At 44.9% G+C, this 72089-nt stretch overlaps 1 protein-coding gene across 1 annotated transcript; it reads right to left on the bottom strand.

Annotated features, from left to right (window-relative positions):
- Positions 1-19039: 19039 nt before the first annotated feature.
- LOC147420349 (gamma carbonic anhydrase-like 2, mitochondrial) lies at positions 19040-61327 on the bottom strand. Its single transcript, XM_086504665.1, has 2 exons — positions 60892-61327; positions 19040-19720 (listed from the first exon to the last, which is right to left on the bottom strand). The coding sequence occupies exons 1-2, from the start codon at positions 61274-61276 to the stop codon at positions 19344-19346; spliced, it is 762 nt and encodes a 253-aa protein (XP_086360791.1). The 5' UTR covers positions 61277-61327; the 3' UTR covers positions 19040-19343.
- Positions 61328-72089: the final 10762 nt, after the last annotated feature.

The following is a 72089-nucleotide window of genomic DNA, read 5'->3' as shown; positions in this document are numbered from 1 at the left end:
AGGACGGCCAGGGAAGAGAGAGGAGAGAGATGGAAGAGAGAGGAGAGAGAGGGGTTATTTTGGGGTGGATCTGTCGAGATTCCGCATAATCAGGGCAGAGCCAATGTTAGGGACTAGAGGTTATTAATGAAGTTGTGCAGATTCCAAATGATTCTTGAACACGAAGATGATAGCATATGGTATGAAACAATTCGGCCTTAAAATTGTGTAATTATTCTAATGTTATGACCATTGAGGCACTATCATGCCATTTCAGCCAGCTATAAATATACATTAAGTCTCAAGGTTTTTATGGATGATAAGCATTTATGAATTTGTTATAACTTGGACTAGTCCAGTTTGAGAAGTAAAACATTTGTCTCAGGTTGTAGAACATAATAATTTAGGGAAGGGGTTATGGTTCAAAGGTTGACTTTTTAATTAAAAAAACATCGAATACATTAAAGGTGGAAATTTGGAAAGAATAGGGTTGGTGTGTATGGCTAAGATGCCTTATGGCTTGTTTGGATGTTGAACAAGACATTGCCAACACCATCTACATTGACAGTCAGAGCGCGTTGGCAGATGCGAAGAACCCAATTTTTCATGCTTGCACAAAGCACATTGAGGTGCATTACCACTATGTCAGGGAGAGGCTCTCAGTAGGAGAGATCAACTTGGCTTATGTGCCAACACATGACAATTGTGCAGATTTTTTCACTAAGGCATTATCTTGTGAAGAGTTCGAAGCTTTTCGCAAAGCTTTGGGCTTACTCCCTTTTGTGGACTCATCATGTCAGCAAGGCATGTCACTTCCCTATAATCTATGTGCAAGCTCTCGTTCACCGCATTGCTCCCAGGGGGGATGTGTTACCATATACATGTGGTAGTGATGTGTGTGAACACATGTGGGACAGCCATAGCATTTTTTCCCTCACTAGGAGGTAAATTTTTCCCCCGTGCATGGTATATATGCACATCACTCTAAGGCTACCTTATCTTTCCATTGCACACTAAGTAATACGCTCTCTGTTGTGTGCCTTGAGCTTCCTTCCTCTTCTCCAAGCTGCATGTTTTTCCCTGCAACCCTATTTCCAACACGGTGATGGAGAGAGAATGTCTGGGAATGGTATATTTGGCGGAAGAAGTTTCGCATTATTTGCTTGAAAAATTATTCAGCTTTCATGTGGATCACTCGGCATTGATGTTCCTTGTTCAACAACAGAATTTGGTAGGCAGATTGGTCAGGTGGATGATTCTATTGTAGGAATTTGAGTTTGAAGGGGTGCATCATCCGGGTAGACAACATGTAGTTGCGGATTGTTTATTCCAACTGGATTTAGCGAAAGCACCAACTGGTGTTGAAGAAATATGAATTGCCAAATACGTATCTGTTCAGAGCTAAAGTCAAAGAAGAAGGCGATGTGCAAAATGAGGAAGTTGCTTCAAATCCAAAAACTCTTCCATGGACATGGTATAATGAGATGATGTTCTTTTTGCAAGAAGGCATTACGCCAGCCCATTTGATTCTAGATATTAGAGGAAAAGGGTGGCATTGAAGAGTAATAGGTTTGAAATTTTATTGGGTAAACTTTATTATAGAGATCTTTGCCGAGTACTATTGCGGTGTGTCCCAGGACCGGAACAACGAGCAATACTTGAGGAGGCCCATGAAGGTATTGTTGGTGGTTATCTGTTTGGGCCCTTAACAGAAAAGAAAGTATTTCAAGTTCAGCTTTGGTGGCCTACAGTACATGCGGATGCAATTAGGTTTGTAGCTCAATGTGATGTCTGCCAGCGAATTGGATAGCCAATGAATAAGGATATATTACCACTTAATTCAATTCTACCATTTAAACCATTCCAAAAGTGGGGTTTCGAGTTTATATGTCCAAATAGACCGCATGGCATCGAGTCTCGTGTGAGGTATATAAGGCATCATGAGCAAGATTTTGTAATGAGTAGGATAACTGGAACAAGGGGTGACGCTTCAATAAATATCACATGTGTGAACCCGAGACCCGATGCTGGCATGTGATGTTCGATATGCAAAATGGATACTATATAAGTGTGTCAAATTCCTTGGTCCCACTTTTGGTCATTTGCCTTTGGGTTTCCTAGTTGTGTCCTCTGTTTAGCTCTATGCAATTCTATTTGTCACACAGTTTAGAGCAGCTCGTTGCTTTCTCCATGCAATTCCTTGAGCTCTCTGTCCCAAGTTCATGATGAGCCCCATTAGTTGTTAACACAATTGGTACAAGATAAATGTCGTCTACCTTCCATAGGTGTTATTGTCCCTACAAAGAAGACGACCATGGAGGATATGATTACAACTTATGTAAACCCAACCGGCAACGAGTTTTGATTGCATGGGTGTCATGATGTCGTCTACCTTCCATAGGTGTTATTGTCCCTACAAAGAAGACGACCATGCAGGATATGATTACAACTTCCATAGGTGTTATTGTCCCTACAAAAAAGACGACCATGCAGGATATGTAAATGTCGTCTACCTTCCATAGGTGTTATTGTCCCTACAAAGAAGACGGCCATGCAGGATATGATTACAACTTATGTAAACCCAACCGGCAACGAGTTTTGATTGCATGGGTGTCATGATGTCGAAGTACGAGAGTGCCTTTGATGAGGCACCCCGGGGAGGAGAATGGCTGATGGCCAAGGTCTATGATATTTCCCATGTTGCTCATGCCATGATCTCTACTGCTAAGTTGCCTAGGGTCTCCCTAGGGGTGTCAATTGGGCTGAGAAACTCATCCAACAGCTGTCTACTGAAGCCAAAAAGAGTTGTCTGCACGATGGATAGAGGGCGGGCGGTCAATACCAAAGTAGGGGAGATTTCGCAGCTCCTCTTTCTGGCTTTGATGTTGACGGGAGCAAAGCGAACCCCGCACCCTGACGGCCTCTAAAACACCGGGGACCGAATGGCGCGCTTCGAGCCTGTCATGGTAAAGCAAACAGGGGGCACCACCTAGCTTCAGCGGCTAGGACGCAAACAACACACCACCATAACAAAGTTTTCATCCAAGAGAGATGGATGCTTGGGAGTAATGATGAAGAGGAAAGGGAATGAGATCAAGTGAGAGAGAGAGAGAGAGAGAGAGAGAGTGAGGGAGGGGGTATAGCGGCTTAGTACTTAGGCATCACAAAAGGATGGCGAATCCGCACACCCTTCACACATACACAAGCTCACTCCAAACACAAGATTAGATGGCGATTCCGCACACCTCACATGGGCAAAACATTGCAAGAAAACATACTCACAAAACCTCAAGCTTTATTTAGAGAATAAGGCGATGAAATGGGGAGCATAGGGTAGGGGAATGAGAAGGGAGAGAGTGGTAGAGCACATGGCGGATAGGTGGGAGTTGATGGCGAAGACTCGCACGAGGGTTATGGCCATCATCCTTCATTTAGTTGCCCTTCATCTTCCATAGCCAAGGGTGTAGAGGTCATGCTCAAGACAAGCATAGTGATTGCGGTGATGGTGATGGTGTGGGTGTGTGTGTGTGCACTAGGCACACACAATGCATAGTGTGTTCTTTGGTGATGTTGTGTGTGTATTTAGTGTGATAGTGACCCCTCTTTATATAGGGGAGGAGGGGGGAGGAATTCTAGAATTTAGAAATGAAGAAATCATTATCTACATAGGCCATGGGACTGTGGGCCCCACTTGTCTGGCTGTGTGTATATGTGCCAGAACAGCAGTCTCATGAGAGAGAGACTAAGAGAGAGATATGGGTTGATGAAAAAAAGTGAGAGGTGACATGGAGAATAAATTAATTACAAGAGGGGAGAGAGGGGAGTGTGTTCAGAGGTGAATCTGTGTGCAGATGTGTGTGAACACAAGAAAAATCAAGTAACCACTGGGTAGGGATGTGTCTGTGGGCACCTTTTTTCAATGAAACTGAGTGTGTGTGAGTGTGGGGAAGGTTATTTAGCTACAAGACAAGAGATATGGCGCCCTTTAGAGAGAGAGGGGGGTATTTAGGTCATGGGATATGATAGGAGAGAGAAAGAGGGGGTGGGGTATACTATTTTGGAAGATAGGGTAAGTTTCATGTGAGTTAGGGTGCATTATTGGTGAGAGGTGGGGTAGCTTGAGGGGAGAGAGAAAGGAGAAAGGACAAGGGGAAGAGAGAGGGGGTTGACCTTTTGAGTGGAGGAGAGGAAAAGGGACACACGGCGGGGCAACAGTGAAGAAAAAGGAGGCAAGTGGGGATGGGCTACCCCGCAGGCATGAGGTGGCCTATTTTACCTTTCTTATATATTTACATAATCATACTTTATTTTTTTCTTACTTTTTCCAATGCCTTTTATCACTCCCTCCCTAAGAGGGGGTTTTCATGGGGTGGGGAGGAGAGAAGAGGGGTATGGGAGCTTGGCTTGTGAAAAGCCCCCATCAATGTGTGCTAGAAGGAGTATGGCTGATTTCCAAGGTCTATAATATTTCCCGTGCTTCTCATGCCATGATCTCTATTGCTAAGTTTCTTGGGGGTGTCAATTGGGCTGAGGTACTCATCCGGCAATTGTTTACTGATGCCAAAAGAGTTGTCAACACAATGGATAGAGGGCAGACAATCAATACCAAAGTAGGAGAAATTTTATGGTTTGAGGGCCCTATCTTTCGGTTCTTTACCCCAACTACCACATACATTCCTTTGTCTATTTTGGATGTGCGGGTGACTTCAATGCTGATTTATTCCAGACAGGGTGAGTCTAGCCGACTCTTGTTGATAAGTGACACGGGCACAATCCCTTGCTGCGCGTCTGGCCCTTCGAACCCACGACCTCCTGCTCCGTAGCCTACAGTTTTAACCACCTACGCTATATCGCGTTGCTGATAGCTATGCGACTTTGCGCAATGAAAAACCTTCCCCCCCCCCTGCTGCGTCGATCCGACGGCCCAAATCGCACGCCCGATCGTTAATTTGTCCCTGCCGTAGATCCCGCGAGTCGGACCCTGTGTCACTTATAAACGAGGCTAGCCGACTGGGAACAACAAATTCTGGTGCTACTTTTAGATAACCCACGACCTCCCTCTCCGCAGCCTACAGTTTTAACCACCTGCGCTATATCGCGCTGCTGATAGCTATGCGACTTTGCGCAATGAAAAACCTACCCCCCCCCCCCCCCCCCCCCCCCCCCCCCTTGCTGCGTCGATCCGACGGCCCAAATCGCACGCCCGACCGTTAATTTGCCCCTGCCATAGATCCCGCGAGTCGGACCCTATGTCACTTATAAACGAGGCTGGGAACAACAAATTCTGGTGCTGCTTTTAGATATGGTTCTGTTGCGGCCACCACTAACCTAGTTATTGTGCCACCAATATCTAAGACGGAAATCGCGTCTACATCAAAAGATGGAGTGAAAAAGCCCCTGACTAAAAAGTGGAAACAAGAGATTCTTGAGAGGAGGCTACAGGCCTTGTCGACAACATAGTCTATGATTATTAAAACAAGGAAAACTACTAGTTCGAGTCAAACTCTATCCATACCGATCTTTGTACTTGTATCCACTTCTTTTGATTACTGTGCATGTAACAACAAGCTTTGTGCCAACTAAAGCTATTGTAGTTTCTACCCAATCTGCATCTGAAGGAGTCACAAGAAGATAGAAAGGGACACAGGTGACAGGAGTCTCTCTAATCTTTGCTGAATTAAAGCACTTACCCTCTGGCTCTAGTCAAAGTGCGGATTTGAAGTACGACATGTAACCAATTGCTTGCACTCCATGTATCGAGTGAATAGGCATTGGCAGGAGCAATGCCAGTAGATGCAGATCATTCCCGCACAACAACAGAGAGTTTTGAGCTCACAACTCAGAATCGATTATTAACACAACAACTTGTTGAAATGAAGAGAAGGATGCATCAATTTGAGTCATGTGCTTTCTCCTTAGAGCAGTGAGAGGAGCACGCTCGATGCCAAGTTTGTGAGGTGACTGAGGAAACCATTGTGGTTGAAGAGCGGCAAGTGGAATTTGTAAGAAGTGTATCAAAGGAGTTGGCTCGGCATCGGGGGGGGGGGGGGGGGGGGGGGGGGGGGGACTACTCATTATAGATGGCATATCAAAAGGCGATCTCAAACCTGTTGTGTCGTTAAAGGAAGATGATCTAGATGCAATCGTGTCGCTTTTAAAAGAAGATATCCAAGTTCACTAGGAGGGGGAGATTAAGAAGTGGTAATCCACACTCAAGCCTTTCTCCGTAGTCCCAGTGTTGCCTGCACCATAGGATCATCTGGGTGTGACATCATTTGACTTAACTGATCAAGGTAAGCAAAAGGCTCATGATTGTACCACATTCCCCTAAGTGAACTTTTCTTTCAAACCTTGTGTCTGATGTAGACCCTAATAACCAGTTGTTGAATGTGGAGGTGGCCCTCCAAGTCACAAAGGTAGAGCTAGACAACTTGAAAATCAAGTTGTTGCGGAGCAAGGAGAAGGAGAAGGAGCTGCAAGAGAAAATGGCTATACATAAACATAGAGTTAGAAAGTATTAAACCCTCTTCCAACACACTGTCTTTTTTTTAACCAATGTGCAAACTTCCTCAGCTTGTTCAATGCTTTGCCTCCTACTTGGTGGATAGAGGCATCTACCTTGCTCAATCGGAATTATCCGAGTTGCCAGCCTTTTGTGCAACTGCGGACTTATGCAAATCCCAACCCACCTCCCCTTATATTCCACTTGTTGATTCCTCTGATGAGGAAAGAATTTCTTGTAATGTGGGATCAGGTCCTCCATGTGTGCCAAATGTGCCAGAGGAACCTTAGTCAAGTTTGAAACGGTGTATCCGTTGCATAAGTAACATTCACTCTCATATGTTTTGTATGATGAATACCAGTACTATTTCGACTCTTTCTGTGTAATATTGCTTTGGTCTTTTGTACCTTACCTATGTGTGATGCAATAGGTCTCATGTGTTACTTTTCCAACATTACAGACTAGTAACAGTACTCAACTTTGCAACTATAATACCGCAGGTTGCTTCTTGTTCAACCATGATATGCATGAACTACCAATCATGAAATAAAGGCCACTTCTAGTAGACACTTGTGTGTTATAACAACCAACCAAATTTAGATTTGAAAAAGAATGAAAATTTGGTGGCAATGATTCTCCTTGGGATTAAACAACAGAGGATGTAAAGTGTTTCCCAAGTAGTCAAAGATCCTTTTAACAGCTTGCCAGTACTTAGAACCTAAGCTATGCATAAATTTGATGACCTATGAGACTACAAATTGAATATCCAAACTCATATTGCATTGGCATAAATAAGGCATCCAATACCAATCGGATAAAGAGTGAAGGGGATCGGGGAGCACCACAGACGGAGAGTGAGAGAGAGAAGGAGACACATGACACACAGATATGGGTGGGGAGACTCAAAGAGTGAGCAGCCCCCTATACACTTATGCTATGTATAAGGTATACAAGTCAGTGGGCGCCCAGACTCTGGGCGGTCGGGCAAGGCACAGACGCCTATACCCCAACAACCTCCCACTTAAAGGTGGCTGTGCCTTTAAGCAAGAGAACCTAGTCTAAAGACTACAAAAGGCGAGAGAAAACCGCTCTCAACCGATGCCCACTGGCTGGCTGTGATCGTGTGCATCCGGCTGTCCTGCTCCCGTGTAAGTCCATACACCACCAGACGTAACGCACACGTACTGCAAGTATGTACGCAATACCTGCATATCTCCCTCGTGCAACGCACATGATGCAGGGTAAATCTCATACCACTAGGCAAGGACAAACATACGTCTACTGTACCCTCAATGTCATACACAGCACCATTAGCCATGTGCACACAACCAAGTCTCCCACTAGAAAACGTGCTAAACCACTCACGATGAGATGTGACATGAAAAGTAGCATCTGAATCTAGTAACCAATGTGAAGACAATGTGCAATCCGATATGCAATCCGTAGACATAAGGTCGTCTGAAGACAAGCTAGATGTAAATGTGGCATCACCGTCACAAGCATACTCAGTAACCACCGTACTGATCTCACTAGCATCTGTCATGCCCAAATCTGCATCACGCATCTGTCGCCTCCGTTGTCTCAAACGCCTAAAACATCGACGCCTAATGTGCCCTCTATGTCCACAATGCCAATATGTCAAGTCTTTATGCCGTCGAGACTTGCGTGTGGGACCAATCTCTCCCATGGACATAGAAGTGGGACTAGACTCCCCTGTAGACATGGATGTCGTGTACATAGCATGTAAACTCTACCATAAAGCATGAGTTGTAGTCTCCCTCGAGACCTGCCAGTAAACAGACTCAACCAGATGCAAACAAATCGTAGACATGGCTAACTCATCAAAATCCTGCCAATCATCATCACGCATAGACTTGGGCTTCGCCGATAAACCACGCAAGGGTTTATCCTGCCCCAAATCCGCCAATGCAACAAGCATATGCTCCTTCCAAGCAACAAAATTTGCACCATCAAACTGTGTCAGACCATAACGCTGGAAGTCAAATGAAAAATCAGCCATAATGCTCGCAAAAGAGCAACCAACAATGAGTAGCAAATGTCAACCAAATCAGCCCTAAACTGGCTCGAATCGCATCAACAAAAGTCTGCAAATATGGCACAAAACCTGATGCAAAGTTGCACCAATAACCGTGCAAAGCCTTGCACAAAATCACAAGTCAATATGACTCAATCGCGCATAAATATCTGACAAAATTTTGGCAGAGTCTCCTTTGTAACTGGAGCAAAATCTCAACAGTAAACCTCAAAGAGACAATAATATATGCCACAATGGCCAATCATGGAATAAACTTGACCGGAATCACCTCACAAAGTCATATATATGAGCATACCCGCTCTTGCCGGAGTACCACTCAACGGCACCTCAAATGACATACATGTGAGTGATGATTGCTACCAAAATACCTTTCAATCGATGAGCAAATGTCTGCCAGATAACTATAGCAACATTTCGCAAAACCTTGCAAGATCTGTCGCTATGCGCAATGCGAAATACCACACACAAGGGCATACACAAGTGACTCCAAACTCCAACCAAATGATGACTGAAAATCACCTGTCAAAGTGGGAGTAAACTCAACCACTAAACTGTCAAAGAGCAACCTACGGATATGTAGAAGCTATGGCGAGAACCTGGATAAAATCCAACAGATTTCTTCTATAAATTGAGCCAAATCTCAAATAATCTCAGTCACAAACAAATACACAAATCCATATATGGCATACATAAACCGCCAAGACCATGGCAACATAGCTCACTCTCGCATGAGTGGCTCTCTGGACAAATGCATATCCAAAAACCTATGTACACCTATGAATTTGCTGGTTGCTGCAGTAAATACTCCGTGTGTGTGAGATATACCAAAAACAGTGTTTTTGGGACCCGAAAGTGCACAAATAAACCTACTGCTGTACCTGCTGTAATTCAAATGATAATTTCAGCAAAAAGACATCACCATCGCGTCCGGAGCGTGCCAAAACCCTGACCTAGACTCCTGGATCATGTAGATCTGACTCTGTATGACGGAGCTACGCAAAAAACTGTGTTTTAGAGCCCGAAAATGGCAAAAACGAGCTGCACACAGTCTTGAACCTGCTCCTGCTCCACTCTGCGTGATGCAATGTCCTCTCAATGCAAGCTCCAACGCAAGAGCTCTGCCACAACAGCATCCAAGCACTCGAATGTCAAGCTCTCCTCCGCCGAGCACTTCTCTAAAGAGCTCCACTGAGCTCAAAAGCTCCTCTCACCAAGGAAGCCGCAACCGCCTCCTCGACCAAGCTTGACCACAAGAAGCTCCTAAGCTCCAAAGACAATGCTCCTCAAGCTAAAATCGCTCTCCGTGAAACTCCGCGATCGAACTCCACCGTCGAGAACGAGCGATCTATCGCCTCGAAGCTCTCAAAGCCGTCGTGCTCTCCGCGGTCACCATAGCTCTGATACCAATTGAAGGGGATCGGGGAGCACCACAGACGGAGAGTGAGAGAGAGAAGGAGACACACGACACACAGATATGGGTGGGGAGACTCAAAGAGTGAGCAGCCCCCTATACACTTATGCTATGTATAAGGTATACAAGTCAGTGGGCGCCCAGACTCTGGGCGGTCGGGCAAGGCACAGATGCCTATATCCCAACAAAGAGTGACATCAGCAAGATTCCAGCATCATGTAGACTAAAGCATGTAAGTTTGGCAGCAATGATCCCCCCTTCAGATATAAAAAAACAAGATGTAAAGTGCCATTAAGGTAGCGAAAAATCCTCTTGACAGCCTGCCAATGCTTAGACCCTGGGCTATGCATAAATCAGCTGACCTGTGAGACTGCAAACTGAATATCCGGCCTCGTGTTGCATACACAAATGAGGCATCCAACAGTAGTTTGGTAAAGAGTGACATCAGCAGGATCGCCAGAATCATGTAGACTCAACTTCAAACCTGTTTCCATAGGAGTGGCAATAGGTTTTCAATCCTCAAGTCCAAACTTACATAGCAATGTCTCTATGTAACTTTTTTGACACAAGGCAATACCGCCATCACAATGCTTAAACTATATGCCCAAGTAATGATGCAACAGCCCCAAATCTTTCATCTTGAAAGTGGCATTCAAATCACCCTTAAATTTAGCAATATGCCTCTCATTTGGTCTAGTGATCAACAAATCATCTACATAAAGAACCACAATGAGAAGTACATCACCCTCACGCTTTACATACAAGGTGCTTTCTGTTGGACTGTTACGAAAGCCTTGTTTGACCAAATGAGTGTCAGCTTTCTCATACCAAGCACGAGGAGATTGCTTCAACCCATACAAAGCCTTCTTACATCTACACACTTTGTCTTCTTGTCCTTTCTTGATAAAACATCGAGGCTGTGTTACATAAACTTCCTCAAATATGTCACCATTCAAGAAAGCAGTAACAAGGTCTGATTGATGTACATCCCAACCAAAATGAGCTGCCAATGCACATAGAAAATGCAAAGTAGTCATACGACAAGTGGGAGCAAAAGTCTCTTCATAATCTATGCCTTTTTTTTGTGCATAACCCTTTGCAACAAGTCGAGCCTTATGGCGATCAATCTCACCATCCAGCTTGCATTTTAACTTGTAAACCCACTTCGTACCACCGGCCTTTTTTCCAAGAGGCAAATCACTTAAAGTCCATGTGTCATTTTCTATAAGTGCATCATATTCTGATTGCATGGCAGCCATCCAATGTTCTAAATTCTGTGCTTCATCAAAAGAGAGAGGTTCCTCAACATCATGTAAGCTAGACACAGACAAAGCATAACAATCTAATGCATAAGATGCATGGCGAGAGCCTGAACAAGCACGACTAGACAAAGGTCCATCCAATTTACTATCACGCAATGTATGTACCAGCCATTTTGGCATACCTCTAGCCCGCTCATTTTTAGCCCTTTCCTCATCACGTACATCATGTACATCTACATCAGTAATAGGCTGATCTGTAACATTTTCTGAAACCCCCATAGGTTGTACATTTGCCTCATTGAAATTTACATTCGAACTTCCACCATTGAAAAGAGGCAACAAAGTGTCCTAAGTGTCTTGTGAGCTTACATTACTGTGTCTAGTACATGACAGCAAGGGCTGAACAGAATCTTCCACAAATACTACATCCGGTGAAACCAGAATACGCTTTGTTTGTGGATGATATAACCTGTAACCTTTTCTTTCAGCACTATAACCAACACAAATACATTTGACAGCATTATCATCCAAATTTTTGCATTGTGTTTGTGGCACCAAAGCATATGCCAAACAGCCAAAAACATGCATGTGCTCAATAGAAGGCTTTCTATCATGCCATGCTTCATATGGAGTAATAGATTGCAAAGCTTTCGTAGGACACCTGTTAAGTACATAAGTGGCACACATGATGGCCTCAAGCCAAAAAGAATGCGGCAAAGCTTGACTTTTGACCATACATCATGCCATTTCCGTAAGTGACCTGTTTTTCCTCTTAGCAACACCATTTTGCTGAGGTGTATAAGACACTGTATATTGGTGTTTTATCCCACGACTAGCCAGAAATGCATGAAATGCATGAGACATATATTCCCCCCCTCGATCGGGACGAAGGGTGCCCATAGTACATTTCAAGACATTTTCAGCCATAGCCAGAAATTGTTTGAAGCACATAAAAACTTCGGACTTCGCTTTAAGCAGAAATACCCATGCATGCCTGGAGTAATCATCAATGAAAGTCGCGAAGTAAAGGTAATTGCCCAAGGATGGAGTTTGCATGGGTCCACAAATATCACCATGCACAAGCTGCAACCTGCATGTGTCCCTAACTGAACCATCCTTTGGAAACTTCGAACGCTACAGCTTACCCAAAATACAGCCTTCACAAACATGTTTGACAGGTGCTTCAAGAGGCGGCAAAGAAGAAACCATATCAGATTTCTGCAAAGGCAGCAAACTGGCAAAATTCAAATGACCAAAAAGTGCATGCCAAAGTTTTGCATCTGAAGTAGCCCTTGAATCTGCAACGGCATTTGTAAAATTGGAGTATTGCATGCAAAACTAGTGCTGGAAACTTATGGATGGCTTCTTTCAAGCAAGAGGAAGTGGCTTGTCGAGAAGAAGAAGACATGACCTTGATGGTTATTTAAGGTAGCTCTAGGAATTTTTGTAACATGGATTAAGGGTAAGGGTATGATCAATGGTCTCAAATCTCTTGGGGGGCTTTGTGCCCATTGAACTAACCTGACCCCTGTGCAAAGGATATGTAAGGGTTTGATGTACTTTTTTGAGTCAAAGCAATTCAGGCTCAAATGAGCATTTTTAAAAATACACACACACACAATCTCATGTCTTTTAAAAAACATAAGTGTTTTTTTTTCGATACTCACATATAGTGAGTTGACGTATAAAACCCAAAAAGAATAAGATGTGAGACATGCATAAACCTTGTCATGGGTGCACATAAATGAAATTGTTTGGCTTTATAGGGAGCCACCCTCACAAAGGAAGTTTTGGCTAGTGAGCATTCGATAATTCCCGCACGTGTGAGAGAGAGAGAGAGAGAGAGAGAGAGAGAGAGAGACATTGTTGTAGTAGTGATATTCATACGCTTTGTGTATGTAAGAAATCACATACTTTTGTACAATAGAAACAAGTGAAAGGGTCACGACGGCTTTCAAAAACAATAAGAAGTGATAAAATTGTTAGGTGGAGTTAAATTGGTATCAGTATTTGAAAAAAGATTGCCTCAACTTAGTCTTGAGCCGATTGAAAATTGAGACTAGCTAATTGCAAACCATGATAAATGAAAAAAAAATCGATGAAATACGTGAGAAAATCGTCCAAAAATTTTACAAATCTCAAAATTTTTACTAATATTTTTGGTTTTTTTTTACGAAAAAAAAATTCGATCAACGACCGCTTAATAAAAAAAACTTTTTCGAACGTTAATACTGACTGAAATCAAGCTATAAAATGCAAAAAATTTAAAACCATGTGAGTTATGAAATGAAAAGTGAAAAAAAAAGAACTAAATAATTTGTGTGTATGTGCGCATAGAATTCATTAGGATTATGCAAGGTGAAGCTTCACTTTAGCATTCTAAAAAACAATAGAATTTTTAAAATATATATATATATATATATATATGTATGTGTGTAAAATTTACTAAAATTATACAAAGTGAAGCTTCACTTTAGCATTGTAAAACTATAGAATGAAAAAAAAAAAAAAAAAAAAGGTATGATGTGAAATTCAAGCAAGTCTCTATCATGCATTGAAAACTATGAAAGTACAGTAACCCAACCAAACACCAAGGTTTCTTTTATAAAGCTAAAAACAAGGTGAAGATTCACTTCGGCAATTTAAAACAAAAAGTGGAAAAACTATACAAAGTGAAGGTTCCTTGGCTTCTTCTTTTTTTTTTAAAGAATAAAATGAAAGGAAAGTCAAGTCATCAAAGACTTCGAAATGAAAAGACCCATCAATTGACAGACTAAACACAAGAAGATTTCAACTATTCAAACGAAAAGGCAGGTCCAAGAAATTTATAAGGCATTTGTCCAAAAAACAGAGGGCATCAATGTATAACCATCTGTTTGTAAAGGCAGCTTGAAGTTCCTAAACTTGAATTGACATCCAAGGGTTTCAAATTGTGAGAAAGGATGTACAATAATGCATATCTCACGTACATGCACCACCTCTCCAAATCATGTGTCATGGGCTAGTTGAGTACCACATCGTTTTTTTGGCAAAAAACAAAAGCTATAATAATAAATCCACATCATCGACCCTTACATGTATGATATTTTTGTATCCCACACACATAGCAATCGGTCCGAAGCCTAGTTTGCATACAAGGAGAGGCACTACATTTTAGCTCTTTTTACAATCAGAGGGTGCTTGTAAGTTAGTAGCATTGATTGTAAATTTATGCACCTCAAGGCTCGATCCGAGCTTGAGGTTGGTTCTGTAATATTATGATGTGATTAATACAATCCACTCACAAATTGTGAGTTTTACCACAAAAAAAAAGGGGGTTAGTAGCATTGACAAATTTTCTAGGATATCGGCTTGCACCTTTGAAAGGTTTAGTGGCTACCATGTCTAATGAGAATTGTTGTAGCTGGATGTGCAAAGAGATAGAGAAGGAGAAAGCTCGTAAGCACACATGCATGCAACCAAGAGAGCATCAAATGGAGATGGAAGCTAAAAAACTGCTTCTTCTTCACTACACAAAATGATGATAAGGCAAGGTTGCCCAAATTTGGGGTTCCCATTGTGTTGTTACTCTGCCATGCCATGTGCCATCATGCCATGCTATGATTGATAGTGTGTAAACCTCAACGAACGAAAGCTTGTATGCTATATAGAGTGGTAACTATGTTTCCGACGGTCAATGTCTTTGTGGTAGCAATGTGTGTACGGCGTTTTAGAAAAGTGGAACCTGCAAGCCTCACCTTACCAAAGTATTTGGCTTTCTTGGAGATGAAAACTACCATAGATGAGCATGAACTTGTGGTGCATCTTCTACACACATCGTTTTCTATAAATATCTATTAGGACGTCTCTCTAATAAGAAATGCTTCACAATCTTGCCACGCGTAGATTGTTACTCAAGTCACTTACCTAACTTCCAAGCTATGGACAAAAACATCACCTTTGAAATGCGACACTTGCCCTCTTATAATTCGAATATATCCTTCCATATCTTAAATATGACGAGTCCATTAGTTTCCTCATGAAAAGAACCATTAGATCAGGGCTAGAAAAATACATTTTTCCTAACCGATCAAAATAAGGGGAAACTTGAAATTCTCCCGATTTTTAGGTCAAAATTTGAAGCTTTTGTCGGTAATTACACTAAAACTTGTGTAAATTTGTCGGTTTTCTTAAAGGCAAGCTCAAAATCTAACCGGAATTTTATAATTTCAACCGGTTAAAATACACTAGACCTTGGTTTTTTTCTAACACTGCATTAGATGATACCAAGATTGATATTTTTTTTATTTTTCCTCAATGCTCTATTCGAGAAAGTTTAATTTTGAGAGCTTTTTAGAAATTGCACACTCAAGCCCCAACATTAGTACACTTTTTAGCAAATCGCATGAGGACAACTAAGCAAAATTCTAAGTGCATTCCCCATTTTTGTCTCTCTTTTGGAGGTGGGTTCGTCCACCCTTGGTTAATTGTCCACTTATTGGACCCTTTACCTTGAAGAGCAGAAGATTGTGAATAAATGTGTCTAGCTAGCTGATTTGATAGGCACCTTTGCCCTTCAAATTGTAAAGTATTTTCCATACTTTTGGCTAATTCAGTCTATTTTTTGAACAATATGTCACATTTTCACCTATAAAACAATATCAATTTGCCCAAAAACAGGTAAAATGTTTGTCAACAATTAACCCTCACAAGTGGCAGGGTCTATGACAATAAACTTTGATTAAACTCTAGCCCAAAAATACAATCTCATGAGATTGGTTGGTAGGAGTGGACCCATTTAGTCCAAAATTACTTTTGATTGCATGAGTGTATCCCCCTCTTTATGGTCAATATGCTCCCATAGAGGTGTGTTTAAAGCATTGGCCCCACTTGTTTTTCCCCGACACCCGGGGCGGGGGGGGGGGGGGGGGGCATATGTTGCCTTTCATTTAGCTTTCAATCCCCACACTTATTTTACTACAATCAATCCCATGATTATGTAACTTAAGCTTTATTTGATGAACCATGCACCACACAAAGTATCAAAAAGGTTTGAATTTTTCTAGTGCTTGATTACGGATTGCTTGTTTTCTAAATGCTTGATTACAGATTGTGTGCTACTAGTTCATAAACTTAATCTAAAAGGGCATTGATTTAAGTATTGGACGAAGGCTAAATATAGTTAGGGATTTTCTTCAATCTTACTCATGGCCATACCACAAGGCACCAAAGGGAGAAAATTACCTATTTAGAGTGTAAGGATGGGCCTTTTTATGGCTAATGTACTATCGCGTATTGTCTCATGTATTAGAAGTTTCCTTTTTTTTTCTCTTAACAGCACAGTAGAGGGCCCAGAGGGGGAGGTGCTTATTCCTTCCAAATATTAGCCTTAAAACATGGTCGAGCAAGGACCGCATACCATCGGGCAAGAGCCACACGTAGGCATCACCATGGCCACCTAATTGATGCACCACGTGATGGGAACAATGGAGAGAACTCGTAGCAACCAGCTAGGAACCTCTTCCTCAGGTGACCCACCCAAGGAGGAGAGCAAGAGCCCTAGCAATGTGAACATGAGGTGAGCACAATGTGTCCTTCGTGAGGGGACCCAAGGGGGGGTTTGAACCCAAAACCAAGACAGAGCCTTACAATTAGACCAACTCTTTGGGGACGTATTAGAACTTTCTTGAATACTATTGTAGTACAAGATATAGATTGGGTATTCTTGGTGGTAGTTTAACGCATGTATAAACAACTAGCCCTTACCTCACTTAAACCTAAGGATGCTACACATAGACTTAAAACTTTTGATGTTGGAAGTGTTTTACATCAAGCCCTTTTGGCCAAGGTACAAGTGAAGCCTAGTTTGACACATATCATCCCACCAAAGGCTGTTAAGTTCTAACGTTCTGTTTGTGTGGGTCAAATAGTGAACCTCTCTCAATAACTCTCAAATGAGGATCTGATATTTAATTACTTTGAAATTTGTGAAATAAGAATAGAAATGGTTTGGGTAATGAATTCTTATGCTAAAACGTAAAAGAAATTTGATTTAGGCTGGTTACACATTTGCGTGCCCAAGCTTGGGCACGCAAATGTGGAGGCCAGGGGGCATTTGCTGATACGTAGCACAGAAAGGGCAATGGACAAGGTCTTGGACAGGTGATACCCCCTGCCCAAGCTCGGGCGGGGGTTGAGCTTTTGCCAAGTCAAATCAGGCAACGAACCAATGCGATGGACGCAACTGCTGAAAATCATTTTGCTTTATGATAAAATAATGTAGCCAGTGTGTAATGGATGCCCGCCCATCATCAAAAGTGACGAGCACCCGCATTGGCAGTGTGTATGCAGCCTTAATGTCATGGATTGTTATTTATTGTACTATTTAAGGCAAGTATACTTGTATGGTCCATCTTTTTAGGGGATTTGTAACATAAACACACACACCCTTGTCTCTCTACTAGTCTTTAGTCAAACTAGCACCATACAAGCAGATTATATTTAAGTAATAGTAGAGATACTAAAGTCAAATTCAGTCTAACCTTAATCAAATAATTTCTATGGCGATATGGTCATTTCACTGCAATAATTGCAGTGCTTATACAGATACTGCTTATAGTCATTTCATCCTAATAATTGGGGTACTTACATGGATATTACTTAAAGAGAAATCTTGTGAAGTTTCAACAAATTTTTGAGAAGGTACAACACTCCGATTGCATTTGAGAAACGACCATATTCAAGAGTAACAGAAATGCACTCCCAAGTGCACTTGAGAGATGGTAATGGCACCATATTTCAGGGTGTCTGAAATCAAGAATATCTAAGAGTTTACAAGATGGAACATTCTTGTAAATGCGCTCTTTTTGCGTAGCTTGCTCAAGACTAACTAATCCATTACTCCATAATGATCCTTGACATGCATTGTGCTACAGACCATCATGCTTCATTTAGGCGTCATCACAACGCACTGGATGCCTCAGTGAAAAACACAGTCAATTTTGCAGGTCAACAATCTCTGTGATATATGCACTTAATCAACCACAATAAGTATTGCATTTTCTCAAAGCAAAGTTGCAACATTTGGAGCTTTCAGCATTGCCAACACTAACAGGTGGGATGCGTTCAATATCTCATGGCTGGGTGCAAATCTGCGAGCATTCTTCGTAAGCAGAGACGAGTAATCTGAAAAAAGGGCGAGCTGTCTCTACCATGTGCACAAAGTAAAGGCTAGTAACATCTCATGGCCGGGTGCAAATCTGCGAGCATTCTTCTTAAGCCGAGACAAGTAATCTGAAACTACATGTTGTTTACCCGGGGTTTGAATGACTGAACTCAAACTCTATCGAGATGATGCCCACATGGTTACATCGCCCACATGCTTACCCTATGGCAAGATACAACAATTCCAAACACTCAGCATCAGTTACATCGCCCACATGCTTGCCCCAAGGCAAGATACAACAATTCCAACCTACCAATTGGAAGTTCGACCATCTTCCTATATCAGATTTGAATAGGTCTAGTAGCCAAATTATGACTTTTGTGTGTTTAACTGCAGATCAGGTTTGAAACATCTATTTGAATGCTCACTACACTCCTTCCTGATTGAGGGGGCAGTACAAATCACGTCGTCAATGGAAGCGCCTCTCTGCCTTCCAGAACATCGGAACACAATAGCATGTTACGAGGCTTGTTTCCTGCAATCATATATGGATCTTCCACACACAACATTCCACCAGTCAAAGATCTGATTGATTATCTATGACCTTAGGAGCACTACATCAGCTAACAAAAATGTACACAAAACTGCAAGCACATGGAGCTCATGCATATGAACTTTCATGATCTAGCTGTCAACAACTTCTTTCTTGTTTTCAAGTGAAACAAGGTGAACTTCCAGTAATATGGACGCAATTTAATACCCTTAACTGAGACAGGTACCAAATCACTCCGCATTGTCTTCTTGAGAGAGAGAATTACTTTCTGGTAACAACCAGTGATTATTTGAGAAAGAGTGCAGTGAACGACAATCTAGCACAGTCCAAGTATTGAGGGGTAAGGAAAAACCTCCTTTTGGTAACTTAACATTGACCTCTCGTCCGCGCAGGAACGCACAAGAGGGAGAGAGGCTGAAAGATGACCCTGCATGTTTCAGGCTGGCAACATGAGCGACTTCTTCAGCTTTTCTGCTTCCAAGTAAGCTGTGGAATATGGCAAGAACTCAGACATATGCATCTTCGCGACAGTTCTCATTTTCTCGGCCAGTAACTTGATGTTGTGCGTTTCGTCATACGTCAGCTGCCGTATAAATCGGGCAGGGTTACCACCCCAAAGCTCACCCGCAGGAATCCTTCTGCCAGGTGCCAGCACAGTGCCGGACATGAGAATGGCATTTGTCTCCACAAGGGACCCTTCCATCAGGACGCAACGCTGCCCAATAATAACTTCGTCTTCTATCACACAGGATCGCAAAGTGGAAAATGCTCCGACTGTGACATATTTGCCGATGTCTGTCTCTGCTGGGAGCCCTGCAAAGTAGAGTAAACACTAATGTGACATCAAAAAAGTGGTTATCATCAGCATCTGCCATCTTCACAATAGCCAAAACTAAACCTATCAATACATTGCAGACAATATGCCGAATGCAAAAACTCGGTCCAAGTAAACAAGCAATCAATGAAAGAAAGATTTGTGGCGTGCAGCACATGAAATGCATCTAAAAATAATGGCTATTCTTAACAGCTTTTTTGAGCAGATCCATGTTGAGCAACACCGATGGAATAGACATGCAGACAAGATTCCTTTTTCAATATACGAGCGAGAGCTCATCACAATATTACTTTTACTACCTGCACCACATAAAATGATATGCAATAGCATACCTGTAACAATCAGAAGCAGATCTGAATTTTAATACTTTTAAGGGATACAGAAAAACTTCTCAGAAGCCAGACTAAGAGAGGAGAAAAGAGGAGAGAATAGAGACACGGGACCAAAACATAGGCTCCCTCCCCCCTCTTTTAATTAAGGGGGAAGAAAGAATACAAGCACATAAACGGGAAGGTGGGGCTAGATACCCACACGCTATGACTAACCTTGATCTTGATGGAACTGCAAGAATCCTCTCCCTGACTGAACCTTAAGAGAAAAAGCTCTCTACTCTGAGAATCTTAACCCAATCTGAGGGTTTGACAACCCTTGAGTTCTTCTTGGAATCCATACCAAAATCCTTAAAGCAGAGGCCGAAGCCTTCTAATGAATCTTGATCTTGATGGAACTTGGGAGAACCCTCTCCCTGACTAAACCTTGAGAGAAGAAGCTCTCTAGAATCTTAACCCTATCTGAGGGAATGGCAACCTTTGATTTCTTCTTGGAATCCCTATAGCAGAGGCCAAAGCCTTCTACTGCTTCTACTCTCGCACCGGATAGGGAACCTGCAAAACACAGACAGCGCTGGAACAAATCTCACAAAAGAATATCACCTGACTCGGATTGTGGCAGTAGAGATGTAGAAGCTTCGTGTGATACACTCCGTTGGCCTCGACCACAAGTCACACACAACACGGTCTTTCGCATTAAAAACTTTGAGAGAGTACCCTGAAACTCTCCCCACTCTGTACCCTATTAAAGCTCTCCAAAATCCAGGTTTGTAGGCAACTGCTCCCGCATCTCCTGGAAGTCCTAATGATGCACAAAAGTGACAACGAATATCTATGGCTTGCCAAACAACACATCTGCCACTACATTCTTGTTTCCCTTCAGATATACTATCTGGAAATGAAATTGCGACAAAATGTTCGCCCTTCATATGCTTCTCTGAAAGCTTATTCTAGGACAAGAAGTATTGTACACTCTGATGATCCGTGTACACTCTGAAATCTGCTCCGAAGTAAGTAACGCCACCACTAAGTACCATAAATGACTGCTAAGAGCTCCTTTTCATGAATCTGTGCAACCCTCTGCGGTTAAGACAACATCCGATTCTTGTAAGCTATGGCATGGCCTTCTTGCATTAAGACCGCTCCTAGATTGCTTCCACAAGAGTCACAATAAACCTCAAAAGACTTATGCAACTCTGGTAACTTTAACCCTAGCCCGGTAGGCAACTTCTGCTTGAGTCTCTCAAACACCGCAATGTGTTAAGATCCCCAAGCGAAAGATACCCCTTTCTAAGTCCGAGTGTGTTGAGAGTTATGGCATCTCAAGTGAACTGCCCAATGAGTCCCATTGTTTATTTGGGCTTTTAGGTATTTATTTTACTTATTTGTCAAAGTCTGGGTAGGGCAATTTACTTAGATGGGTATATATGCAACCCATTGCCCCCATTGTACATTGCATCAATTATTCATTGCCAAGGTTGATTGGTTCAGGAGACTCTCTCTCTCTCTCTCTCTCTCTCTCTCTCTCTCTCTCTCTCCACCCACCTTGGTCTCTACGCTTCCACATCGTCAACTTTGACATGGTATCAAAGCCTTGGCGTTGAGAAGAGCAAGTGGAGAAGAAGAAGCCGTGAAGAGTGTACCCTCCCTCATCGCCGGCATCATCTTACCCCCCACTGCCTTGGCGAGTATGCGACTCTAGTTTTCACAGAGAGGCCTATGGGACATAGTTGACTGCTTGGAGCCTAGTCCTACGAGGCATTCCAACATAAGATACACCCGCCTTCAAGATGACGAGTATCTAAAATCGTGTGTCGATCGGGATGCTGGTAATGCAAAGGAAATGTCGACCATTGCGGAATCTCTTACTAAGGAAATTTCTCCAGCCATTAAGACTTTGAAGACTGCCAACGATATGTGGTTCAAGCTTGTTGGAATGTTTGATAGGGATTCTACGATGCGAGCAGTCACCCTTCTTGGATAGTTATTTGCCATCCAGTTTCCACAAGAAAGTTCCATGCAATCATTTCTTATGAAGGGTAAAGTTATTCATGGTCAACTATCCCTATGAAAAGTGCTCCCTATAATTAGTTTGGACCCTTGTGTTGGAGTTCAAGTTATCGGTGTTTGAACCCGTGGATCGGAGTTCAAGGCACATGCATTTGGCAAGGAGCCGATCATACGTATCTAAAACACTATGGATGAGTGCACCAATCCATTGTTGTTGGCCGGATTATGGACACGATGTGTTCCACAGTTCATTATCTTGGAGTATTTTGGACGTGATGTGTTCACAATTTACGAATGGGGATTCTTGGACGTCGTGTGGTCTACAATTCAAATTTTCTAAAAGGCAACCGATGCTCAAGATGGCATTCTTCTAAAGTACAAAGTTGAGGGTAGCAAATCCAAGGTGTATTGTAAGGTGCAACGGAAGTGAATCTTGATATTGCTCAAGATGAGTGCTCCGAACTGTGCTCAAGGGTTCCGTTTACTTACGGAAGGGAGAGCCTTCCGTTCCTTTAGAGAGAGAGTGCAGTGATCACAAACAAAGTGAATGCTACTGTGAATGAAAGTGTTGAGACTGAGAGAGAGAGAGTGAGAGAAGAATACGACATTAGAAGGTTCTCAAACCCTCCTCCAAGGGGCCCCCTCTTTATGGCGAGAGAGGTCTATGCTATAGATTGCACAAATTTGGTACAATGGTCTAGATGCAATGGTCTTGCCCACGATGTCGACAACAATGATGACAACAACGAGGACGGACTGAAAACTGAAAACACTAGGGCTGAAATGCTGGGATCTACAAAAACGCTGACTTTCTGCTGAATACTGACACTGTGTCGGCGAGGATGGCAATGACGACGATTCACGACGATGCGCTGAAAACGCAGATGCTGAAATCTGAAAACAGCAGGCTGAAACTGTAAGTGCTGGCTGGCTCGACGGTACAACTAGGATCTGTCATGGGTAGGTGAGATCTGCAAAGCTAGGGGCTAAATCTGCAAGGGGTAAGTGCTAAAATCTTAAAACGCTAACTGTCTTGGCTGATCTGGCGTCGGGAAACTGCAAAATGCTAGGCCTGATCTGTAACTGAAAGCGCCAGGCTGATCTGCTGCTGCTGGAGGAAACGTTGGGGAGGAACTGCTGCAGAAAACGCTAGTGAATCTGGGATCCAAAAACGCTCGCTGCTTCTGTTGGCTGAAAACGCTAAGGGCCTTCTGCTGGTCTTACTGAGAAGGTGCACTGCAAGTCGCCTGAGCTGCTTCTGCTGCCTCTTCTGCTGGAAATGGGCACCCCTATCTGCTTATATACCAATCTCATGTTGGGTCGAGCAAGCTCCCTTACAACCCCATGACCCTGGAAAATGGTGAAATTAAATAATAAAAACGCCAGATACCTGTGAAATGGCCGGAATTTGGACCTTCTGCTTGGACAATGCATATGTTCGGTGGTACTGGGTGTGCAATCAGAGGATATGCAACTACTCTCAGTGCCTGGACATGCAAGGCCTATGAACAGGCTCACAAAGGTGCCAGAACACTTCCTAGGCTAACCTGAACCCTAGACCTGAGATAGCTTGTCCACATGCACATAGGGTTAGATGTGCACGTGACATCTCCTCCTTTTTAAAGTGAGGTACTGATACCGAGCTGCATGGCATCGAGAGAGTGCGCCAACAACTCCTGGGATCCTGCGAAGAACTCTTCCCCGACCCACTCTGATGCGTGGGTCGAGGGATACTTGAACTTCATGAAGGTCTGCAACGCTTGCTTCTTGGGCCATGCCGAAAGCGACACAAAGTGATCTGTTGCAGCTTCAATGCTCCAACTTTGGCTATGGTCGTGGGTCCACCTTCGCCAAGAATCTCCGAGGAGGATATTAGTGAAAATATTTCCAACACAAAACCATAAAAATACCCATTCCATGTAGAGTAACTCGAAAAATACTATTCTCCCTAAATGACGGTGCATGCAATGTAGATGAACAAGGTGACAGAGTGCCAAACCATCCACCAAATACACACGGATCGAAACTTGACTTTTTGACCTAAACCTATCAACTATGGCAAATCACAATGGAAATGCCGATGCTTGATAAACAATGCTCGTGCTCTTTCTGAGACTGTGTCATGCTAAGGAAGAAACATGTAAAAGCGATTGACAAAACGGACAATCGGGAAACAATGTGAATTCCTTGAATGCAAACTTTTTTTCGGTTCTAGAGTAATCTGCATACATCTGTGCGCATCCATGAGTGAATCACGTGCATCGTACAATATGGCATGCCTGTGAAAAGGGAACACATAAAGACGGTGACGAAAATACAAGAAACCGGCACGAATGAGAAACTCGAACAATGCGTGCTGACTAATCATGCGAACACAAAATACTTCCTGAATGGGTTCTTTGGACCTCGACTCAAGAGTCAAGATCGGTCCTGCGTGACTGATCATATTTGCAATGAGGTTAGCTTCACTAGAAAAATCATCATCTAAACCTGTTGAGATGCGAGGTTTTGTTGCATCTCTTGTGTGAACAATCTCTTCCACCTAGAAAAGTGTCGTGTGTCAATAACCCATGTGAATAACCCCTTATCACCCATGTGTGAAGGAAAGCCAATAGTGAAGGAAAGCCAATAGTGTTTGTGCATAGGCAACCACATCTTGTGCTCATGTGTCAAAAGGTTGTCTCTTTTGTATAAGCCTATATAGAGGCACATTCTGCTGAATAAAATTCAAGTTTTATCATTTGCAATATACCCTATTGTATTGTGCAATAGTCTCTCTCTCAAGCTCTACACTAACCTCTACAAAGCATGTCATTAGCATGAATGGCACACTAACCTATCCACCTTAACCCAACAACTGGTATCAGAGCATGGTTTAGATTAGTATTTCCTAATCTATTAGATCCTAGGCATTCTCTCTATTATGCTAGATTAATCGCATTGGCTCTCTCTCCCTAAGCCATTGCAATTGCTAATTATACCTCCCATGCATTGCATAATAGATTAGTGCTAATTGCTTCTTGGTGTATACTTTGGGCCAATACCCTCACATAAGCAATTACACTAGGATTTTGTGCTTAATTAGCATTCACTTTAGCCTAATTTTTCTTTTCTTTAGTATGTTTTTGCTTGATTTTTGCACATAATTAAGAAAATCCCCATCCTACTGCACTGGAATTTTTCTAAAGCTCTCTGTTTTCAGCTTCATTTTGAGCCATCAAACTCAAAAATTAGAGGAGATAAGTCCCCTTATATACATTATTACTCGTGTGTGTGTGTGGGGCTATGTGGACAAAACTGTGTGGGAGCAACCCCCTAAATAGGCCAACTAGTGCTCAGTTGGTGGCCAACTAACTTTCCCACCCATAGTCAAAGGGGGCAACGGGCTGACCTCAACGGCATCGGTAAATTCCGGCATATAGACGTTTCAGGTCCGAACAGACCGAACGGAGCTGCCTGCAATTTTATCACCTCTGATCGCCTCCAACCGGTGGCGCCCAGCCGACCGGCCGCCGAACCGTTTCCCCATTGCGCATTCCCTCTGCCTGCTTCCGACCGGTGTCCACAGCCGACTGGCCAGAAATGACAAGCCCACGCGCGAGCCTCTTGTCCAACGGCCCGACCCCCACTAGGGTTGTTTCCCACCAAGCTTCAGCGCCCTCAAGCCCAAGGCTGAGGTTGTGTCCCACACACCCAAGGCTGTTAGGACTAGTTCCTTGCTACTATCGACGGAGCTCTTTTGAGCTCACCATAATCTTCAAAAGGGTAATCTTCAAGTCTAGAGCATTCTCTAATCGCTTGATCAATGAATCCAACTCTCAATAAGCTCTTTATACAAAGTACTTAAAGGCTAGATTGTTTACCAGTGAGCACATACAGGATTAGCATCGCTTCCATTTGCAGATCCTAAGCTTCAATATTGCAAATTTGTGAAGAGGTACTCCATGATATTGGAGAGTGACTTCACAATCAAATTGTAAAACCATTGAAATTAACTGCTCACGAGGATTAGACACTGCCCAATGACCCGGGTAAGACCTTCCTCTCACCACACACGGGAGTGCACCATCATGGGAGAAAAGGGAATCGACAAATTCAGTAGCCATGGCTTTCACACGTGGCAAGCAAAAACCAAGGGCTACTTAATGCAAAAGCAATTATGGTCTGTCAGTAAGCCGGTAAGTGACGTTGACAAAATCGAAACACAACAAAGCTTATCACAATTTGCAGCTAAGCATGAGTAAGCTCTTGGCATTTTACTCACTTCACTTGACGACAACTTTGTGCATTATTTAGACGATTGTACCACTACACACGATGCATGGATGACTCTAGAGCAACATTTTGATGCTATTGCCAAACATTCTAAAATTGCATTAAAAATGCAACTTTATGGATTGCTTATGAAGCCTGGAGAAGATGTGTCATCTCTAGTCAATAGGCTCAAAAGTATTTGCACACAGCCGACATATATAAAATGCCCTGTAGATAATGAAGATCAAATTGTTGTGCTTCTCAAAGCAATACCAGATGCAAATTTTGGCCAAATTGTAACAGTGCTTAAAGAGAAAGACCCAATCCCTAAAATTGAAGATGTAATAAACTCTCTTCAAGAGCACGAAAAGAAACTCAAAGGCAGTCAACAACAGTCAAATGGTGCTTATGTGGTCTCATCCAACCGCTACAACCGCAATCACAAAAGGAACTTAAAGTGCACACATTGTGACAGAACAAATCACCTTTCAAAGGCAACCATGCTACAAAGTATTGCAAACTCAATATTAAATCTTCACAGGTTACCAATTACAAAGAGCATTTCAAAGATCACACAAAAGCAAAAATCAACCTTGCCACCTATGGAGATTCTGACAAAGATAACGACAACAATATTGGCTTGGTATATGATGATATATTGTGAGCATTCTCTTAATTGTACCTTACCCTCTATTTGTGCCAGGGGAGGCTTGTGTGTGTGCCTACACCCTGATGTTTTGTATGTCTACACCCTTTGTGTCTAGGGGAGGCAACTTTGTGTTCAAGGGGAGGCTTGTGAATTGTGTGCCTCACCCTAGTGTGTTTTGAGGGGAGGATTGTGTGAGTGATATACAACCAAAACCCACATAGGGGAGAGTCTCTCTCTCAAGCTCTACACTGACCTCTCCAAAGCATGCCATTAGCATGAATGGCACACTAACCTATCCACCTTAACCCAACAAAACCATCATCCTTGCGAACAATCATATCTCTTCATGCAAAAAATGTGTGTCATGCTTCAGAGAAGAAAGAACTGAGAGAGTCTCCTTCTCATGTTTCTTTTCAAGCTTCGTCTGCACATTAAAAATGAGAGGTAAAGAATGAAGATCCTCTTCACCACGAATGATTATGAGAGAGTCACTTTTGGCATTTAGAGTGAGTGTATTGTCTGCCCAATCAATGAGAGAATTATGTTCACGAAACCATAGAATGTTCAAAATCATATCACATTTTGAGAGAGGAAACACGACAAATTATTTACGGAAGGAAGCTTGTTGAATAGTGAATAACACATCACGGCACTCTTGTGTAATGAAAGAGTCCATACCGGGAAGCCTCACACCTCGAGAGGAGTTGTCTGGCTAACCTCCAAGCGGGCTCTCTCTACAAGAGAGCCACCAATCACATCATGCATATTGTCTCAATCAAACAATATTACAAAACACTGACCCTTCACATGACCATAACATTTAAAGAGAGACTCATCAATGTGTGTGTCAAAAACATGTGGAGAATCAGATTGGTTCACTAAATGCTTGTGGTAGTTGTCCGTGCTTTGGGTTCTTTAGGTATTGTTGTCTTAGGACATGCCTTCTTTGTATGACCCTTGACGTGACATTGATAACATCGACCTTCCTTACCATAAATGATTTGTTCTTCTGGCATTATGTATCTTCCTCTAATTCCTTGTGTAGCTTTTCATATGGGGTTAGCACCTATTTTAGATTTACCCTTAGATTCATTTTGAGAGTTCTTTTCCAAAGAATTAGAGGAAGATGGGCTAGAAGAGTTACCATTCTCACCGTTCTGTGGGTTCTGAGGAGTCTGAGAGGTAATGTGAGAAGACTTGTTTTCCTTAGGCTTTCCTTTGTTGTGCTTTATCTACTGTTAGAGAGCAATCGCTACCGCCTTGTTGATATCCATGAGGTCGAGTACTTCGACATCAAACTTGATATATACTCGTCCAACCCGAAAAGGAATGCCTCTTTGCGCTCATCATCCGATTTGCGTAATTGGGTACCGAGCTGCAAAACACAAGAAAGACATAACTAGCATACCATTTTGCTTGAGACTGAGCCAATCTTCTTTCAACCGCACTATGTATTGAGGTGCCATAAACCGCACCTTGAGCTTGTCTTGGAAGTCGGCCCAATTGAAAGAAAGGGGCATGCCTTCTTCCGCTTCCTCTAGGTGCGCAGCCAACTGTGCCTCTTGCCACGCTTGATACCAATTAATGGCATCACCGGCAAGATACATGGCTGTCGTCAAAACCTTGCTATTCAATGTTTTCTTAGTTGTCGCAAAGTAAGCATTAAGTTGATGCAACCAAGAATGAATAACATTAGCACCCATCATACTTATTGAACATCAACTTCTCAGTGACTGGATTGTTGGAGTCTGTATCTCTACTTGTGCTACCTGATGAACTACCACATCTTTGACGGGCTCGAATTTCGAGGTGAGTACTTGTAGGACCAACTCTTGCATGTGTTGGTCTCTCTGCGCCTCACGGTCTAACTCCATAGCCGCTCACCTTTCTTCGGCCGCGATGCGTTGAGCTTTGCGTGCTTGCTCTATGGCGGCACACTGCGCCTCTTGTTGTAGCATCATGTCCATCATCGACTTGACCAAAGCCTCCATAGGATTTGGTGCAACCCGTGGCGTAGATGGGGATGGGGGAGGATTGGGAAACAATCCTCTTGGTGTAGAAACTTCTTCTTCACCAACTCCATTCTCATCACCTTCACGCAAAGTATCCATTCCGCTTCGGGTGATGACCATACACTGAGATCTTGGGTACTTAAGTTCTTTAAGAACTTGGGTTCTTGAGGAACTTGGGTTCTTGAGGTTCTGGTTCTTGAGTTCTTGAGGTTCTTGAGTTCTTTAGCTTGCAATCGGTGTTTGAGAAGGCTTTTCTCTTACCCGAGCTCGACTCTTTCCTGCGGGCGCACCCCTTGACGGCCTTGCGCTCACACCAAAGTTGCTTTTTTTTACCTCACATCGATTGGCCGGCCGCTAAGTGCACGGTCCGCTCTCAATGAGTGAAGCGAGGAACATGGGGAGGCTGGACAAGCCTTTCTTTCTTGGGTTACCTGTCACTCTTCAAAAACACGATTAGGAATCGACATGCCCAAGTGGACTTGGGTTACGTGCGACCGCAACAAGCAAAAAAATTCTTGTGGTTCTTTCCTTGAGTGATACAGAACACTGCCAAAGCTCCGATACCAATGTAACGTGCAGCGGAAGTGAATGTTTAACTTTGCTCAAGATGAGTGCTCCGAACTGTGCTCGAGGGTTCCTTTTATTTACAGAAGAGAGAGCATTCCGTCCCATTAGAGAGAGTGTGCAGTGATCACAAACAAAGTGAATGCTACTGTGAATGAAAGTGTTGAGACTGAGAGAAAGAGTGAGAGAAGAATACGACACCAGACAGTTCTCAAACCCTCCTCCAAGGGCTCCCCTATCTGTGGCGCGAGAGGTCTATGCTATAGATTGCACAAATCTGCTACAATGGTCTAGATGCAATGGTCTTGCCGACGATGTCGACGACAATGATGACGACGACGAGGACGGGCTGAAAACTGAAAATACTAGGGCTGAAATTCTGGGATCTGCAAAAACGCTGACTTTCTGCTAAATATTGACACTGTCGGTGAGGATGGCGATGAAGACGATTCGACGACGATGCGCTGAAAACGCAGATGCTGAAATCTGAAAACAGCGGGCTGAAACTGTAAACGCTGGCTGACTCGACGATACGGCGAGGATCTACTGTGGGTAGGTGAGATTTGCAAAGCTAGGGGCTAAATCTGCAAGGGCTAAGTGCTGAAATCTGAAAACGCTAAATGTCTTGGCTGATTTGGCGTCGCTAAACTGCAAAACGCTAGGCCTGATCTATAACTGAAGACGCCAAGCTGATTTGTTGCTAGAGGAAACGCTGGGGAGGAGTTGTTGCAGAAAACGCTAATGGATCTAAGATCCAAAAACGTTGGCTGTTTCTGTTGGCTGAAAACGCTAAGGGCCTTCTGCCGGTCTTGCTGAGAAGGTGCACTGCAAGTCGCCTGAGCTTCTTCTGCTGCCTCTTCTGCTCGAAATGGGCGCCCCCTATCTACTTATATACCAATCTCATGCTGGGTCGAGCAAGCTCCTCTACAGTCCCACGACCTTGGAAAATGGTGAAATTAAATAATAAAAATGCCAAATGCCTGTAAAATGTTATGTCCCAAGGGCCAAAACTGGCCAGGATTTTGGACCTTCTACTTGGACAATGCATATGCTCGATGGTACTGGGTGTGCAATCAGAGCATATGCAACTACCCTTAAGTGCCTGACATGCACAGCCTACGCACAGGCTCACAAAGGTGCCAGAACACTTCCTAGGCTAACCTGAACCGTATACCTAAGATAGCTTGTCCACATGCACATAGGGTTAGATGTGCACGTGACATGTATCCAGCATGGTGCTGAGTCTGAGAGATAGAGAGAGAAGAGAATACGACACCAGACAAGTTGTCAAACCCTCCTGCGAAGGCCCCACTCTCTATGGTGAGAGCGGTCTACTTATGATTGCACAAATCTCTACAATGCTTGGACTTGCCGACGATGTTGACGACGATAAGGACGACGACGAGACAGGCTGATATCTAAAAATGCTAATGGCTGAAATCTGCAAATCTTTATCTGCTGAATTCTGACTCTATGGCGGTGACGATGTAACGACACAACGACGACGCGCTGAAAACGCAGATGCTGAAATCTGTGTTTTCTAGGCTGAAACTGTAAGCCTTGATGAATCTCATCGAGCGGCGAGGATCTGCTGTGGGAAGGTAAGATCTGCGAGGTTTGGGGTCTTTCCTGCGGGTACTGACTGCTGAAAACTGAAAACGCTGATGTTCTTGATGTCCTTGTCGCGAAGGTCTGCAAAAACACCGCGCTTGATCTGCAAACCAAAAACGCTAGGGCTGAAAATCTTCCTGCGGTGGGAATCTGCTAACGCTGGGGCTGATCTGTTGTGGTTCTGTCGCCAGGCTGATGCAGATGCAAAGACGCTGGCTGATCTGGGTTCTTGTCCAAAAAACACTAGCCCATCTACTGTGAAGCAAAAACGCTAGAGATCTTTGGGATCCTGCTGAGAAGTTGCCTATGAGCACTGCTTCTGCTGCCTCTTCTGCTAGAAAGTGCTAGCGCTAGGTTTCTCTATATACAAACTTAGTGGATTTGCCCTACCCAGTTTCCAACAAAAGTCACTTAAAAATAATAAGTGAAAAATGTCAAAAATAGGGAAAATAGGTTTTATGCACTCGAAACTGCTCCTCATGGATTCTGATGGTCATTCTGTGTGCAACCAGAGGATATGCATCTACTCTAAGTGTCTGGACATGCACGATCTGCGAACAGACTCACAAAACTGCCAGATCACTTCCTATTCTGGGCTGACTGAACTGAACTGAACTGAACCCTTGTCATGAAGTAGCTTGTCCACGTACACATAGGGTTAGATGTGCACGTGACAATACTTCTGCATCATCAACTTTAACACGGTGCAGGAGACCAATCTCGAATAGCTGCCATCTTAGCTAGATCCGTACTAACACCTTGGACGAAACAATATGCCCCAAAAAATGTATCTACAATAAAAAGAACTCACTTTCCTTCCCATTGATAACCAATTCATGTTCTCGTAATGCCTTGAATTGTAAGGTACAGCGGAATGAATGTCTGAACTTTGCTCAAGATGAGTGCTCCAAACTGTGCTCAAGGTTCCTTTTACTTACGGAAGGGAGAGCCTTCCGTTCCTTTAGTGAGAGAGTGCAATGGACACAAACAAAGTGAATGGACACAGTGAATGAAGGTGCATGAGACTGAGAGATAGAGAGAGAAGAATACGACACCAAAGACATTGTGAAACCCTCCTCCGAAGGCCCCACTCTCTATGGCGAGAGCGGTCTACTATTGATTGCACAAATCTCTACAATGCTTGGACTTGCCGACGATGAGGACGACGACGAGACGGGCTGAAATCTGAAAACTCTAAGGGCTGAAATCTGCAAATCTTCTATCTGCTGAATTCTGACTCTATGTCGGTGACGTTGTCGATGGCGACGATGCGACGACGACGCGCTGAATACGCAGATGCAGAAATCTGCGTTTTCCGGGCTGAATCTGTAAACTTCGCGGGATCTAACCGTGCGGCGAGGATCTGCTACGGGAAGGTGAGATCTGCGAGGTTCGGGGGTTGATCTGCGGTGTCTAAAGGCTGAAAATTGAAAACGCTGGTCCTAGGGCTGATTCTGTCGCGATGATCTGCAAAAACACTGAGGTTATTCTGCAAACCAAAAACGCTCGGACTGAAATTGGTCCTGCTGTCGCCGGTGGTTCTGCAAATGCAAAACGCTAGGCTGATCTGCTGTGTCGTGATGACGCAAGGGCTGATCTGCTGTGCACAAAACGTCAAGGCTGCTCTGATGCAAAAACTACGGGTGTTGGTCTTGCTGAGAAGTTGCCTGTAGAGCAAGGTGCTCCTGTTGCCTCTTCTACTAGAAAGTGCTAGTGAAACCGGCCAATTTCAATCCAAAAAGGGCGGTAGACTTTACTTCAAACCTTGATTTAGCTTTCACCCATTATTAGTCGTCTATTATACCTGCGCTATAGTGACACAAGAGAGGGGAATGGGATACAGATGCTAGAATGCACCTGTATGAGAAGACCGACACCAGATTGGCCCCTAACTTACGCGCCCCTTTCGGTATTTCTTTATTCTTCCAAAGAGGGAATAAACGTTGTGGATCCCTACAAGCTGCCCCGCACAAACTTGGCTGAATTTCAACTGTTCCGGCCCGATTTCGCCAACATAACTGTACTAGGACCCTTCACAGTCAGTATTCCCACGCATTGAGTGACTTTCCCGACGCATACGGGCACTTTGCAAGACCTGGCGAGAATCTGCAGCACGCTGAATTCTCTGTTTTCAGCCCCGAAAATGCGCCAGATCGCCTGTACAACGGTCCCCTTGCGTCCCCGAACCTCCTGGGGGTATTAGGGTCCGTTTAGGGCCAAAACCCTAAACCTGCAAAAATACACAGCAGGCTGTAATTTACTGTTTTGGGCTCCGTTTCGCGTGCCGGTCGCATCCGTAGCAAGTCCTCAAGCTCCCGCACCTGTAGGGCTACTTGCCCTTTGAATCGGACAAGATTTCTGGCGTGAAACCTCTCCGAATTCACCTGTACCTGCGGGGGGGATTAACCGCTAGCTAATCCAGTACCAGTGCAAGAGGCTCTTGCCTCGGCAATCGCGCATGAACCCACACATCTGTACATTGGTCAAATGAAGAGCCCACTAGAGGGGCATAACATACTGCCAAAGGGGAGAGAGAGGGCAGTGCGTAGCGTGCAGGGCATCACTCCTGGCACCGCACTGTGCATAAGAGGAAAAGCAAGCACTCCATAGCTCTTAACCTGTGACAAAATCTGAAAATCAGCCTCCTCTCTCATTTTAGGCGCCCCCTCTCTGGCCAGGAGTAGCAGAATGCTCACAGAGTGCCACATGGCACATTTTCCGACTTTGGGCATTCCGGCTAAAAATATCTCAATTGGTGCGTCAGTTGACTTTGCAGCAGAGCAAGAAAATGTTCCCCTTGTCATTCCGGAGGTAATGACGCCAACACATTTTCAGGTCCCAAAATAGCAGTTCCCTAAATTTTAGGAGATGCTTCCATTGTATCTTTCTAGGTCATCCGACCCTCTTTGTACACTGCGGCCACATCCAGAACTGAAATGTAGCCTCTGTAGCAAAGGATTCCACTTTGGCTAGTGAATGACCCCATTTTGGCTAACCATAGTCCTTGTCCAACCTTAGTGCTCTCTAGCCCTCAGGCCTCAACTCCCTCTGGACAGTTCCACACTAGCTATGCAATGCAGGGCAATTAGATTTCCGGAGGGGTGTTTCCAAAAAGTGAAAGTAAATAGATAATAAGAAAGAAATCAACAAAAAGGATAGATAGTAGTCACACGCTGGTGACATACCCCCCTCTTGAAATCTCAAACGTCCTTGTTTGCATCTATGTCGTACATGCTTACTGTCAACACTGATGTATTCAACACTTGTCGACACATATACGACACATACATGCTCATTGTCAACCCTGGTGTATTCAACACCTCGTCGACTCATGTATTGCCTGCGTGTGAACCCTGTCCCAATGACATAGTGGTAGCTTCGCACTCTGCCATTGCTTTGAGTCACTAACTTTCCAATGACAAAATGGTAGTTGCACATTTTGCCACTGTCTTATAGTACACGTTGGATCCCGTAACACTTTCGAGCATACCCAAACCGACAGTTACACATGTACTCTTTAATAGAAGAAATTACTGTATTCTTGACAAACTAACAAGAGATACTCACTTCTATAGCACTAAGCACACTTTTGGACATTCCATAAGAGCAATTGCCAAACTGACAATCTGTACAGCTCTAACATTCATGTAACAGGTATTTCATTTGAGCTCACTTTAAATACCATGTACATCATTTGTTTCAAAAGCCATTGTCACACTGACAATCCATGTAGCTCTGAAACTCATGGGGTCAAGGTAGGTTGCAAACCGAAGGCTTCGAGGTAAAGTGATAACACAGTTGGTGACTCTGCAAGTTCACCTTCTTCCATCCACTTAGCATCCATTGGTGGATAGTTTCTGAACTTTACCAAGTAACGCCTAGCAACCTTGCCTTTCACTTTCCTTTCTTTGTGTGCCAAAATCTGTTCAGGGACCAAGATCTCGTCAAGTTCCTCGACTTCCGGCTGATCTTCAGCTGGCATATCTTCTGGCACATCACCCACATAGGGTCTGAGAAGACTCACATGAAACGCATTGTGAATCTTCCAACTGTCAGGCAATTTCAGCCTATATGCAACATCACTGATTATGTCGCACACTTGAAAAGGCCCATAGTAACGCATGCTGAGCTTTGGAAACAATCTTTCCTTGCCCTTCATCTTCTTTAACCTTGCCTTTTCAAAGCGTAAAAGCACCCAATCACCAAGTGAATATACCACTTCACGGCGGTGACGATCAGCTGCTTTCTTTTGCTTTGCCTGAGTCTTTTCTAAGGCCACTTTGACCTTCTTGTACATTTCATCCATGTCCTGAACATACTTATCTGCTTCAAATATCTTGTCCTTTGTATGCACTATGGGAGGAACTTTCTTGCCACCTTCAACTATCTCAAAGGATGCCTTGCCAGTTGATGAATGCACTGTATTATTGTATGCATACTCCACCAATGGCAAATACTGCTCTCACTTTCCTTTATGCTCTGACACATAACACTTTAGCAGATCTAGGACAGTAGAATTTGCCTCTTCTGACTGCCCATTTGTTTGAGGATGAAATGACGAAGAGAATTTGAGCGTGGTGCCCATATTCTCAAACAAGCCTCTCCAGAACAAACTTGTCATGCGTGGATCACGGTCGCTAACAATCGATTGTGGCATGCCATGATACTTGAAAATATTGCTCATAAACAAGCGTGCCATCTAATCTGGCTTTATCTTCTTCCTGACAGGAATAAAATGAGCCTGTTTGCTAAATCTGCAAATAATGGTCCAAATACCATCGTTTCCTATCTGCGTTCTCGGAAGATCAAAGATAAAATCCATAGCAATACTTTCCCATGGTTTATCTGGAATAGGTAGTGGTTGCAATAACCCTGGTGCCTTTTGCCTGCCAAACTTGACCTTTTGGCATATTAGGCATTCTCGCACAAAGGCATCCACATCCCTTCTCAATGTAGGCCAATAGAAGAATGTCTCAACCGCTTTAACTGTAGCATCGATACCACGATGCCCTGCATACGGTGGGACATGACTCTCTTCCATCACTTTGAGTCGCAATGGCTTTGTGACACACAATCTGCCATGCATCATCATGAACCCATCTTTGAGAAGATAGTGTTCATGACGTTGTCCATCCATTAGCTGCTCGAAAACGCTTGCAAAATCTTCATCATTTGCATACTGTTCTCTCATATCATCAAGTTCGTGATGATAAGGAATTGACACAGCTGAAATTTGTGGCTTCCTTGACAAGGCATCAGCCACAACATTCTTCTTGCCTTCCACATGGACAATCTGAAAATGGAACATTGACAAGATATTTGCCCATCGCATATGCTTCTCAGATAACTTTGTCTGTGTCAAGAAGTACCGCAAGGTCTGATGGTCCATTTGGACAACGAAATCTGCACCTAGCAGGTAGTGTTTCCAACTTAAGAGCGCATGAATCACAGCCAGTAACTCTTTCTCATAGACCTGCATGGTCATCTCTGGCCCTTGCAAAATTCTGCTCTCATAGGCTACTACCCTACCATCTTGCATTAGCATTGCACCAATGCTACTACCACAGGCGTCGCACTGGACCACAAATGACTTCCTAAGATCTGGCAACACAATGACTGGATCTGAAGTCATCTTTTCCTTTAAGAGATTAAAAGCTGAAATCTCTTTTTGTGTCCATCTAAAGGTGACTGCCTTCTTTTGAAGAGCATGTAAAGGTGAAGCAATCTCAGCGAAATTTCGGATAAACCTTCTGTAATAGGAGCATAGTCCCAAGAAACTTCGGACATCGTGCACCGTCTTCAAATTTGGCCATGACTTGATCGCTTCAACTTTTGCAGGATCCATTCTGACACCATCCTTTGAGATAATGTGTCCCAAAAAGTGAATCTCTTCCAGAAAAAACTCACTTTTCTTTGCATTGATGAGCAACCTATGACTACGTAGCTCTTTGAACACAATGGCCAAGTGATGCCTATGCTCCTCTTCATTCTTTGAGTAGACTATCATATCATCAAAGAATGTACCAACAAACTGCTGGTGTGGACGGAAAATTCTGTCCATCATCCTATTGAACGTAGCAGGAGCATTTGTGAGACCAAAGGGCATCACTAAAAATTCACAAAGGCCAAACGTTGTTCTAAAAGCAGTCTTGTGCACATCCTCTGATCTAATGCGGATCTGATGGTACCCACTCTTTAGATCTATCTTGCTAAACATAGCTGCTCCTAATTTGTCCATAATATCATCAATTCTAGGTATAGGGAACCTATTCTTGATGGTATTCTTGTTCAGTGCACGGTAGTCTATGCACATACGCCATGAGCCATCCTTTTTCTGCACCAACAACACTGGAGAACAGAATAGAGATGAACTGGGCTGAATCAGCCCCTTTTCTAACAACTCCTGTACTTGGCCCATTATCTCTTTCTGTTGAGCCGCACTAACCCTGTACGGAGGCTTATTTGGTGGGCTACTGCCTGGCACCAAATCTATCGCATGGTCCTCGGGTCTCTCTGGCGGTAATTGAGACGGTAATGAATCGGAAAAGCAGTCACTATACTGTTGTAAAAACATTGACCTTTCTTTATCTAGCACAGATAAATTTGATTCATCACAATCTGACACTTCACATGCAAAAACCAAGTACGCAGAAAGATGCTTTTTCATTACAGAAGTAATAGCAGAAGCTGATACAGTGGGAATAGACTCCCCTTTAAGCTTTACATCCAGAATGTGAGTCTTTCCCCTGCTCTGTACAGTGATCTTTTTGTAGGCATCCATGATTCCCTGTACACGAAACAACCAAGGAATACCTAGCAACACATCACATCCGTCCAGTGGCATGATGTAAAATTCTTCAGCATCTACATAGGACTGGATATGTAGGCGCAACTTTCCGATGATGGGTGTCACAGCCTCTGTATGGCCAGGACATGCAAAACCTGCCTCTGCTGTATACCCCATCTCTTTAGGTCTGATTCCCAACTTTGAAGCCAATTCTGGGGAAATGAAGTTGGCTTTGGTACCTGGATCAAAGAAGATAAGCAGTGTTTGATCCCTGACCTTTCCCCATGCTCTGCAAAGCTCACTTGCATCTGAATTTGGCTTGTCGCCCACCATATCTGGCACTAGAACAGCCATGGGCTTCTTTCCTTTCTTGTCTTCCTTGTCATCAGAATCAGCTGGCCTTTTCTTTGTAGGACAATTGTAAGCAATGTGGCCAGGCTGCTCACAAATAAAGCATTTGTTCTCTGTCCTCAGGACCTTCTTTTGCTCTTCAGACTTGCGAGGAAAACGTCTTTTCCATTTCTTCGCTGGTCCCTTTTTTGATTCAGCCGTAGCTTTATCTTTCCCTGCGTTGGCTGACTCTTGAGTCCCTTTAGGAGCCTCATTGGGAACGTGCTTCTTGGCTGAATTTTTCTTGCCTGATCCTGCCTTGACGCCAGTGTTAAAGTCACAATCTTCTCCCTTGAGCAAACCATTGCCAGTGTTTGCTACCTCGATGAGTTGCGTCAAAGTAGTGGCTTTTGTCTTCGTACAGTACTTTCTCAATCCTTTAGGTAGGCCACAACAGTATTTTTCAATCTATTCTGTCAATGGCACAAACCTATAGGAAGTTACTGGAAGTAGAGCTTTCCAAAACTTCCGATTGTAATCATCCAGATTTCTGCAAGTGGCAGCATTAAGCTGGTGCCATTCTGTCATGACATCTGCTTCAAAGTCATCAGATAACCATGCTGCTGCAAAAATCTGCTTGAAATAAATCCATGTGGACGGAGCTTGCCCTTGAAGCAATAAAGTTGTCCACCATTGTCCCGCATTCCCTGTCAAGAAAGTGGCTACCTTGCGGACCTTTGAAGCCTCTGTAAAGTTTCCCCCTGCATAGGCCTTGTCAAACTGCTGGAGGAATGAGAGAGCCTTCTTCCTGTCATCAAACCCTGTAAAGGTCGTGAAAGACACACCTTTGCCACCTTCTTTGTACAGAGTTGGCCTCTCCAGCGGCGTCAAATTGTCATATGGAAGTGACTGAAACATGGGAACACTGTTAGGGTTCATTTGTGTTCCCTGGCCGCAATTAAGTTGACCTGGAAATGCCATATTTGGCTGCTGATTTGTACTTCCAGCCATACCAAAATTTGCTTGTGGCATCCCAAATTGGCCTTGAGTGCTTTGAAAACCTGGTAGCATGCCCGTGACACCATACATGGGGTTAGGCATCATCGTTTGAGCACCCCCGAACACTGTTCCTGGCGTGTAAAACTGATTTCCAGGTGCATGACCAGCCATGCTCTGGAATACCGATCCACCTCTAAAATAGCCAGGGTGTACTGAAGGTGGTGGGAAGACCTGTTGCATAGCCTGTAGGTTGCTTCCCTGCCCATTAGAACCAGCTATAGGCTGCTGAAAGGTGGCGGACTGAACTGGTACAGCTTGAAAGACTGGCATCTCAACCACCTGTTCTTGCACCTTAGGCACAGGTTGTGGAGACTGCATGTTCTCCGTCAAGTGTACAGGTGTTTCCATTGACTGTGCGGTATGAATCACATGTGCTCGAGCCTTAACAAGCTTTTGAATATGATCCAGTGACCCAACTTGCTGAGACGGAACAGGAGGTTGCAGAAAGGCTAAAAACCTTGGGTTCTGCATTACTTGTGTGAACATAGCCACAGCAGTAGCTAACTGGATCCTGAATATATCGTCATCTGTCTGTGGTGGTCTTGAGGACTCACCCACTTCGTGTCTGTTGACCCTGTGAAGAGGAAACCTCTTCAGTCACATCATTTGGTCTGTCAGCCATAATTGCAATTCCCTGTGTCTGATCTATGATCCCCTGTGTCTTCAAGCCCAAAACTGACCAAGGCTCACTTCTATGGGAAAAAGTGATTTAATCCCGTCGATGAAACCATGAAACCGGCCTGTTCAATCCAAAAAGGGCGGTAGACTTTACTTCAAACCTTGATTTAGCTTTCACCCATTATTAGTAGTCTATTATACCTGCGCTATAGTGACACAAGAGAGGGGAATGGGATACAGATGCTAGAATGCACCTGTATGAGAAGACCGACACCAGATTGGCCCCTAACTTAGGCGCCCCTTTCGGTATTTCTTTATTCTTCCAAAGAGGGAATAAACGTTGTGGATCCCTACAAGCTGCCCCGCACAAACTTGGCTGAATTTCAACTGTTCCGGCCCGATTTCGCCAACATAACTGTACTAGGACCCTTCACAGTCAGTATTCCCACACATTGAGTGACTTTCCCGACGCATACGGGCACTTTGCAAGACCTGGCGAGAATCTGCAGCACGCTGAATTGTCTGTTTTCAGCCCCGAAAATGCACCAGATCGCCTGTACAGCGGTCCCCTTGCGTCCCCGAACCTCCTGGGGGTATTAGGGTCCGTTTAGGGCCAAAACCCTAAACCTGCAAAAATACACAGCAGGCTGTAATTTACTGTTTTGGGCTCCGTTTCGCGTGCCGGTCGCATCCGTAGCAAGTCCTCGAGCTCCCGCACCTGTAGGGCTACTTGCCCTTTGAATCGGACGAGATTTCTGGCGTGAAACCTCTCCGAATTCACCTGTACCTGCGGGGAGGATTAGCCGCTAGCTAATCCAGTACCTGTGCAAGAGGCTCTTGCCTCGGCAATCGTGCATGAACCCACACAACTGTACATTGGTCAAATGAAGAGCCCACTAGAGGGGCATAACATACTGCCAAAGGGGAGAGAGAGGGCAGTGTGTAGCGTGCAAGGCATCACTCCTGGCACCGCACTGTGCATAAGAGGGAAAGCAAGCACTCCATAGCTCTTGACCTATCACAAAATCTGAAAATCAGCCTCCTCTCTCATTTTAGGCGCCCCCTCTCTGGCCAAGAGTAGCAGAATGCTCACAGAGTGCCACATGGCACATTTTCCGACTTTGGGCATTCCCGGTTAAAAATATCTCAACTCGTGCGTCAGTTGACTTTGCAGCAGAGCAAGAAAATGTTCCCCTTGTCATTCCGGAGGTAATGACGCCAACACATTTTCAGGTCCCAAAATAGCAGTTCCCTAAATTTTAGGAGATGCTGCCATTGTATCTTTCTAGGTCATCCGACCCTCTTTGTACACTGCGGCCGCATCCAGAACTGAAATGTAGCCTCTGTAGCAAAGGATTCCACTTTGGCTAGTCAATGACCCCACTTTGGCTAACCATAGTCCTTGTCCAACCTTAGTGCTCTCTTGCCCTCAGGCTTGGACTCCCTCTCGACAGTTCCACACTAGCTATGCAATGCAGGGCAGTTAGATTTCCCGAGGGGTGTTCCTAAAAAGTGAAAGTAAATAGATAATAAGAAAGAAATCAACAAAAAGGATAGATAGTAGTCACACTCAGGTGACAGCTAGCGCTAGGTTTTTACTTATACAAACTTAGCAAAATTGCCCTACCTACTTTCCAACAAAAGCCACTTAAAAATAATAAGTGAAAAATGTCAAAAATAGGGAAAATAGGCCTATGCACTGTAAAAATGCTACATATGGGATCTGACTGGAATCTGATGATCATGTTGTGTGCAACCAGAGGATATGCATCTAATCTAAGTGTCTGGACATGCACGGTCTGCGAACAAACTCACAAAAGTACCAGATCACTTCATATTCTAGACTGACTTGACTGAACTGAACCCTGATCATGCTGTAGCTTGTCCACGAACACATAGGGTTGGATGTGTCACCTGACATCCCCTCCTTTTCAAAGTGAGGTACTGGTACCGAACTGTATGGCGTCGAGGGAGATTGCCAATAACATCCGGAATCCTGGAAAGGACTCTTCGCTAGCCCACTCTGATGTGTGGGTCGTGCGATACTTGAACTTCATAAAGGTCTGCAATGTCTTCTTCTTTGGGCCACGCCGAAAGCGACACAGTCTTCTGAGTCTCCTTCAATGCTTCAACTTCGTCTAGAGTCATGCTTCTTTCTTCTTCAAGAATCTCCATGGCTGAAATTTCCTGAAACCACTTCCAACACAAAAACATGAACATACCCATTCCATGTAAAGTGACTGGAAAGTCACTATAGTACCCGCATAGATATACCATAAGTGCTTGATGATGGAGCCATGCGCCTTTGTAATGCATTGGTTGAGAAACATCTGGAATCCCTCAACGTGTCGAGCCACTGAGACCTAGAGGACCTAGCCTGTCACAAACTGATGACATGGTATGTCCAACTAATAAATTGTGCCAACTTATGGACAACTGCCGAGGGGCCAAAGGGACAACTAGGCATTAAAATTGCGTAAAAGACTGCTGACGTTGTACGGACGTCGCAGATCGTGCTGACTGCTGACGTGGCTGTACGGATTTCCACAGATCGCGCTGACAGCACTGACGTGGCACTATTCGGATTTCAGTAGGCTGCGTTGGTTGCTTTTGGCTGTCAGCTTTTGGGATTGAGTTGCTTTTGAGTTTCATGCTTTTGGGGCTCTGTTTTTAGAGCCCCTTGTAATGTTTATAAGTGACCCAAGGGGGCTCACTTCTCAGAGCATCTAGACGCACAGTTTGAGAGCGAGCACCCACGGAAGTTGTACTTTGCTCAAAGATTAATATAACCGAAAGGGGCGCCAGTCTTTGGGGCGAATCTCTCTTGGCACGGAACAACGACAGATCGTGTGGAGTCTTGAATTGTGAATTGTTTTGAAGTGAATCTCTGTTGTGTCGCGACAGAGTCTAGACTTGGGGTGTCCAAGTTTGTTACAGTGGTATCAGAGCACGACCGATTTCTCTTCTACCGAGAAATCCGATCCCTTTTCTCGCGACACTTGTGGATTCCGAAAAGAATCAATCGACCTCTTCTGCAACTGCTGAGGCAGGAGGAGGCAATACGGCAAATTCAAACGACTTAGCTGAAGATGAGTACGGACCATCTCGGCCCACACAGTATGAACTCTTGGAGATGCAACGTCGACAACAGGTTGACGAGTGCACAAAGCAGATGCTTCAGTTTGCTAAGGATCCCCAATTTGCAAAATTCTTTATCCAACAATCGATGGCTTAAGTGCATATTCAGTGGCAGAATGCCACTAAACCACCAATCAAACCGGCAATCAAGAAGCCTCCTACTCCGAGGATGTTCACTGAACAAGAACTCCATAATGAGGTCCAGACTCAAATCAATCAGCTTTTGGACACGAAGAAGCCATCAATGAAGCAAAAGAAGGGGACTGACTAGCCCGGTTACCTGGGCCGTCTTTTCTTTTGCATCTGCACAAAAATAGAAGAAGCGTGTGCGTTTTGAGGGACTACCCAGTTCTTCGTCCTCTTCTTCAGACAGTTCTTCCAGCTCTTCCTCTTCCGACTCGAGTGAGGACGACAGAAAGGGCAAGAAGCGAAGCAAGAAGCAAAGCTTTGGAAAGAACAAGAAAAAGGCAAAGAAGATGTAAGGTGCAACAGAAGTGAATGTTGAACTTTGCTCAAGATGAGTGCTCCGAACTGTGCTCAAGGGTCCTTTTACTTACGGAAGGGAGAGCCTTCCGTTCCTTTAGTGTGAGAGTGCAACGATCACAAACAAAGTGAATGACACTGTGAATGAAGGTATTGAGACACACACACACACACACACACACACACACACACACAAGAATACGACACCAGACGGTTCTCAAACCCTGCTCCAAGGGCCCCTCCCTCTATGGCGAGAGAGGTCTATGCCATTGACTGCACAAATCTGGTACAATGGTCTAGATGCAATGGACTTGCCGACAATGACGACGACAATGATAACGACGAGGAGACGGGCTGAAAACTGAAAACGCTAGGGGTTGAAGTCTGCAAATCTGCTAGTTGCTGAATTCTGACACTGTGTCGACGAGGACGGCGATGGCGACGAAGATGCGCTGAAAATGCAGATGCTGAAATCCGCGGACAGCGGGCTGAAACTGAAAACGCTGGCTAATCTTACCGTGCGGCGAGGATCTGCTGCGGGTAGGTGAGATCTGCGAGGCTAGGGGCAAGATCTGTTGTGTCTAAGTGCTGAAAACTGAAAACGCTTATGCTAGGGCTTGATCTGTCGCCGGGAATCTGCAAAACATTGATGCTATCTGCAAAAATGCCAAGCTGAATATGGGATCTGCAAAACGCCAGGGCTGATCTGGTAAATCTAAAAACGCTAGGCTAAACTGTTGCCAAAACGCTGCTCTTGATCTGTTGTTGGCTAGAAACGCTAGGTCACCTGCCGGTCTTGCTGAGAAGGTGCATTATTATAAGTTGGTGAACTTCTCTTGCCTCTTCTGCAAGAAAGTGCTAGCGCTAGGTTTCTTTTATAGAACTTAGCGAATTTGCCCTACCCAGTTTCCCAACAAAGTCACTTATTAACAATAAGTGAAAAATGGATAAAATAGAAAAAATGGGTTATGTGCACTGTAAAATGCTCATAATGGGTACTGAATGTCATGCTGATGATCATGCTGTGTGCAACCAGAGGATATGCAACTACTCTAAGTGCCTGGAAATGCACGGCCTACGCACAGGCTCACAAAGGTGCCAGCACACTTCCTAAGCTGACCTTAACCCTGGACCTGAAGTAGCTTGTCCACATGCACATAGGGTTAGATGTGCACGTGACATCCCCTTCTTTTCAAAGTGAGGTACTGGTACCGAACTGTGTGGCGTCGAGTGAGAGCGCTAACAACTTCTGGAATCCTGGGAAGGACTCTTCGTCGGCCCACTCAGATGTGTTGGTCGTGCAATACTTGAACTTCATGAAGGTTTGCAATGCTTGCTTCTTTGGGCCACGCCGAAAGCGACACAAAGGGATTTGTGGCTGCTTCAATGCTCAAACTTCGGCTATGGTCGTGCGTCTACCTTCTTCAAGAATCTTCGAGGAGGAAATTCATGAAACCACTTCCAACACAAAATCATGAACATACTCATTTCATGTAGAGTGACTGGAAAAATACTATGTTTCCTAAATGATTGTGCATGCAATTGAGATGAACCAAGTGACAGGGTCCCAAACCATTCACCAAACACACGCAGAAAGTGAGATCGAATCTTGACTTTTCGACCTAAACCTATCAACTATGGTAAATCACAATGAAAATGCCGATGCTTAATGGACAATCTTTCTTGTGCTCTTTCTAAGACTGTGTTTTGCCAAGGAAGAGACATGGAATGTGAATTCCTTGAATGCAAACTTTTGCTCTTTTCAAGAGAGATCCGCATACATCCGTGCTCATTTGTAAGTGAATCATGTGCATCCTACAATACAGCATGACTGTGGAAAGGGAACATGTAAAGACAGTGACGAAAATACAAGAAATCGTCACGAATGAAACACTCGAACAATGCGTGCTGACTAATCATGCGAACACACAATACTTCCTGAGTGGGTTCTTTAAACCTCGACTCAAGAGCCAAGATCGGTTCTTCGTGATTGATCGTATCTGCAATGAGGTTAGCTTCACTAGAAAAATCATCGTGCAAACCATCATCCTTGTGAACAATCACATCTTTCTCAAGCAAAACATGTGTCATGCTTTGGAAAAGGAATGACTGAGAGTCTCCTTTTCTTGTTCTTTTTCGGGTTCCGTGTCATGTGTCTTTTCTTGTTCTTTGTCATGCAACAAATCATGCTTCTCTAGAATGAGACTACGTGTTTTATCCTCCTCCAAAACATGAGAGTGAGAGATTAGTGACATAGACAAAATCTTAGTGTCACATTGAAGAACCACGAGAGATGCTCCTTCAACTGCGAGACTAAGAGTGTTTTCTTTCCAATAAACTTGTGGATTATGACCTTTAAACCACTTAATGCCAAAAATCACATCATATCCTAAAAGAGGAGAAATCAAAAACTTTCTACAAAAATGATGAACACGGTCACATCAGGACATTCATGCGTAAACGAAGAGTGCATGCCAAGAGCAAAACCAGAGGTCTTAATGGGATCAATGGGTCGAGTTTCGAGACGTGCGCTCTTCACGAGAGAGTCACTAATCACATCATGCATATTACCAAAATCAAAGAAGACCAAAATGCATTGATTATTCACATAACCATAACAATGCATGAGAGATGCATCGGCATGATTGTGAGAAACTTGGGACACATTAGTGTGCTCTCTGATTGCATTGATAGAAGATGTGAATTCTGTGGGTTCCTTTGTGGGTTTTGTAGGTGCGTTCTTAGGACAATCTCGTCTTATGTGACCCTTAGTGTGACATTGATAACATCTTCCCTCTTTAGAATAAATGACTTGTTCTTCTGACGCTATGTATCCTCCTACAATTCCTTGTGCAACTTTTTTATCTCGGGTTAGCTTAGGTTTAGCAAATGTGTTAGCTTTACCCTTAAATTCATTTTGAGAATTCTTTTCCAAAGGACTAGAGGAAGATTAGCTACAAGAGTTACCGTTCTTACCATTCTTACCGTTCTGTGGGTTCTGAGAAGTCTGAGAGGTACTGTGAGAAGACTTGTTCTCCTTAGGCTTTCCTTTGTTGTGCTTCATCTCCTGTGCGAGAGCAATCGCTACCACCTTGTTGAGATCTATTAGATCGAGTACTTTGACATCATACTTGATATACTCGTCCAATCCATAAAAGAATGCCTCTTTGCGCTCATCATCCGATTTGCGTAATTGGGTGCCGAGCTGCAAAACACGATTAGAGAAAGACATAACTGGCATACCATTTTGCTTGAGACCGCGCCAATCGTCTTTCAACCGTGCGAGGTACTGAGGTGGCATGAACCGCGCCTTGAGCTTGTCTTGGAAGTCGGCCCAAATTGAAGGAAAGGGGCACTTCTTTCTTGCTTCCTCTAGGTGCGCGGTCAACTTTGCCACTTGCCATGCGTAATACTAATTAATGGCATCACCGGCAAGGTACATGACTGTCGTCAAAACCTTGCTATTTCCTGTTTTCTTAGTTGTCGCAAAGTAAGCATTAAATTGATGCAACCAAGAGTGAATAATATTAGCATCCATCTTACCGTCATATTTACTGAACGTCAACTTCTCCGTGACTGGATTGTTGGAGTCCGAATCTCTGCTTGTGCTACCTAATGATTCTTTGAGTAGCTCGGACTTCGAGGTGAGTACCTGTAGGACCAACTCTTGCATGCGTTGGTATCTCTGAGCCTCACGCTCTAGCTCCAAGGCCGCTCGTCTTTCTTCGGCCGCCAAGCGCGCTTGCTCATGCTCACGCTCCAAGGCTACCCTTCTTTCTTCAGCCGCCAAGCGCGTTTGTTCGCGCTCACGCTCCAAGGCTAACCGCCTTTCTTCGCGCTCGCGATCCAATTCTGCCTTTCTTTTCTCGGCCGCTAAGCACGATTTATCACGCTCGTGATCCAAGGTGGCGCATTGCGCCTCTTGTTGTAGCATCATGTCCATCATCGTATTGATCAAAGCCTCCATAGGATTTGGTGCAAACCGTGGCGTAGATGGAGAAGGGGGAGGGTCGGAAAAACCTCCTGATGGGAAAAATTCTTCTTCACCACCTCCATGCTCATCACCTTCACGCAAAGTATCCATTCTGCTTCGGGTGATGACCATACACTGAGATCTTGGGTACTTAAGTTCGCGAGGAACTTGGGTTCTTGAGGTTCTTGGGTTTCTTGGGGTTCTTGAGTTCTTGAGGTCTTGAGGTTCTTGAGGTTCTTGACTTCTTAGGGTTCTTGACTTCTTTCTTTAGCTTGCAATCTGTGTTAGAGAAGGCTTTTCTCTTACCCGAGCTCGACTCTTCCCTGCGCGCGCACCCATTGGCGGCCTTTCGCTCACACCAAAGTTGCTTTTTCCCACCTCACATCAATTGGCCGGCCGCTAAGTGCACGGTCCGTTCTCAAAAGAGGAACAAGGGGAGGCCGGACAAGTCCTTTCTTGGCTTATATGTCACTCTTCAAAAACACGATTAGCGCAAGTGGACTTGGGTTACGTGCGACCGCAACAAGCAAAAAATTTCTTGTGGTTCTTTCCTTGAGTGATACAGAACAACTCTGATACCAATGTAAGGTGTAGTGGAAGTGAATGTTGAACTTTGCTCATGATGAGTGCTCCGAACTGTGTTCAAGGGTTCCTTTTACTTACGAAAGGGAGAGCCTTCCATTCCTTTAGTAAGAGAGAGCAATGATCACAAACAAAGTGAATGACACTGTGAATGAAGGTGTTGAGAGAGAGAGAGAGAGAGAAGAATACAACACCAGACGGTTCTCAAACCCTCCTCCCCCTCTCTATGGCGAGAGAGGTCTATGATATTGATTGCACAAATATGGTACAATGGTCTAGATGCAATGGACTTGCCGGCAATGTCGAAGACAATGAGGACGACGACAAGATGGGCTGAAAATTGAAAACGCTAGGGGCTGAAATCTGCAAATCTGTAAACTGCTGAATTCTGGCACTATGTCGGCGAGGACGGCGATGGCGACGACGCGATGAAAACGCAAATGCTAAAATCTGTGGACAGCGGGCTGAAACTGAAAACGTTGGCTAATCTTACTGTGCGGTGAGGATTTGTTGCGGGTAGGTGAGATCTGCGAGGCTAGTGGCGGGATCTGTTGTGTCTAAGTGCTGAAAACTGAAAACGCTTATGCTAGGGCTTGATCTGTCGCCGGGAATCTGCAAAATGCTGATGCTATCTGCAAAAACGCCAGGCTGAATCTGGGATATGCAAAACGCCAGGCTGAATCTAGTAAATCTGAAAACGCTAGGCTGAACTGTAGCCAAAATGCTGGTCTTGATCTGTTGTTGGCTGGAAACGCTAGGTCACCTGCCGGTCTTGCTGAGAAGGTGCATTATTGTAAGTTGGTGAACTTATGTTGCCTCTTCTGCCAGAAAGTGCTAGCGCTAGGTTTCTTTTATAGAGCTTAGCAAATTTGCCCTACCCAATTTCGCAACAAAGTCACTTATTAATAATAAGTGAAAAATGGATAAAATAGGTTCTGTGCACTGTAAAATGCTCATGATGGGTATTGATTTTCGTGTTGATGATCATGATGTGTACAACAAAAAGGATATGCAACTACTCTAAGTGCCTGAACATGCACGGCCTGCACACAGGCTCACAAAGGTGCCAGAACACTTCCTAAGCTGACCTGAACCCTGGACCTGGAGTAGCTTGTCCACATGCACATAGGGTTAGATGTGCACGTGACACAAGATCAGATTCTGACCAGTTTCTGATAGCTCTACGGAGGAGTCGCGACAGAATCTAGACTTGGGGTGTCCAAGTTTGTTACATAGCCTGGCACTTTGTGAGCCTCTGGCAAGATGTGCATGTCCAGGCCGGTCATAGTTGCATACCCTCTCTTGCACAATACAATCGATCGGCATATAGGCATTCAAGCGTGTGAACCGCCTCTTATGTGCTCACTTAAGTTATAAGTGACTGGCATTTTTTAAGAATCGTGGAAGTTTGGAGATGGCTGCTTGACCCAGTTTGTGAAGGCTATAGATGCAGCCATGGCCAACGCTTGAGAAGGCAGAAGAGGCAGGAAGCAGTACCAGTACCCAAAGTACTCGTAGGACCAAGTACCCAACGTTTTCCAACCCTTCTCATCAGCATTCTCAGCCTCCTCAAACCAACGATTTCAGCCTTTAGCACCAGCGTTTCTCAGCATGGAGTATCTCAGAATTCAGCCAACAGTACCCGCCAATATCTACCACAGTACCCGCCAATATCTCAGCAGAACCGAGCATCTACAGTTCCACTCCGTTCCTCCCCCCCCCCGTTCCGGTTACATCCCATTCCGGAACGGCGTTCCGTTCCCGACTCCGTTTTGGAAGTCGAACCCGTCTGGAACGCTGTTTCGGAACATATAGGGTCCATTCCGCCCGTTCCCTGTTACTATGGTCTAAACCCTAGCAAAAGCAGAAGAAGAAGTCCTCACCAACGTAGAGATCCTCGTTGAGTTAGCCAATTATTAAAACGGGTTAGGATTAAAAATCCTAACCCCCAACAACTTATGGAACCCCGATCGATGGGGCCTAAAATAAAGCAGACACACACTACAACTTGCATAGAAGACTGATGACGTGGTTGATGTACAGACACGTTTTGCACTGACCTGTTGACGTGGCAGCTCTACGGATTGCTGTAAATTCTGTTGGCATCCTTTGGTACTAGCTTTTGGGACCATATGTTTTTAGACTTGATGCTTTTCATGTAACCGCTTTTGAATTGCCGAGGGCCTTAGAATACGTACAAAGGCTCACTCTCTGGCATTCTACCCGTGGGAGATGTAGAACAGTGTAAGGTGAATGTTGAACTTTGCTTAAGATGAGTGCTCCGAACTCTGCTCAAGGGTTCCTTTTACTTACGGAAGGGAGAGCCTTCCGTTCCTTTAGTGAGAGAGTGCAATGGACACAAACAAAGTGGTGAACACTGTGAATGAAGGTGCATGAGACTGAGAGATAGAGAGAGAAGAATATGACACCAGAATGTTGTCAAACCCTCCTCCAAAGGCCCCACTCTCTATGGCGAGAGCGGTCTTCTATTGATTGCACAAATCTCTACAATGCTTTGGACTTGCCAATGATGTCGAGGACGATGAGGATGACGACGAGACGGGCTGAAATCTGAAAACGCTAATGGCTGAAATCTGCAAATCTTTATCTGCCGAATTCTGACTCTATGTTGGTGACGATGTCGATGGCGACGATGCGACGACAACACGCTGAAAACGCAGATGCTGAAATCTGCGTTTTCCGGGCTGAAACTGCAAACGCTCGTTGATCTAACCATGCGGCGAGGATCTGCTGCGAGAAGGTGAGATCTGCGAGGTTCGGGACTATTCTACGGTGTGTCGATGCTGAAAACTGAAAATGCTGATGCTTCTGTTGTCTTGTCGCCAAGAATCTACAAAACGCTAGGGGGCTGTGCTGATCCAAAACGCTAGGGCTGATTTGGGTACTGCTGCAAAAACGCTACTAATCTTGATTTGTCTGCTGTCGCCAGGCTACTGCAAATGCAAAACGCTAGGAGGTCTGCAAAGCTGAAGAAAACGCTGGCTGTTCTTGGCTGAAAACGCTAAGTCATCCGCCGAGGGGGGGTCTTGCTGAGAAGGTGCACTGTGGATGTCAGGTTCCTGCTACCTCTTTTGCCAGAAAGTGCTAGCGCTCGCTTTTCTTATATAGTTCCTTGCAAAATTGCCCTACCCAGTTTCCCAACAAAAGTCACTTAAAAATAATAAGTGAAAAATGGCTAAAATAGGGAAAATAGGTTTTCTGCACTGTAAAATGCTCCCGATGGAATCTGATGGTAATGCTGATGATCATGCTGTGTGCAACCAGAGGATATGCATCTACTCTAAGTGCCTGGGCATGCTGTTGCTAATTGGACTATTTCTTATTTTTAATGATTAATTTCTTTTTATGAAATTAGGATATTTTAATGTGTACACTAAGAACTGTTAAAAGATTGTAGCTACAGGAAATGCCATCAGGAACGGACAACTCTGATGTGTCATTTGATGGGTGACGGTAAACATCGCGAAGGAGTTTCCATAAGTTCGGTGGAAAGGGCCGGGTTACGAGTGCCCCTGATGTGTCACATGATGGGTGACGGGTGCATCAGTAAGGGGGCATCCCGTAGGCTAAGGAGGAAATTCGAACTGAGTAAGAAAGTACACGTAAGAACGCAAGCACAAGAATAAAGATGGGTTCAATGAAGCTTTTTACGAAAAGCAGGAACAGTCGCGGGAGGACAGATGTTTTCTCGCGAGGAGTCTGTGTTTGCATTACATCTGTGTCGTGTCCTGCACCCGGGGACGCCTGGAATGTGTCCGTGTAGCATTGTTTTCACTAACTGAGTGAGTTTCTAAAGTTTGAACAGGTTCACACTTTATTTTATGAAGTGACCGATCACTTTTAAGTGACCAGCCCTTTTATTAATAAAATAAAGCAAGCAAGGTCCTTATAAAGAAAACCAGCGCTAAAACCAAGGCAGGGGGCTGATTTGCGATCTCTCTCTCTCTCCTCTCTCTAGAAAACGCGATTTTCTCTCTCCTCTCTCTAGGAGCGCCAAGCTCTGCTTTTGGACCCCTATTCCTGCCGAGTGTCAGACCCTCTAAAAGGGTAGCCAGCGTTTCAGTTTGGGAGAGCCGGAAGCAGCAGAAAAGCACCAGCGCTAGGGTTTTGGAGCAGAGTCTGGCGACGGAAACTGCAAGTATTCGCGTGACGACTGAGTACGGAGGTCGATTCTCCGAGCAAGGAGCGACAGGTATAAGGTGTTGATACGCATTGAGAATTGTTGCTCTGTGTGGTTTGTTTTGCAGGAATCTCCCGTCTTACGAGAAGGCCCTTCACGGGAAGTATGGCTTCACGCCTAAGTCCCTTACGGGAAAGTACGGCTTCACGCCTAAGTCCCTTACGGGAAAGCACGGCTTCGCGCCTAAGTCCCTTACGGGAAGGAACGGCCTAGTGCCCAAGCCCTTTACGGGAAATCACGACCTTCGGGTCTAAGATTACAGAACGGAGGGGTTTCCTCGGGTTCTCGTGCTTGTATAAGAATTCTCCCTGAATAAAAGAATACTCTTAACGGGGGGGGGGACCAGCCCATCTTCTGGTCCCCAATACTGTGTCGATCTTCTCCCTTCTCTCATGTTTTTCAAAGAATTATAATTTTCAGATTTTCTAAGTGCTCGTGTACGCTCCCGTCCTGGGACAGTGGTATCAGAGGTCGGATTCCTCTCTTTCTCTGCAAAGAAGGACGATTCCGGGAAGAATGGGAAGAACCATGTCGAGCCAAGGGAGAAGCGTTGAAGAGGAGCTTCAACAAGTGCAAGCTCAGCTTGCGGAGTTGCAACAAATCTTACTGTTGCCAGATGTCCAAAAGCTTTTGGGCGGAATGAAGAAAACGAATGGAACTGATGCGGCCAAGCATCCAGACAACACTGTTGGCGTGAGACCACAGGAGGCAAGAGAAGAAGAACGTGCCGAGGTGCACAAAGGATCTTCGGATCGGAATGAACGGCCTACTTCAAGGAAAGGCCAGGAAAAAGCGCTCTCTTTGCTAGACGAAAGCAAGGACATCTCTATCTCATCTCCTGATTATACTTCTACTTCTCGATCATCTCGTCAGAAGAAGGAAGCAGCTACTACCGCCACTACCATACATCAACCTAAAGATAAGCCTCGATTCAAGAAGCAAGGTCGCTAGTCTCAACATCGCATGAGAGTCTTCAAATCAGGCAACAAGGACATCAAGTTCGAAACCTACAACGGACGGAGAGACATCTCCAAAGCACTGTCCTTCATCAGACAGTTTGAAGTCGCCTTTACCAATGGGCACTTCACAGAAAAATCCAAATTACGCCATGTGGGGATGCACCTCAAGGAAACGGCAAGTAATTGGTGGTTAGCCAAGATTCTGGAAGGTTCTCAGGCCAGAACTTGGGAGAGCTTCAAATCTGAATTTCATGAACAATTTCTTCCGCCCGACTTCGAGCAGCACATACGGAAGGAATGGGACTGGCTTGCCCAGAAGGAACATGAAAGAGTAACGACTTATGTGGACAAGTATTGGTCGGTTCTTCTGAAGGTCACTCCCTTCATGAAGATTGCCGACGAGGAAAAGAAAAGAAAGTTCGAAGCGGGTCTCCAACCGCAACTTCGAAAGAGTATGAAGGTGTATCCCTTCAAAGGATGATGGAGTCACCAATCATTGCTGAGGATTTGCACTCAACTGGGACGCCCAGAAAGATGGAGCATAGCACTTACCGTGCAAGACAAAGAGGGGTCTACGATAACCAAGGGGGCCAAGGAAGAAAACGTCCTCCATCGAGGGACGATGATCATTCTAAGAAGCCAGAGGGCACTGGCAAGCGAACTAAGTATCTTTCTCCTACTCAACTTCAAACTTTCAGAGAGGAAGGAAGATGCTTCTACTGTGGCGAGAAAGGACATATGAAACCGGATTGCCCGCTAAAGCAGCAACGGCAAGAGCAAGCCTCTACAAGGCAAGAGAAAGCAAGGAAGGAACCCGCACCACCAAGCTCGAACTCAATTCCAGATGTTCAAGGAAACACAGAAACGGAGAAAGGGAAGCGTCAACTTCTGAAGGGTTGGGGGTCTTTGAACAACCATCGAGTATTGATTCTTTATGATCCAGGATCCACGGGTAACTTCATCTCCCTGGATACTGCAGAACGTTTGTGCCTCACACCGGCTCAGCTAGGCACACCGGTTACATCCAGATCGGCATTCGAGGGGTTGACAACCAATGCAACTCCCGTGCAAGGACAGCTCAATCTTCGGATTGGCGAGTACAAGGACCGCGAATCATTTTTGATGGCACCCATCAAGGGATGTGATATCATCTTGGGTATGCCATGGCACTTTCACATGACACCTATTCCCAATTATCTGGAAAAGACCCTCACTTTTGATCATGGGGGTAAGAAAATAAAGATCCAAGCTGATGCAGGAGATTGGCAGTTCCCAATTGTAAGCCATATCTCCATTAAGAAAGAAATGAAGAAGTGTGTTTCTACTTACTTGATTTTTGCACAGGATAAAACTAGTAGGGACTCTCTCTCTAGTCTGGAAATTAAGCGTCTTCAATTTATTGAAAAGTACAAGGATTGTTTCACGGAAACACTTCCTGATGAACTCCCTCCGGTACGCCCGGAAGATCACCGCATAGATCTCATACCGGGTAGCTCGCCTCCCAATCAACCCCCTTATCGGGTAAGTCTTGCTCAGCAAGAGGAAATTTTGAAGCAAGTCAACGAGCTTCTAGAGAAAGGGTTAGTACGGCCCAGTGCTTCACTCTACTGCTCTCCAGTTCTATTGGTGCAGAAGAAAGATGGCACGTTTCGAATGTGCATAGACTATCGGTCTTTAAACAAGATCACGATCAAGAATCGCTTTCCGATCCCCCGGATTGATGATATACTTGATAAGTTGCAGGGTGCAAGTGTCTTTAGTCGCATAGACTTAAAGAGTGGGTATCATCATATACGGATCACCCCTGAGGATGTCCATAAGACTGCTTTCCGCACAACCTTTGGACTATATGAATTTTTGGTAATGCCTTTCGGCTTGACCAATGCTCCTGCGACGTTCAATCGCATGATGGACCGCATTTTCAGCCCGTATCGAGCTTTTACGGGAGTATTCTTTGACGACATACTCATCTTCTCTAAGTCAGAAGAGGAACATCGGAAGCACTTGGACTTAGTGTTTCAAGAATTGCAAAAGCATGAGTTGCATGTGAATGCAAAGAAGAGCGAGTTCTTTCTCTCAGAGATACACTATCTCGGCCATTTAGTCTCTCACAATCGAGTGAGTATGGATCCTGCCAAGATCCGAGTGGTAGAAGATTGGCCTATTCCCACTACGGTACATGATGTACGTAGCTTTCTGGGATTATGTTCGTATTATCGAAGGTTTGTCCGAGGATTTGCTCATGTAGCAGGACCACTTCATGATTTGACAAAGAAGAAGATTCCTTTCAGATGGGGATCGAGACAACAAGGAGCTTTTGATCGGCTCAAGTACTTGCTAAGCCATGGACCTATTTTGATAGTGCCTGACTTAAGGAAACCATTTGAGGTTCACTGCGATGCTTCAGGCGATTGCATCAGAGCAATGTTAAACCAGGAAGGCCATGCAGTGGCTTACGAAAGTAGACGGCTTAAGGATGTAGAGTTGCATGTATCAATCTACGAAAAGGAACTCTCGGCTGTGATTCACGCCTTATCCAACTGGAAGCACTATCTTCTAGGAGCGGATTTTGTGATCAAGACTGATCACCAGAGTTTGCGGTATTTTCTTACGCAAAGGAAACTATCTGAGAAGCAGATGAGGTGGGCAAACTTTTTGTCTATGTTTCACTTCCAGATCCTTCACACGGCTGGGAGTAAGAATGTAGTCGCAGACGCATTGTCTAGACGGCCAAGGGTGAACGCTATCACTTCGGTGTATCACCAAGAATTAGAAGCACTACCGGATTTGTATCCGAATGACCCAGACTTCTCCACCATTTGGGGAAAGCTACATCGTGGGGAGAATGAGTTTCCCTATTCCATTCGGGACGGTTATCTCTACCACCATCAGGCCATATGTGTGGCGGAACCAATAAGAAAGAAGATCATGGATGAAGCACACGCTTCGCCTTATGCGGGTCATCGGGGTATTCTCCCTACAACCTTAGCAATGGAAAGATATTTCTTTTGGCCTAGCCTTAAAGCAGACATTGATAAGTATGTCAGGGAATGCTTGGTTTGCCAAAAAGTGAAGTATGATCGGCATAAGACGCCTGGGTTGCTACAACCTTTGCCTGTGCCTAATGAACCTTGGGAAAGTATTGCCATGGACTTCATCATGGATCTCCCTAGAACTCAGACTGGAAATGACGCGATCTGGACCATTGTGGACAGGTTTAGCAAGCAAGTACACTTTATGCCAGTCAATAAAACGATCAAAGCAGATCATATGGCTAGGGTCTTTCTAGCACAGATCTTTAAGCATCATGGAATGCCTAAGTCTATTGTGAGCGACTGAGATCCTCGCATGACAGGAAATTTTTGGCGTGCCTTGATGGATAATCTTGGTACAAAGCTGAATTTTTCATCTGCCTACCATCTTCAAACAGACGGGCAAAGTGAGATAGCCAATTCCACAGTATTGGATATGTTAAAATCTTATGTGTCAGACCGCAATCTGACTGGGAGAAATATTTGCCTCTTGTCGAGTATGCATATAACAATACCATACACTCATCGACGGGGAAAGCACCTTTTGAGATTCTCTATGGTAAGCCTTTGCTTCCACCCATCCTTTTAACTAAGGATAAGATCTTTGCAGCAGATGAATTTGTCCGGGATTTGGACACAGCCTACGGGCAAGTTAGGAGAGCTATCCTACGCTCTCAGGAAAAGCATAAGAAAGTTGCAGACAAGCACAGAAGGAATCTAGACTTAACAGTCGGAAAGTTAATCTTACTCAAGTTTGAGAAGGCAAGACTTAAGAAACAAGCGTCCCATAAGGGGAAAGTGGTAAAACTTTCTACCCGTTATTATGGGCCGTTTAAGATCACTGAGCGAGTGAATGATGTCGCTTTCCGATTAGAGCTACCGCCTAATTGGAAGATCCATAATGCTTTCCATGTCAGTTTACTCTGGCCGTATGTGGGACCGCCTCCGAGCCAGCCTAGTGCTGAGGAACCTCCTAAGGTTGAGGAAACAGAAGAAATACTCCAACCGGAGCAGATAGTAAGTCATCAGGAGCGGTCTCTCAAACCCAGAAAGATAACACGGAAGTATTTGGTTAAGTTTAAGAACTATTCGAATCTAGATGCTCAGTGGATGACGCAGGAGGAATTAGCAGCTTATACCGAGATATTGGAGGTATATGTCCAAGCACTACAGTTGAGGTCAACTCTTTAGAAGCCAGAGGGATGTTGCTAATTGGACTATTTCTTATTTTTAATGATTAATTTCTTTTTATGAAATTAGGATATTTTAATGTGTACACTAAGAACTGTTAAAAGATTGTAGCTACAGGAAATGCCATCAGGAACGGACAACTCTGATGTGTCATTTGATGGGTGACGGTAAACATCGCGAAGGAGTTTCCGTAAGTTCGGTGGAAAGGGCCGGGTTACGAGTGCCCCTGATGCGTCACATGATGGGTGACAGGTGCATCAGTAAGGGGGCATCCCGTAGGCTAAGGAGGAAATCCGAACTGAGTAAGAAAGTACACGTAAGAACGCAAGCACAAGAATAAAGATGGGTTCAATGAAGCTTTTTACGAAAAGCAGGAACAGTCGCGGGAGGACAGATGTTTTCCCGCGAGGAGTCTGTGTCTGCATTGCATCTGTGTCGTGTCCTGCACCCGGGGACGCTTGGAATGTGTCCGTGTAGCATTGTTTTCACTAACTGAGTGAGTTTTTAAAGTTTGAACAGGTTCACACTTTATTTTATAAAGTGACCGGTCACTTTTAAGTGACCAGCCCTTTTATTAATAAAATAAAGCAAGCAAGGCCCTTATAAAGAAAACCAACGCTAAAACCAAGGCAGGGGGCTGATTTGCGATCTCTCTCTCTCCTCTCTCTAGAAAACGCGATTTTCTCTCTCCTCTCTCTAGGAGCGCCAAGCTCTGCTTTTGGACCCCTATTCCTGCCGGGTGTCAGACCCTATAAAAGGGTAGCCAGCGTTTCAATTTGGGAGAGCCGGAAGCAGTAGAAAAGCACCAGCGCTACGGTTTTGGAGCCAAGTCTGGCGACGGAAACTGCAAGTATTCACGTGACGACTGAGTACGGAGGTCGATTCTCCGAGCAAGGAGCGACAGGTATAAGGTGTTGATACGCATTGAGAATTGTTGCTCTGTGTGGTTTGTTTTGCAGGAATCTCCCGTCTTACGGGAAGGCCCTTCACCGGAAGTACGGCTTCACGCCTAAGTCCCTTACGGGAAAGTACGGCTTCGCGCCTAAGTCCCTTACGGGAAGGAACGGCCTTGTGCCAAAGCCCTTTACGGGAAAGCACGACCTTCGGGTCTAAGATTACAGAACGGAGGGGTTTCCTCGGGTTCTCGTGCTTGTATAAGAATTCTCCCTGAATAAAAGAATACTCTTAACGGGGGGGGGGGGGGGGGGGGGGGGGGGGGGGACCAGTCCATCTTCTGGTCCCCAATACTGTGTCGATCTTCTCCCTTCTCTCATGTTTTCAAAGAATTATAATTTTCAGATTTTCTAAGTGCTCGTGTACGCTCCCATCCTGTGACACATGCACGGTCTGCGAATAGACTCACAAAAGTGCCATAACACTTCCTAAGCTAGGCTAACTGAACTGAACCGAACCCTTGTCATGAAGTAGCTTGTCCACGTCACATAGGGTTAGATGTGCACGTGACAAGCAGAGCCTCAAATGTTGTACCGTTTGAAGAAATACAAAGAAATACCGAAAGGGGCGCCGCAGTTTGGAGCTAGTGCTCTCTGAGGGTAGAACTCCACCACTCCGTGTCGCGTGTGAAGTCTCTCTTTTTCTGTTCAGTTGTTTGAAGTGGTAAGTGTATATCTCAACCTGTTCTTTTCAGTTGGCACGTGTGCCCGTCCCAATACACTGCAAACGACCCAGAAATTTGCATTAGGGAAGGAATCCAGACGTTGGGAAGGGCATGGGAGAGGCTTGCTCTAGTCTCAAATGAGCCTCGGGGACATTACATCATGTCCAAGAGGTGGAAACTTTCCTCACACTATGTCATGAGTACAGAAGAGAAATATCATCCTTACTAGAACTATGAAGCCGGAAAGGTACAGCAATTTCCCTAGAAACCCTATGGGGCTCAATAGAAACATGTGGAAGACAATGATGCCTGAGGAGGAGGATCTTGTGGTGGATCCCCGTGCCTGGAAACCTTCTACCCCGCCTTCTCTTTTTAGCCTCTCCCCTCCTCGCTCTCTCAGCCTCTAACCTCCTGGACCCTAACTCTGCTTGTCTCTCCCTAGACTCTGTATGTCGTCTCTACTCTGGACGCTCTATCATCCTAGTCCATCCAATTGCCATATGATCCATTGCACCACATCCAAGACAATGCCTCTATCTAATTAGCAAATTCTGTATACCAAATCTCCATCTCTCCCCATAGGTCTTCCTATCTCTCATGGGCTGAAAATCAAAACCCTGAATCAATCCCTCCTCATAATCCTAAACAAACACCAAGCCTAGGCTCCCATACCTTGTCAAGTGGAACAAAAGGGGTGACACAAGCACATTTGGAGGACACGGGTGGGAAGGAGAGAGAAAAACACATGGCACAAAATACAAGCCCTGCGGACAACTCTACATACCAGAAGTACAATGCTTTAAACATATTGAATCCATAAGGGAGCACCCCTTCCCCTATATATAGAAGTCATGAAAGGCTGACCAACTCCCCTGTTTCTTGCCCACAGTCCAATAAATGGTCAAAAAATATAAGATGAGCATTCAAAAGCCCAATGATTGAACAACCTCCGGGCACTGTTGAGGACCAAAGCACAAGGGACTAGTCTCACAACCCGTAAAGAAGCTAGATCAAGGCAAATTACACAAGAGGTGGCCCTCAAAATTCCTAACAGACGCTTGCATTCACACATATACTCTAGTATGCTCTACCTAAAGCCACTCTAAACCCATATATTTGTTGGGGTTGGTGATACAGATCGAAATCCTTGTGAAAGAAGCTTGGCCCGTGTGCTGCTAGCTCCCACACTCCGTGGAAAGGTCATATCAGCTCTATGGCCAGAGATGAGCATAATATCCGTACTTTGTGTGTTTGAATGGCCAGTATCATGCTATTTGTCTGGGACAGATGTACATATACTGATGCTTAAACAACTGCATTTTCAGCAATCACCTCCCTTCATTCCTACCCGGATTTCACAATTGCACAAAAGAAACTACAGCACCTACAATGTGCTTTCAGAGGCAAAATCTAGGATTGTCTACAAGAAGCTCTTGTGCCAAGACACGGAACCATCACATGTTTGCATGATGATAGGACGTCTGGGCCCTGCAGGAGCCTTTCATTGTAAAAATTGATGACCACAACGTCTATCTAAATTGGATATAGCATCTGGGCTTCACCTGCAAGCATAACTCGATCAACTTCCCATGAAATAGTGAAGTTCTCCAGAAGCTCAAATGAAATTGGAACTCAATGTGTGCTTAGAAGAGACTTGCTGATTACTCCACATTACCTCAACAAAATTCAAAACTTTCACATGCAAAATGAGACCTTGAGCACACCACATCACACAAAACTGGAATGTACCTGTGGGCGAGGTTTTGGCAGCGTGAATGACACAGCGGTCTTGCACATTAGCGGCAAAATTGATTGTAATCTTGTTGAGGTCTCCACGAACGACAGATCCATACCAGACAGACGAGGCATCCCAGACATCAACTGCGCCTGCAATGACAGTATTGGGGGCGACATAAGCATCCACAGCAATGTAGGGCACAATATTGTAAACGGGAAGAGCTCTGCGTTGGCTTCTGTAGTCCCACTCTACGTGGCCGGAAGAGTTCACAGGCGCCGCCGAGTTGAACGCCCAGAAGGATCGAGCTTGTGTTTGGCGAGTTGGATTGTGACAGAGCAGGCGCGATAGCCCCGACAATGTCACCCTAGACACGGCTCGGCGAGCTGCAGAGGCCATAGCCGATGGTTTTGTTGAGCATAGGAGAGGAAGGTTTTGAACTCGAGACGTGTTATTTTGAGAGAGCTGTTTTTGGCTTGCCTTAGTGATGCTTTGCTAATGAAAAAGGAGAGGTTATGTTTTTTAAATGTGTATTTTTTTATTAGCAGATAAGTTAGTGGGTATTTTAAGTTAGTGGGTATTTAGTGTGTCAAGAATGCTCTCAAGGAAACGATGAAGCGGAATCAAAAGCACCACAGTCTGGGGTGAAAGCTCGAGAGTCGAGAAACATGGAGAAGCAGTAGCGCAACACGAATCACGACAGACTCTCTCTCTCTCTCTCTCTCTCTCTCTCTCTCTCTCTCTCTCTCTCTCTCTCTCTCTCTCTCTCTCTCTCTCTCTCTCTCTCTCTCTCTCTCTGCGCAATGAGCCCGCCACTCTACTGACTACTACTCCTTCCTTTTCTCCTTCGACTCATCTTTGTGTGGCGAGGGTGGCTCCCTCACATTTATGTGGCAGGGCCAGCCTTTGTTGTAGGTTTGCTCTTCCTCGGTAATGGGCTGTGTAGATGAGGCATAATTAGGCCAACATGCCTAGGATTAATCCTGATAGGATGAGCAAAAAGCAAGCTCGTCAACGCTTCTCCCAAGTCAAGGTCTCCTGTGACGCCCTCGTTCGGGGCGTCACGGGAAAGGGGCCGCGCCGGCTCACCTACGATGCAAACGGGACCTGCAGGCAAGCAAACGCATACACAAGAACGCAACTTGAAAACTGAACGCAAGAGGGACACGAGAGTGAGGGACGCGAACGAATGATCAATATCATAAGAAAGTGCCGAATACAAGGGACGCAAGTAATCACATGAAAACGGGGCTGGCAAGTTGGGGGAAGTGGCACATACTTCCCTTATATACACCCCCGGGTTGAGAGAGCTTGACGCCCACGTCAAGCCGGGGTTTTGAGAGGTGCCGATACAAAAGTTGATGCCGAGGTTTGGGGGCGGATATTTACAAGGGGGGGAGTGAAGTGTTGCCAAAAATGTCTAGCTACCTAGGGTGATGCTAGTTACAAGTGGGGGGGAGGACTACTCTATGTTGTTGTCATGTAGTGTGTTGTCCTCCTCAGGTACCCAAGTGCATTCTGTCATGGGGCGATTGCGCCATTTGACATAGAAAAGTTGTTCCCGGCGCCCAAAACGCGACTTTAGGATGGCCTCCGGCTCATGTGGCGGGCCATCCTTTACATATTCGGGGAGGCTTCTACCATAGGTGTTATCCGGCACGAACCTTTTGAGTAGACTTACATGGAAGGCGTTGTGGATGTTGATGTGTGATGGGAGATCCAGCTTGTAGGTGATGTCGTTGTAGGACTTGAGCACTTTGTATGGCCCATAGTAGCAGTGGTTGAACTTTGGGGAGAGGCCTGGAGGGAGGGTGATATTCTGGGAGCTGACGAGGACTAAGTCACCTTCTTGGAAGAGTTCGGCAGGCCTTCGCTTTTGGTTGGCGTATTTGGCGATGCGTACCTTGCTTTGCTCGAAACTCTTCTTTGCCCTTTGCATGCGGGTCTGCCATTGTTGAAGAAACTCTTCACATTCCAGATCCTGGGCATGCACATCGCCGGTTGCCAGTGCAAGAGGTGTGATGACTTCTTTACCTGTGGAGAGCTCGAAGGGGGTGTAGCCAGTGCTGCTATGGATGGAGTTGTTGTAGTGGAATTCCAGGACATCCATGTATTCGGACCAGTCCTTCTGATTAGCCTTGACGTAGCTGCGGATGTAGTCTTCAATGCCTTGGTTGACTCTTTCAGTTTGGCCATCGGTTTCTGGGTGGTAGGCAGAGGAGAAGCGGAGTTGGGTGCCTAGCAGCTTGAAGAGCTCGCGCCAGAGGTCGCTGAGGAAGCGGGTGTCGCGATCAGAAACTATGGCTAGGGGAAGGCCGTGGTATTTGAAGACTTTGGCGAAGAAGTGTTTGGTGACTTGGTAGGCGGTGACGGGAGGCTTTGCAGGTATGAAGTAAGCTTGCTTGGTGAAGTAGTCGACGACCACCATGATGGTAGTGTGGCCGTGGGAGGGGGGGAGGTCGACGATGAAGTCCATACTTACCATGTCCCAAGGCCGAGAGGGTGTTGGCATTGGGTGGAGGAGGTCAGCAGGCTTGACTCTTTGAGCTTTGACCAGTTGACAGGTTGGGCAGGTGCGCACGTAGTCGATTACGTTGTCCTTCATTTTTGGCCACATGTAGTGTTGGTGGAGTTTGTCATGAGATCTATTCTGGCCACCATGTCCAGCTAGCTTGCAGTCATGAGCCTCCCACATGAGGTCTTTCTTTAGCTCTGGATCATTGGGGATGTAGATTTTTCCATGCGCGTAGAAGAGGTTATCTTTGACTTCAAAGAGACCCACTGCCGCTTTCCCAGAGATGTGGTCGTTGAGCATGCGGAGGACAGCAGGATCAACTTTCTGAGCGTCGAGGATGCGTTGGCGTAGAGTGCTGGTTGCTGTGGAGATAGCCGTGAGGGTGGGCATTCGACTGAGAGCATCTGGCATGACATTTGTAGTACCTGGTTTGTGGATGATGTCGATGTCGTATTCTGCCAATGTATCTTGCCACTTGGCTTGCTTGGGGGTGATTTTGGGTTGTGTCTGGAAGTACTTGAGGGAGATATTATCTGTGTAAACCTTTGTGTGCTTGTCTTGGACATAGTGTCGCCACTTTCGGAGGCAGTGGACGACAGCGAGCATTTCCTTCTCATGTGTAGTCCATCTTGTTTCTACATCTGTGAACTTGTGGGATTCGTAGGCGATGGGCTGATGCTCTTGCATGAGGACTCCACCAATGGCACCATCGGAGGCATCTGTATGCACTTCAAATGGTTTGGTGAAGTCGGGCAGTCGGAGGACGGGGGTACTACACATGGCGATCTTCAGGTTCTCAAAGGCTTCTTCTTCTTTAGGGGTCCATTGAAAAGGTTTGTGGCCTTTGGTTATCTCTGTAAGTGGCGCAGCAATCTTGCTGAAGTCGCGTATGAAGCGGCGTGTGTACTGACAGAAGCCCACAAACTCTCGGACTTCTTTGATTGATGTTGGGGGAGCCCACTTGATGACGGCGTCGACTTTCTTGGGATCCACCATGATGCCTTCTGACGTGATAATGAACCCGAGGAACTCGATTTTCTGGACAGCAAACTCACACTTCTCCAGCTTGGCATATAGCTGGTGTTCGCGGAGGCGTTGGAGTACTGCGGCGACATGCTTCTGGTGCTCTTCTAAAGTTTTGCTGTAGATGAGGAGATCGTCAATGTAAGTGATGAGGAAATCATCTATCATGTACCGGAAACTGTCATGGATTATTCTGCAGAAAGTGCTAGGGCCGCCGGTGAGACCGAACCCCAGGACCATCCATTCCCAAGAGCCGTAGCGTGTGCGGAAGGCAGTCTTCGGGATGTCTTTTGAGGCGATGCGGACTTGGTGGTAGCCTGAGCGGAGGTCGATGCAAGTGAAGTATTGGGCACCCTGTAGTCTGTCTAGCAGATCTTCCATGAGGGGAACGGGGTACCTGTTCTTGATAGTTATCTTGTTGAGGGCCCGATAATCCACGCAGAGTCGCATTGAGCCGTCTTTCTTCTTCACAAACAAGACTAGGGCCCCAAAAGGAGAGCTGCTGGGCCTGATGAAACCTTGATCCTCCAATTCCTGGAGTTGCTTCTTGAGCTCTTTTAGCTCGGTGTCATTCATGCGGTAGGGTGCCTTGGCCGGGGGTGTACTCCCTGGAATGAGATCAATTTCGTGTTGATTTTGACGGGGAGGGGGTAGGCTGGGGGGGGCATGACATCCTTGTACTTCTGGAGGATGGGGGTAAGTGAGGGGTCACCCACTTTGGCCTGCTCGATGGTGATAGAGTTGAGCCTTGTTGTGGTCTGCTCCTTTGCTTGCATGATGCAGAGGTGAACCTGAGCTCCTTTCTTGAGAGCCCTCTCTGCTTGTTTTGCACTCATGAGGTTGAGTTTGGGGGACGAGTATTCTAGGATTTTGTGTTTGCCTTTCATCGTTGCTAACTGCGCAGGGTCTTGGCGGTTGATGGGGGGGGGCTTTGGTTTGCAGATGCGCCTGACGGGTGAATGCCTGCTGCGTTGTGAGTCTGGCACCTTGTACTGTCACTGCTTTGCCTTGATTATTCAGCAGTAATTGATCCACCTTCATGCCTAGGAGTGCAATGAGGTACTTGTCGTTGAAGGACAGACCAATGATTGCCTCAAAGTCGTCCATTGGGACCACTATGAAGTCAAGGCGACATGTGAATTCACCCATCTCGATCCTGACTTGATGGGCTGCCTTTACATTGCTATCCTTTCCTTGGGCAAACTTGACTGTAGTTTCATTGACGGTGGTGAGGCGTAGGCCCAGGCGAGCGGCGCACTGCGGGGATAGAAAGTTGTGTGTAGCGCCTGAGTCTACCATGATCCATTGTTGCTAGGTCCCAATTGTTGCCTGGACATATAAGTTCTGAATGTCCGTGATGGCTGCTGCCATGCATTGAGGGTGGAGGGATACTGCTCCAATCCGAAGTTGTTGGTCAGCAATAGGGTCATCCGTTTCTTCGATTCTTCGTTGGGGGGGGGAGGGTGGTTCTTCGATCTGGATGGTGTTGGCTCTGCTAGATGATGTTGATGCCTGATTTCTCTTGCGGACACATGCGTAGTTGGGTCCATGGGCGATTCTGCAGTCGTTGCACCAGATGCGATCGGGGTGCGACTAGTTATTGTTGCCATTGTAAGTATTGTTGTAAGAATTGTGCGCAAAAAAGGTGCGTGGGACTAAGGCGCCATTTCCGCGGCCTAATCCCGGGTTGCCATTGGGTGGTGGTGGGCAGGGGTCATTGCTTCTGTTATTGGTTATAACTTCTCGGCCTCGCCCCGCGGGTGGGTTAGCCCTGTTGCTGGAGGCCGTGGGGGCAAAATTGTTGGGGCGAGGGTTATTGGGAGGAAAACCTGGGGTTGAACTTGTGTCGCGTAGTTTTTCGGCCATATTGGCGGCCACTTCCCAGGTGTTGGGATTCTGCTTCTCTACCTCGCGGCGGGTCCAGGGCTTCAGGCCGTACAGGAAGCCATGTAACCTGTCTGCTGTGTGCATCAATGGAAGTTGGAGCATGAGTCGCCGGTATTTGACAATGTAGTTTGGTATGTGGCCGTCTTGGCGTAGATCGCGCCACGAATCCCTGACTTTGTTGCCCTCATTCTCTGGGACAAAGTAGCTGAGCATGTCTCTTTGTAGGTCCTCCCAGTCCTCCCAGCGCTTTGATTGCTGTTCAGTGAGGAACCATACATAGGCGTCGTCGGCCAGAAAGGTTTTGGCCACTTGCACATATCTGCGTCTGCCTATGTTGTTCCACTGCATGTAGTCTTCTACCTCGCTGAACCACTTGTTGAGTTCCAGTGAGGTGCTGTTGCCTTTGTATTTCTCTGAGGGACTGGGTCTGAACTTTCCCAGTCTGTTTTCATCTTCTAGGTGTCTGTCAGGGCTATAGTAACGTCTTTCACTTTGATCATCCTGATAGTCTTCGTCTTCGGGTTGCGGTCGTCTTTGTGTGTTACGCCGCGTGTTGACATTATTGGTGCCTGGGCGGTCTTCGTATCGCTGGCCTAGCTGCGTTTGAATCAATTCGCCCAGGTTAGCCGACATCAAGTTGATCTGTTGTTCCACGGAGGCCATGATGCGGGCCTCCAGTCTCCTTTCTATTGTGTCTTGGGCATCTTGTCGTGTCTTCGTTTCCTTCTTCTTCTTCTCCTTCTTATTCAAATCAGGCTCGGTTCTGTATCCGTCATCATATTCTTGATCTCTAGCCATTTCTGTACTTTTGTGGCCGAAGCCGAAAAGAAAAACTCAAAAATGTCAAAAACTAAAAAACTGCGCCAAAACGGCTTGAAAACGTTGAAAAACTATGAAACAGCGCGAAACGGGGTCCAAAACGACAAAAACCGTGAAAAACGGCTCAATAACGATGAAAACCGGTCCCAAACGGTGTAAGACGGGGCAAAACGAGGTAAAACGTTGAAAAACGATGGGGAACGTGGAGAAACGCGTCAAAACGGGGCAAAACGGGTCAAGAATGCGGAGAACGCGGTGAAAACGGGGCGAAACGCGGGTCAAACGAGGCAAAACGGTGAAAAACTGTGGGGAACGTGGAGAAAACGCAAGGAACGGGGCAAAACGGGGCAATCACGCAAGGGACGTGGTGAAACGGGGCAAAACGGGGCAACACGGGCCGAGAACGTGGAGAAAACGTGGAAAAACGAGGCAGACGGGCCGAAAACGTGGTGACAACCACGGGCCACGGGCCGACGTCGGGTCGGCGGGGACTCGAGCCGAAGCTCTGATACCAAGTGTGACGCCCTCGTTCGGGGCGTCGCGGGAAAGGGGCCGCGCCGGCTCACCTGCGATGCAAACGGGACCTGCAGGCAAGCAAACGCATACACAAGAACGCAACTTGAAAACTGAATGCAAGAGGGACATGAGAGTGATGGACGCGAACGAATGATTAATATCATAAGAAAGTGCCGAATACAAGGGACGCAAGTAATCACATGAAAACGGGGCTGGCAAGTTGGGGGAAGTGGCACATACTTCCCTTATATCTCCGTTTGTCTGTGCCTAGACTTATGATTCTGTAGACCTATTGGTGGACACTCGAGTTTCCACTCTCTCTCTCTCTCTCTCTCTCTCTCTCTCTCTCTCTCTCTCTCTCTCTCTCCTGTGCGTCAAGCATGCATATATGCATTTTGAGCGCTTCGTCCCCTACGTTGATGTTCCCCTTCATCTCTGGTCACTTGCACACACCACATCCAAGGTGGTGGAAGTCTTGCTCTCTCTCTATGTGAATCTTTGCATTCATACATGCCTACAAGCATCCCCATACAACACATGTGAATCTATATCCGTACGTATACTTGGATAATCATGTCGTAACTTAATCTTTGATATGAGATAGTTTATGTGGTTTTTGTTCATCTCTTGCTTGAATTTGTTGTATTATTTTTAGCTTTGGAGCAATACGTATATAGCTCCCTTTTGCCTAATTTTATTTGTCGTGCTCTTGCAGGTGAAATGGTTGTCTATATGATTGATATGGCTATTCAAAGAATAGGGTTGAAGAAGGACTCTCCCAGCCGATTAGCATTGCTTCCTGCTCCACATTATCCATCAGTGCCACACTATCCGCCAGTAAGAAATCTCAAAGGTGAAGAAGCTTGTGAGTTGAATATTCAAGTCCTTGGAATGTAGTGTGTAGCTTGTGAGAGCTCCATTAAGAAAGCAGTAAAGCGCCTACCTGGCATTGAAGATGTAACTATTGTTGTTCTTCAAAATAGAGCTCAAGTCATTTATCACGCTGCCTCTATTGATGTAAGCTATTACAACTAATTTTTATATAAGTTGTTACAAGCATGAGTGATACTTCACTCCAATTTTGCATATGAGTCTAAGCATATTGCTTCTACTTCAAGTTGTAGTAGAGTGATTGAAACAATGAGGTTGGGCTAAAGGCAACTAGGCCATCAAGAAGTCTTTTTGTAAAATGATTTTGTGGTTAATACTTAAAAATACCATAGTTTTGTATCATGTTGCTTCTATTCACCTGACCATGCGGGTCTTGATGGTGTGTGTGCAAGGTTTGGTGCTCCTATTTATCGATGATAAATCATGGTGGATGTTGCCCCATGCCTGACACAATGCCATGGGTCTATCAATGGTGCCCCTTGGGAGGTCTCAATTGCATGTGTTTACAATGTGAGAAAATTTGTCCATGTTTGACATTCTCAATAAATAGAGTAGATACTAACTCTTGTTTGTACTATGTAGTAGGATCTTACTCTTAACATAATACTGCATGCAAGTATGATGAGGTCCTTCTACATTTAAATTTGTCATAAAATATAATATCTAACCAACCCAAATGATTTACTCATATTAAACTGATCATTTAATGTGGGAGAATAAACTAGAACAACGGTTAGGATATAGACATGTGCTTATGGATCTATCTCAACACGGGGCCAAGGTAAAAGGGTCCAAAAAGGAGAGATGGTCTATCAAAGAGAAATGCTACCTAATGGAGCTTAAAGACCTTAGGGTTAGCTTCATTAAAGACCTCCAAAGGTTAGTGTTAAAAAGTCCTTAGACCTAGGACCATAAGCAGGCTGGGGCTGACCTTGAGGTGGGAACCCTACCCAAGCTTGAGGTGCTTGTCGTGGTTGCTGACTAAGGTGCTTAAGGTTTTTGTGCGAACCTTGCCCAAGCTTGGGGTGTGTCATGCTTAAATGACTAAGGTGCTTGAAGTGTTCAATTCAAACATGATCTCTTAAGATGCATAAAAGACACATATCAAGATCCTCCCCATTTTGCCCTCATGATGTGCTTGAATCCTATTGGATAGGCTTTAAAGGGGTCCAATGAAAATTTAGATGCATTTAAACAAATAATTAAGCTCTTTTTCTCAAAGAGGGAAAATAGGACACTTGTCCAAATGATATAATTAAATAATACAAAACAGAGAGAGAGGGGGGGTTGACCAAGCATGAGCGGGCATGCTGATTTGGGCACTCGGGGGGTTCACCGTTCAGTACTCCCCTATATAACGTCCGTTCGTGGGATATTAAAAAAAAAACCCTCTTTTAACATGTTTGAATGAATATAATGACCCCTTATTTTAGGATTTTTTTTTTCAAAATTGAAACTAAAAACCCCTTATTTTAATGTATCCCTGTTAAATTGCCAAAAAAAATTTGCATTTTAAAACCCCTCCTTTCGAACTCACGTTATACATTAACATAATTACATAGTGCACCCCCCGAGTTTGGGCATCCTTATACTCCCCCCCGCCCCCCCCAACACACACACTCTCATTGTGTGAAGTGCAAAGTGCAAGAGCTCCATCTCCTTCTCCAAGCTTGTTGAGAAGTTGAGAGCCTACACCAACACTCTTGGCTATGGAATGCAAACCCAACCAAGAGCCATCCTTCAATGCTTAAGCTTGTCATCTTCTTCATCTTCATTACTATGTTATTATGCTATGCTAAGCAAGAAGTGATGATAAGTGAGGAACTATTTCTTTCTCCTATTGAATTCTTCTTCTTCATCTTCCCTACCCTCATTCCCCACTAGCTCTCTCCACCTTTGAAGGTGTTTGAGGCCTTGGGACTGAGGCTGGGGATGGTTATTACTTTTACAAAGTTTATGTTATGCTCGTGATGCATGAAACTTTCCATCTTCATTGCATCACCTAGGTCACAAGGAACACAAAGATTGTATTGTACCAAGTCTCTCTTGATGGGAGAATCTATAATACAAAAACCTATTGGAGGGGGGATCGGCTCCACATAAATCCGGTCCTCGACTGTTGTCAAGTTCTCTAAACTCTTTCTCTCTCTTGCAAAAGTATTGTTCATGCCAAGTTAATTAAGTATTATGGTTATGTTGCTACTACCGCTAATTAAGTTCATCCTCTATGTTCTCCAAGTAGTCTCACAAAAATGCTCACTCTAATTCTCTTAATTCCGCTATTCTCAAAGTTTATAGGCCATTTCCATTACATTGGTATCAGAGCTATTGGTTTCTCTTTTCTTACTTAAGAAGAGAGGTCCTTGAGTTGTCCATGAAAGGTCGGACCTGTTCATTGCAATAGGGTAAGTGGGACAGTAATCTATTATCTTGGTTGAGAGGGACTTAGTTCAAGGTACACCGTTGGGAACTGGTTATGTTGCTACCGCTAATTAAGTTCACCCTCTATGTTCTCCAAGTAGTCTCACAAAAGTGCTCACTCTAACTCTCTTAATTCCGCTATTCTCAAAGTTTATAGGCCATTTCCATTACAAAATTTGTTCATCTTTTTCTTTTTGTTTATTTGTGGTATGAAGTCAGGTAGTTTCAGTTCTTTCATAGCTTGTGATGCAAAGAGGGAGGGTAAAGAAATTGTGAATCTCTAAATTCTCCTACCCTACTGCTCTTTGGAAATGTGAACCAGGTTGTGGCTAAATATCATGCTTCTAATGAGTTTGAGAGTCTCCCCCTGCTTGACAAGTGGTGCATTCCTTATCTTGTAAGATATTTTGAGATGTTTACTCAACCGAAGTGAGCCTAAACTTAATTGAACTAGATGCTTTCTCTTTTCTTTGCTCTTCTTCTTTTCCTTAGATGTGGATGCATTGCAAATGCCAAACTGAGGACTTTGCTTATCATTACCGTTACTTGTGGACTTTGATGAATCTGTTGAGGATGAATCCTTATTTGTCTTCAACCTTATCCTTTCTAGAGGATGGCTTCATCCAGCGGCCATGATATATATGCTACATAGTGCTAGAGTGGCAATGGGACAACTCAAAATTCTTCTCAATCGAGGTTGGCAGGCTCTCCAGATTGACAGAGATCAAAAGGACCTACAAGGTATGAATAGATGGGGTGAAGACTGAAGAGATTGACTAGTATGCAAATGCCCAACATATGAGAGCATACGGGGCCGATGTACAACCCTTTTTACGAGACAACCCACACTTGAGATCTATTGGAGTTGAGAAACCAAAGAGAGTTGGCTTGTTTCTTACTAGATATTTCAGAGACATAGGGGGACTCTCCTTGTCACACATACACCCCAATGGAGGGTGATAGTCACAACTCATGGACTTCTATTAGAGAGCTACTGCAATGCCAACATTTTCCATGTATTGTCTGTGATCAATATTTCTATGCATATTCTATTTGGATTACATTTCTTGGTTATTTGGGCTTATTTTTATCAACGATAGGTTTTAAACTACCAGCATGAAGTTCTTATGGGTAGATTAT

The sequence above is a fragment of the Adiantum capillus-veneris genome, chromosome 28 (genome assembly GCF_014529385.1).
Source record: "Adiantum capillus-veneris isolate H3 chromosome 28, ASM1452938v2, whole genome shotgun sequence".
Lineage (NCBI taxonomy): Eukaryota > Viridiplantae > Streptophyta > Polypodiopsida > Polypodiales > Pteridaceae > Adiantum > Adiantum capillus-veneris.
Note: the sequence above shows the minus strand (reverse complement) of the source record. Positions and strands in the feature narration are given on the sequence as shown.

Bases quoted from the DNA above. Each gene is read 5' to 3' on its own strand.
- LOC147420349 (XM_086504665.1), bottom strand. From the start codon at position 61,276: ATGGCCTCTGCAGCTCGCCGAGCCGTGTCTAGGGTGACATTGTCGGGG. The intron at 19,721-60,891 runs GTACATTCCAGT...TCTACTTTGCAG, and splicing joins TGCCAAAACCTCGCCCACAG to GGCTCCCAGCAGAGACAGAC.